The following is a 72,089-nucleotide window of genomic DNA, read 5'->3' on the forward strand; positions in this document are numbered from 1 at the left end:
CACGCTGGCATATACCTATATCATAAGGAGCAATAGAATCCCACTTATTTTCTTTTGGAAAATAAGGAAATACTAATTTACTGACACAAAAAGTGAGATAGAAGTGAAAATAATTTAAAATCTCATTTCAAGATGACAAACTGCAAAGTATTCAAAGCTAAGATTATTTTTAAAATGAGGAAACAGTATTACATGGTATGTATCCAGGACTGTATATAAAATTAACTGCATGTTTATAACATTAATTTTCCCCGATTTAAACATTATCTTTCTAGTATATCTAGATATGACTATATCTCAATTGGGAAACTGAGTATTCATTCCAATCATATCCCAATTACACATTTAAGATAAGTGGAGTGGAATACAAATAATTCAGCCGTTGCTGAACTTCATTGACCAGCTTAGTAAGCGAAGCTGATCCCAGAATGGACTGGATATTAATGTGCAATCCAAAATAACCAGTTTGCAGACTTAATTGCTGTAAATACTGCTACATAGGCTTCAAATGAACTTGCATTCAGAAAGCAATTTTAAAGGCAAGAGTGAAGGAAATCAATTAAAAACGATAATGTGATGTTCACATAGACATCTTGAATACTTCGTAAGTGATACCAAGCCCACTATAATGAAATACAGCTATAATATTACAGTGGTTGGGGTTATTTTTATTTTTTATTTTCTCTTTCTGGCATTGCTGCTTAATACGTTACTACTTGATTTATCTATTTCTTTAATATTCTAATAAAGCAGATACTCTAAGAAATACCTGGAAAAAAAAAAAAAAGAGTGAAAAAAATTCAGTGAGCACTAATATTATTTAGTATCAGGATTATTTTTTTTCCTACAGAGTGAAATAGATTCCATATGATTGTTTTATAGTCTCTGTGTGGCTCAGCTATGGGGTTCCATAAAAGCTTCCCGTAGCAGAACTTCTTAAAAAATATAGTAATGTGCTATAGATGACTCCTGGAATTTACATATTCAGATTTTCTCTCTGGAAGGAGTGGCATTACGTCTGCAGTGTAGCTTTTTTATTACTAAATATGCTACTGTTTGGCTGGAGAATTGTCTTTCTATATGCATTTTCTAGTCTTATTAAAAATAAACTTTAAAAAAGAAGCTATTAATACTATTGGAATCATCAGTAGGACATGAAAGCAATAGATACTACAGGTACTGAAGGTATTTGTCTCTAATACAGTCTTCCATAAAATGGATATACATTTTGCATTTGCCTCTCTACCGAGGGCATAAAAACTCCTTCAACAAGAGGCAAAAAGGTAACACGATTGAACAACTGGTCAACTCAATGCATTTCTTCCTCATTTTGTGCTGTTTTCACAGAAGAAATGAGAATGGGATTTTCTACCGCTTATAACTAGGCTAAAAATTAATGCATTTTCATGAGAAAAGCTGTGTCTCCTGAACTTGATAAGATTCTGTATTAAACATCAAATTCTGCTTCACAATCAGGCATGTAAAATCTAGCGCTGAACACTCACTGATGAGCACTGCGTAGCCTGACCTCTCGTGTCATCTAGTGCCACAATCAGCTGGTGCTAAAGTCGTAGTGGTGCGTTTCCCCACTCACCAGATTAAAAAAAAAAAAAAAAAAAGAACTTAATAAACAAACAATAAGCTTTTATGTCTTTCTGAAATTCAGTATTTACGAGGAGTTTGAAAAAGCATTACAATGGGATTTGTCAGGACTTCGCCATGCAGCCAACAGTGATAAGAAGAAGAAAATCATACACAAGATTGCAAGGACATTCACTAAGGATGATATAAGTAAATGCTCGTTGGGTTAAAAGTCTGTATCTGAAGATTTTATTTGCTAAACACAGCGTTCTTTGCAGCTACCAAGCATTTTAAAACAACTGAGGAAGAAAATTAGGATAGAACTATTTTGCCACAAATCTATAAGCAACAAATACCAAAAAGAAGCAGGAACCTGAGGCCAAAAAATGGATCAAAAAACGCTATCAAGGTTTTACGCACTGTGTAGGGCGTTATAAGATGCACCATTAAAGCAAACTTTGAAAATGCCGACATGAATATACTCAACAAAAGCAATGAGAACACTAATACCAAGCAAAGTAGGTGAAACGTCAGTCATAGTCAAATGACACAATTCTTCTGACTGAGAGCCAGATGAGTTTTGTGTCTGCAACACAAACAAGAACAAATGTAATACCACCACAAAATAATAAGCCGTTATTATAACAGTAGGACCGTAATGCCTACCCAGATACCTCCTCCGTATTCACAAAGGACTCCAGAAATCATGCCCTTTCTTCTGGAGCCTATTCTGTTGTATGTGAAACTTCATTCTAAAAATATATATACTGTCAAGAAATTTAGTCCCAGGTTTATCATAAATATAATTAAATTTTGTTTCAATCTGAAAGAAAAATATACATCAATTTTGTTGCTAAACACGTGGAAATAATTATGAGTTCTGGATATACTTCTCTGTTCTGCAGCCTTCATGAGCGAGTAGGAGGAATATGAAGATAGGTATAGGACAGAATTAATATTCAGGGGGAATTTCTTACTTCTTATAAGACAATTTTATTGTATGATAAAGAATTTTTTAGAAGAGCACAGTTATTTACAAGCACCAGAAATTCTTACACTCTTTCTGTCCTCTAAACAAGCTGCTCAACTCTTCTTTCCATAACCTCTTAAATCTCGACTCTGCCATATTAGACCTGCCAACAGTCCCTTTTCATCCAGTCTTCTCAGAAAACTTATACCCACCACAGCAGCAGTGAACTCGATTACTGGGCATTCTTGAACGACTGGGAAAAAAGGTCGGATTCAAAAATGTAAAAGAAAGTTCAGAGTTGGCAGAAGCCACCAAAGAATTTTCAGAGGGGTGGCTGACACACCAGAAGGCTGTGCCGCCATTCAGCGAGACCTGGACAGGCTGGAGAGTTGGGTAGTGAGGAACCTGATGAAGTTCAAGGAGGGCAAGTGTAGGGTCCTGCACCTGGGGAGGAATAACCCCACACCAGGACAGGCTGGGGGCTGACCTGCTGCAAAGCAGCTCTGCAGAGAGAGACCTGGGGGTCCTGGTGGACAACAAGTTGCCCAGGAGCCAGAAATGTGCCCTTGTGGCCAAGAAGGCCAAGGGTCTCCTGAGGTGCACTAAAAAAAGCGTGGCCAGCAGGTTGACGGAGGTGATTCTCCCCTTCTGCTGTGCCCTGGTGAGGCCACAACTGGAGCACTGAGTCCAGTACCAGGCCCCTCAGTTCAAGAAAGACAAGGAACTACTGGAGAGAGTCCAGCAGAAACTACAAAGATGATCAAGGGACTGGAGCACCTCTCTGATGAGAAAAGGCTGAGAGACGTGGGGCTGTTCAGCCTGGAGAAGAGAAGACTGAGAGGGCATTTCATCAATGCTCATCAATATCTAAAGGGCAGGTGGCAAGAGGATGAGGCCAAACTCTTCATTTTGGCAGGCGGGTTGGACTAGATGATCTCCAGAGTTCCCTTCCAACCCCTGCCATTCTGGGATTGTGTGATTAACAGATACACCTTCTTACAAACCTCAAAAATAGCTCTGAAACATCATGGTATGCACAAATTCAGGTGCACTAATGACAATGTTGCACTTCTGTGACTGCAGGAACATGGTACAATCTCAGAACTGTGATATTTGTCCATGTCTTTAGTAGAGAAAACGGAAAAGCTGTTTGGGGAGAAGTCAGAACTCCCGCTCAGGCTGGCCGAAGCATGCACTGCGTTAAGGAAGCTCGAGAAAGCAGAACTGCAAACGTGTGCTTCAGAAAATAGCTGCAGGTGAAATCATTACATGATTTATCATGTTGAATTTACGTTTGTGCTATTGGCATATACTGTCCAGAAATTAACAAAACCGCCTTCCCATTTCTATCAGAAACTTTTATTGATGCACTTTTTGAAGACGTTCTTTAACTTTTACTTAAAATTATTTCCACAGTTGTAATGTGGAAGTAATGTGTTTAACTGTTAAGTGTTCCACAGTAAAAGAACTTCGATGTCTGCTCCTCAAAACTGACATATTTTGTCAGTCCAATTCTGCTTAAAATAGGTATCTATTCAACAGAGGATATTTAAATCTTACGGCAACAATCGTCTTCTGTGAGAACTGCTCAGCCACAGAAATAATTTTCAGAAGTTCAAGAGATCACACATATAGAGAGGAAAGTATTCTTAATGCTTCTTTTTCATTTAACATAGCTGCTGCTTGTCTAACATCTATGCCAGAAAAGAGAAAAAAATAAAGGTATTCTTATTACCAAAATCAGTTTATTCTGGTATCAAATGGGGTTTACGGCAGTAAGACTGAAGCAATTCAGAAGTGGTTGAGGACACCTAACAGAAATTACTGTCTCCTGGTTTATAAAGGACAGATGTCATGTTTCTGATACTGCCCACAGAACAAAATATATTCACATTCTCTACGGATGAAATGAAAAAAAATATTATTTTGTTTGGCAAAATTATGATTCATGGTCATAATAATATAAAAACAGAAACAGATAGAAAGATTGTTATTCTCAAAAGACCTTAAACTGTCCAAAATGTGTTCTTTTGTAGCACTGTGTAGTTTTTTTCTCTTTTCTTAAGGTACTATAAAGTTACCATAAATTCAGCGACAAAGAAATAGCTTTTCATATATCTTCTCACCAAAAACACAGCAGACACCTTTAGGGATATGAAATTGGTACATTGTAATGACGCCAGAAAATATGTCACAATATTACTCTTACTGTCTAACATGAAAAAAAAGGAGTCAGCAATTTAGTATCATTGGAGGGACAGGAAATTCTACTGAGAGAAGTCAAAATATCACAGGATCTGTACATCTGATGAGCAATCAAGAAGGATATTTCATTTGCCTTTTTACATACCTCCAAGTCTAATCTATGGCAACAATTAAATTTTACAAAGGTAAGCAAGTTGAAAGTAATTTTGGTACAGCTTTAAAGGTTAAATATGGTGATGATCCTTATGTATAATTAGAATAAAAATGATCAGATTTGCTCTTTTAGGACTTGTTCTTTTTGAGGCAGTTTCATATCTGGTCGTGTTAGTAACAACATAGACCCAGAATTCCCAGAATTACCCCTCACCTGACAGATAAAGCTAAGAGCGTAAGTCAGCTATAATTTAAGGCTGTAACCCCTCATTTATGGCTTTCTCTCATCTCTCTCTGTTCAGCTTTATAACCTCAAACTTTTCCTTTAAAGTTTACTAGAACCAATGTATTTGTAGTTCACGCCAGTGTAATATTTGTAATGGACTGGTGTTAATCTCGCAGAACTAGGGCTTCCTTGTGACAGACCATCTAAACCGCATTGTTCAGGACTACAGTGTATGGGTATAAATGCTATTATCAGGGCATCTTGGCAAGAAAATATGTTAAAGACGAAAAGAGAAAGACAGTGACACTCCTATTTTGTAAAAGTTAAAAATGAAAAATAAAAGATTTATCAAAATATGTGAGGAGAGAACTGAGACAGGACAGAAAAACGGGAAGTCCTCCAGTCTGATCTCATGACCTGCTGTAAAAATCCTAGATCAAATATACAGTACCAGAACAACAGAATTAAGAAAAAGTATACAGATACTGTACTTAAAATACTTGTCTAATATTGTCTATCATCCACGTTAGGAAGTCTCTGGATCTTACTATCTAAAAACAAAAAAAAAAAAAAAAGTCTATGCCTACTCCAGTATCACAGTCTTAAAAAAAGAAAAAGGAACACAGAGAAATCAATGTAAGTACATTAATTTTAATTCCAGTCTCCTGATGAGGGTAGCTCTCAAATACATCTCAACACAGATGGAGAGATAGAATGCTGATGAATAATACATATATTTTCCAGCTTCAAGTAAATCATTTATCCCTGCAATTACAAGTCAGAGAAGCTATTGAATGATTTTTTAACATGTAATTCTTGAAATGTTTTCTTTCAGGATTAAAAGAAGCACATTGACCTTATTCTGCATTAAACAATCGCTAATGAGATCAGTTTATTTTGCAATTTAGCTAATACTGAAATAAATAATAATTGGACATTCTGTAATGTATAATTGTTGTCATTCACTCATTTTTACAGAGTTTATTTAAATAAAATTTTAATTTATTTTAAATTAAATTGCAGTGATGTGCTGGAATAAAAATATGAACAAAAAGTTAAATGATAACATTCAGAATAATTTTTTTTCCTGTGACTGGATGTGCAGAAAACAATCTTCCTTTCTGCATCACAGGAAAAAACAACCCAGCTGGCTTTCATTAAGGGGTAGGAAAGAAATAAAAACTTTGGTAAGATTTAAAATATATCCCCTTTGAGAAAATAGAAGATACTTGTCCTCAGCATCACTCTTATAGAAAATGGCTTTATTCTATGCATCCGCACTACGTACCCCACGGCATAGCTGATAACCAGATGGCTGTACATGCTGCACGGTGACACATGCGATTGCTGGGTAGTAAATATTGAGTCATTATTTCAATCTATATTACATATTTAAAACCTCATTTTTATGACAACTCACAGCCTCCTAGACAAAAAAAAAAAAACCCAACCAAAAACAAAAACAAAAACAAACCCCCACAATCTTAGTTTGGCTCAGCAAGCCAAACTTCCATATCAGCACAGGAACAGTAAAATAAACTAAAAAAATGCTAAATCTTAATATTGCTATGTCATATGAAATATAGATTCTTATGCACAATTGCATATTTGCAATAATGACCTTGATTCATACCTATGACTTCTTGGGAAAACGTGATCCTTTAACACAGAGTAGGATTTTTAAAACCCATTTTTTACTGAATCTCTTTTTTGGGTGGAAAAGAAGTCTGAAGGAGGTTTTTTTGAAGTTATCTTCATCTCAGGAATGTAATATATGACATCCCAAAACCATGGATAAAGCAGCTGTCCTGAAATAGATACAGCCATTTTCACCCTTGAAAGCATCCCTTGTCTTTGCTAAACACTAACACTAAATTTTCTTTATCAACTCCAAAAGATTTTAGATATCTTAAATTTAAGAGTACAAACCAGCATTTTTTTTTTCTGTCTGCATTTACTTTGCATTTCACTTTATACTGAAGAGTAATGATGAATGACTGAAACCAATTCACCTTCTGTCCTAAATTGTTGTCTCATACTTTTAAGCAACTTCAAGTTACATGCAGGATGTTTTGTACTTTTTCAATGCTACCTATTAAAACAGATCCCTTATACCGTCATATGAGCACAGTAGGATACTGTCATTTCTTATAAAGTAACTAATTAATTAGCTATGTACATAAGATTTGATTATGCAGGAGTGTTATCAATTAGAAATTTTAGAATAGGATTTTTTTACCTTATAATATATATTTTCAAAAAGTGAAATTGTTCATCTCCACAACAGAAAGTTGCTCGTTAAATTGAAACCCTGGTTCTATATTTACTTATCAAGAAAATACACAACCATACTAAATTTAGCAAAAGAGTTTCAAGCAGTGAATAGCCATTATCAGTGCAGAAGATACTGGGTTTCTGATCGTGTTCCACTGTTGTGCCACACAGGATTCCAGCTAATACTACAGGGCAGTGAGACATGCAGATATGCACAATGGATATTAACTGCAATTATTTTGGAGTAGGTTTTCTAAATTATCCAATTAAAAAAAAAATCAAAGTTAATACATGTCTAAAAAATACCTGTTCCACAGATCTGAATACTCTAAGTAGTTAATATCAAACTATGTAGGACAGCATAGACTTGCTAAAACCACTGCGTAACAACAATTACAGGATCCTGATTTCCAGAATATTAGGATGTAAAAACGTTATTTTCCTCTATAGATGAATACACACAGGATAGGAGCAGAAATGCAATAATAGCATCAAAGTAATCACTGAAACAAAGCCTGTACATAAAGCTAAGAATAATAACACAACTATTTATTTATGGCCTGCATTTAAAACAAAATTAGATAAATATACCTGCTGTAGAGAAACAACACACTAACCATAGACTAAACTACAGGAAAGCATTATGCATTAACTTGAAACATGAGATTCCCAGATTTTATTCTGTTCCAAATTACATCAGTAAAGCTGTTTTTAAGTGGGCCTAAACTACGCCAATGTTCTTTGCTCAGTGACTAGTGACTATCTGCTATCAGAAATATCTTATTCAAATTAAATCAGCATCGGTCAAATCTATTTTGTATATAAAAGCTAAGAAAATACAGAAAATCTATTGGTAAAATAAAAATCATGAAATTCAGCCTGTGGAAAAGCTTTTCTAAGACAAATGTGCTGAAGGGGAAATTCTGCCCTGAAGCAGAAAGACTTGTGTTGCCAAAAAAAAAAAAAAACCCAAACCAAAAACAAAACCAAAAATTCATTGATAATTAAAAAAAAATTATGAAAACTCCAGATTCAAAGTAGTCTTCTCTCTGTATAAATAACTGTTCTGCCCGTCCAGACCAGTAACTTATCATGGAAATCAATAAGAATCACTCACATATATCTAGCAAGGTAATTTTGCCTATAAATTTAATCTGTCTCTATTGACTACATCATAGATGAAGCACATAGATGAAGACTCCCTTACAAAATCCCATACACCTAGGGAATAAAATATTCTTTCACCCTTGCCCATATGCAACTGGCAAATAATTTAAGGGTATCTCCTGATAGTCCAAATGAATGGTAAGTGTAGACGGGAGTAGAACTGTAATAGAGAGAACTCTGGATGTACAGCAACTAGCAACTTGTGCCTATTAAAGCTACGTGAAACATTTTCCCTTGGTTGAACAAATACACAATAATTTTCATCTGTAGGTAAAATTATAGACAGGAAAAGGACATCGTGCACATACAATATGTCTCCAAGTCCTCACCCTGACAGAGCAATTAAAAAAAAAAAAATCAAAGTAACACTCTGATTTCAATATAGTTCTTATAAAACATGAATTAAATTAAAATTTTACATAATAATACTCCGATTTCAGTTTGAGAAACATTACACTGTGAATCTGCAAAGACTTTGATGAATACCCTATTAAGATAACAGCCCAGTCAGCTGCAGTATTGTTTATAATCTTAATGGTTTTTAGACAGCAATGAAGGAGCAATAATTTTGTTCCATTTCAAACAATGTAGCATTGAAATCACTGAAGGGCATTCAAGGAAACTACAGTTCTATTATGCTTTTTTGCATCTCTGGAAGCACAATGATTACATTACAGTTGTTTGTTTCATAAAATAATGTTAAAAACACACTTTTCTAGTGATGTTTACTTACCCACAATACAGTTTCTCCATTACTTGAGAGCTTCAGTTTACATCTACGTGGAATAAGCAAATTACATTTACTAGGTAGTATTTTGAGAATTACTCAACTTTTACCAAGGCTTTGTTTCCGTTGACATAATGCAATCAGGAAATCTAAGTGTTTCTTTCACTAAGAAACTGAATCAACTACAAATAAGTTGTAAGAACCACAGGATTTTGGACATACTCTCCCCATGGAAAAAGTTCAGCTGGTTGTCTATGCAACCTTCTGTTGGGGGGACTTGTCCTTGGTGAAATACCACTATTGAGACTACTCATAAAAATAAAATTTTGCAGAATTTGGCTCCACATAGTCTAAAGGACTGAGAATTCACAGTTGATGTTATTTCTACATGAGGGAATTTTTCAAAGGTGTTAAGCCTTTAAATGTCGTGTTGATGGCAGCTTACATATCCGTACAACGGAATAACTCTGAAATAGCACATACAATTAACCTGTTAGGTCAGAAGACATTCTTTTCTGCAGTTTCTCTTTGTGCTCTGAAATATTTGCTTTATTGATGTCAACAAGACCTATGCTGTTGATGTAAATACATGATGTAAATACCTGTCTATGAAGACAGGCTGAGAGAGTTGGAGGGGTTCAGCCTGGAGAAGAGAAGGCTCCGGGGAGACCTTAAAGCCCCTTCCAGTCCCTAAAGGGGCTCCAGGAGAGATGGGGAGGGACTCGTGATCAGGGAGGGAAGCCATAGGATGACGGGTAATGGTTTTAAACAGAAAGAGATGAGATTTAGATGAGTTTTGAAAAGGAAACTCTTTGCTGTGAGGGTGGTTAGGCACTGGAACAGGTTGCCCAGAGAAGCTGTGGCTGCCCCATCCCTGGAGGGGTTCAAGGCCAGGCTGGATGGGGCTTTGAGCAACCTGGTCTGGTGGGAGGTGTCCCTGCCCAGGGCAGAGGGGTTGGAACTGGATGATCTTTAAGGTCCCTTCCAACCCAAACCGTTCTGTGATTCTAACGTCATTTTTATCCTAACTTTAACATAATAAGCAACACTCCTAACCGTGAACGCACAGGCTACATCTGTAAATTTTCCTAGGCACTGGAATTCTGAACCAACCAGACCCGCTGTCCCAGGAATTCCTGGGAACTGTCAGGGTACCATGGGTTCGAAAGCACTCCCAACAGACAGTCTGCATGCACCTGCCTTCTAATATTATTATTTGAATTGATTTTCCCCACTGCCCTCATTGCCAAAGCAGTCTTTAAACTTTACATGTTGAAAACAGCATTACAGTGTTGTCCAGTAAAAAGTACTGCACTAGATGTAGAAAATGATGCAATGTAACATATAATTAATTATTTCTAAACGGCACTTTCATTTAGAGCACAGTTTCATTAGAAGAAAAGTAAATACAATGAAAGGGAGTTGGCTGGTTAGCAGATCACCAGTCCCGCTGAAGTCTGATTTAAACATTTAACTAATACTGGATTGAGTTCTCCTCTAGAAACGTGGAGGGATGAGGAAGTCACACACTATCCCCTGACACACGATAAAGGAGCCATTCAAATATCTAGCAACTGTGGGAAATCTCCTTTCAGGTCTTTCATTTGCTTGATGGAGCTTGGTTCTTGTCACCTCTAAGAGCACCCTGACTACTGGTCTAGTGATATCGTGGAATATCACTAGATATAACATATAATCCATTTTTCCTGGGGAACTGGAGTCTGTGGTGGGCTCAGGTCAGACTTCATGTCACTGACACTATTTGTAAGGCAGGAGCATCCTCTATGGCCATCAGAGAGGAGAAGAACCCAGGCTTTCAAAGTGATTTTTTTTTTAAGTGTTGGGGTTTTTTTAACTCAATGAAAGTACTGACACTACTAGATGCTTTGGAGAGTCCAATACTAGCATTAGATAAACATTTATTTTTTTCTGAACTGATTGGGGATAAGTAAGGCTTTTGTTTAAAATTGCTTTCTTTTTTTATTTTAAGTGCATTATTAATCTATGATTTGGGGAGTCACTGAGTTCTTATTCAAAATATTTTAGAATATATTTTGACAGCAGCTTAATTGTGTGGGGGTTTTGTTTCATCATTTTTTTTAAAAAAGCCATGATTTTAGTACACCTAGGTTCTGAATTAATGTCTTCTCAGCAAAAAAGTCACACCCCGACCATTTGCTTTGTATATTTATAAAGACGTTTAAATGGGGATAAATAAAAATAACATTCTGTGCTCCAAATTTCCCTCTACCTTGGTGTTTTCTCTCCTTCTTTCTTAGAAAGTTCTCTTATTACCATTTGATGTATGAGCTTGGTCATATTTTCTGCCCTTTCACACTGAAGCAGAATGCCAAGTAAATAATATTACTTACTGCCAAAGGTTTTCACAGAGTGTAATTAAAAGTTTGTCTCCTTGTTTTTATTTAGCTTTTCCTGGCATTTGACTAATTTGGCAGCATATGGTAGGTTTGTTTATTAACTTGTGCATAGTAATTAAAGCAGTGCTTTAACAGAGACACACAAGAAATTTGTTCTATTTATATTTGAGGGGAAGACATTTTTTTTTAAATCTACACACAATGAAAAGCATTTTTGAATTTAATTCTGAAATCTGGAGGTATCTGGATGGATTTATGTAACTGACTTTATAATAATTTGTCCTTTATATAGAAAGGTATTAACAGGTATTTTAATTAGTGTGCCAGAAATGTGACCTACAGCAATAATTCATAAATGCAATATGTTATTCTACTCTATGTATTTCGGAGAGTGACAAAATGTCCTTTGGCACAAAGAATTCCATGTTTTCCACAGCCCATGTTGAAGGTTTAGTCATTCAGAGGCCTCAACATCTGCCTCAGAAAACAGATTTATGTCCATGATGGGTAACCAAAAGTTTCACATTCATAGTATGCTCATTGGTAACGTGCTGATGCTTCACAGCCATTTCTTCTGGAAAATTGAATCTATTTTTTTGTGAATAATAAAATAAATTCTCTCAGTTGGTAATTCTGTAAGAATTAATGTATACCATTACACACAGCAATATAATTAACAGTCCAGCTTCAATCTCTATTCTATTAATACAACACTAGCTCCTTACCAGGGAATTTGACCATTAAGGTATTTATTAAAAAATAATGTTAGTTATTTTCTTTTTAATTTTCAATATTTGCTGCCTATTTAATTGCCTGCCCTAAAGGAAAGATAGATTTCTATGCCATAAAGTTATACATAATTTACATCGTCAATAAAAATGTACTTTTCTGCTATTGTTACTCCTTCTCTTCTCTATGACTTAGCATACAGTGAAAAGCTGGTAAATTTTATCCAGTAACTTGAGGAGAGGAGGAAGATGTTTAGGATCTGATGCACATTCTGACCTTCACCTGGCAAACAATCTCAGGAATTAATAACGAAACCAAAAAATAAACTGCAAATATGTAAAGTATTTACGATGAGACACAATGCCAGTGAGACTGGAATCTTGAGCAAAGTAGCCTGATATGAGAAAAATGAATTATACTGTGATGTGCAAAAGATAAATTACTTTCAACAGAGGAAGAATGGATTTCTTCATTAACTGTACCAGCAAGAGGAGAAAATGATATAGTACCTTGCAAGATAGAACAGACGGATTTGATAGTATCTGAAACCCCTTCATGGATTATACACAAAAACACTAATGACACTCTCAATGTCCTGAAATAACAGGTTACACATAGGGAGGGCTCAATCAGGGTTTTATTGTTGTCACTCTTCTTGACAGCCCAACAACTTGTTGGGATAACAAATGCAACCCGATAAAATTATATTTGCTTGCTCAGATTCCTAAAACAAATATGTTAGTCACCTTTTAGACTTCTACTACCTGGTAAGGACAATTCTTGTATTGCAGTAATGAACGATAGGCAAAATGACTTAATGGGAAACTAAATTACATCATATGAAAGTTACATGAAAGCAGAACAGAACATACAAACTTTGTGCTTTGTAAGCATCCGTTCTAGAACGGGATGCAGTCTCCAGTACGAGCCTCACAACCGGCTCGAGGTCTGTGGGGAAATTGCAGGCCATTCATATGAACTTAAAATATTGATTATATTTGGCTGCTGATTCTGTTTGTTTTCCCAGGGGCTACCAGAGTCTCCAGCTGCACTGGGGTCAATCCCTTGATCCCTTAGATTTCATTTAACAATGAAAATAAGAACATGTGTAGGTCCTCACACTACCAGAGGACCTACAGAAGACTGGGAGTGGAGATCCACTGAGTTCCAAAAGTATTTATTTATTTTAAACTGCTGCAGTAGAACCTCAAATTGCAAATATTCTTTATGCTTATACACTGCTTAAGGTGTCTCTAAATATTCCCACTACAGGCATTAAACAATAATAGCTAGAATAAAAATCGACTCGTTGTTTAGGAATAACTATACTCTTTTTGTAGCTGTGTCCCAGCCATGAAGTGATTCCAAGTAGCCAACCCACGTTCTTGACTGAAGAGGTCTGTCAGCTCTTCTTGTTTTTAAATATTGGCTTGTATGTGCAAAACCAGACTTGTACAAAAAGTTTCAAATGTAGGGGAGAAACTGAGATCTGTTGTTTAAAAAATCATCAAGTCTGCTTGTTACAAACATGTTCAAACATTGAGGAGCTGATGCAGAGGACTTGCTGTGTAAACAGATAAATAGTTCAGGGCCCAGATTTAGATGACATATTTGGCACAAAGGTTTTCTAATACTACGTTCAAAAAAGTGTTTCTACATAATTTTATTTTACCCCGTTCCCATGATTAGTCCTGGGAACTTTCAACTCATTTGGGATATGGAATTTATGTGTTTTTCTGGTAATAACATCACTGTGCAAACTTCTTGATTAGGTTGCAGCCTGACAGCTGAGGCTCGGTACTTACAGCAGCCAAGTAGCGGAGCAGCAAGGCAACGCTCACAAATTCCTCCAGTGACAGAAATAACCAGCTTTTTCCTAAAAAAAAATTTCCTTCATACCATATGGAAAGCTCAATGACCTGGAGAAGGGGCAGTGAAAGAAGGCACAGGAGATGGAGTGCTAAATATTGAAGGGACTCAAAGAAGGATCCAGGATTCTCAAATCAAATGGTAACGTACTAGAGGTTTAAGTTCACCCTCACTACGAGGGAGGGAGGGAGGCAGGAAGGAAGGAAGGAAAGAAGGAAGGAAGGAAAAGACTAATCATCACTAAATTAGGCAGTTTGCATATTTAATTACGCAGTTTAAGTTATAAACGTTCAGCACTTCTGACTCTAGGATTTTGGACTTCTAGTCAAAATGACATGAAACTACTGACATTTTTCATATTTAAGAGCCATTCATTTCAGCCATGGAACAAACTACAACTTCTCTCTACTGCCTTGGTCCACTGATTTTGCTCTTTGGTTTTGACAAGTTACTTCTCGGGCCCTTGAAGAACTATAACTTTCAGTCATTCTGTCCACATGGACCAAAAAAACATTGTTAAGGCAAAAGTATATTTTTACAATGAGAAATAGTAGGATGAAATTAGCAGCACGAAAGGTGTAAAATTGGAACTTACACTGTAGTTTGTAGACTTAAGACACGGAAAACCTATGCTTTAAATTAATAAAATTTGTTATATTCCTTTTATGGAAAACAGCCATAAGCGTATCTTTGTTATGACAATCTATAATACTTATATTTTCACGTGTTTGATGTCTTCCCCATTTTTTACACTATCAGAAAGAATCACTGTTTACTGATTAGCACATGTTTCAAAGCAATTATTTTCATTTGGCATCCCTGGCATCACAAATTATATATATTATTCCTACTTATCATTATACAGCTAAAACCAGAAATGGACGGCCCATTTAGAGTCCAAATGTTTTCACTTCCCAAAAAGCTCTCTTTTCTTATTAAAACATGAACTTCCATAGTTCTTTAGATTTTACTTGGAGAAAGGCTGAGAAAAAAGTAGTAAAAAATTCATTACACATAATATGAGACATGAGACATGACGTTCCTTCAGTAGACGAAAATTTTCTTTTAAATCAAAAGGCACAGGAGTAGACATTACCTGAAAAATTCATTTAAGTCAGTCACAATCTCAGTGGTGTGAGGTGTGCACATAGAAAGAACCAACAGACTAAACCTTTCCTCCCTCGGTCATTAATCATTTCCTTGCAGGATATGCATTTTTCCTTTTGCTCATAAGCATGGCGTGAACGTGCGATGAAGGCTGAGACTCTAATGTAAACAGAAATATTAAAAACTCATCAAATTGAAGCTATATTTACTACTCTTATCACCAGAAGGTAACGGCCTGTGTGTTGCAGTGACAGCTCTCAGGTAAGGGTATGGAATGTAATGGCTAAAATTTTACGTATCACCCTGCGTTCCTAGAGGCAGGGATATTAGTCAAACTCACTAAAGTTTAACAAAAATCAGTTAAAGTATCTGGCAACGTCTAAACAAATATAAAGCAAATTTTAAATACAGTTTGTGGGTTACTAAAGAGGAAAGTGTTCACATGAAAAATCAGAAAACACAATTGTGTCCTCACTGGATTGCTTTAGGGATTTCTAAGCTGGCACCGGAGCATGTTTAAATGGCACAGACGATACTACTGATAAATATATAAATAAATACTAGGAGCAAAACAAGCCCATGGAGGTATAAAAGAGAAGTAGAAGGTTCAAAGTGCCTTTCTCTGACATTTGCCAAGAAGTCAACTGAAAAATAAAGTAGAAGAGAAGGTTTTACCCAAAGCTATTAAGGAAGCTGCATTTCTGAATACCTTTGCACCCTCTTTCAGTCCAACCAGCTTCAAGACACCAGAACTCACCTCATCTGCCAATTCAGAGGTTTATTTTACAAACCTTTCATGACATTTTTGGCAAGTAATATCATAGCTACCTAAATGAAAATGTAGGGCTCACCATTTCCCTTGTCAGATGGCTCCCTGGGTGGCTGAGGACCAGGGGATTTCCTCCTTGCAGACTCTTTCCTACAGTTGAAATGCATCCAAAAATCTGAGCTTCTGCTTCCTTATTTACGTTTCTTATTTGACATAATTAGGAAGATGTATCCACACATAGGGGTCTGAACGAATGCCCTGTAGCTAGCTAAGTGTTGGCCATTTACTGTTTTTGCTAAATATATGATTAGACACAAACTATAGCGATCTAATCACTAAAGTAATAAAACACACTAATAAAAACAACCTTTCAATCTTTCCTCATTTTACATCTATGCAATTGTTCCAAACGTTTTCGATATCATTAGACACTTGATGGCTAAAAGACAGAAAGTTGTATCAGCAAGATAAATATTGGAGCCTTTGCCTTCAAAAAGGCAATTTTTTTAACTTATGCTATTAGACACATTAACATTATACTGTGAAATTTATATAGAAAGTAAGCATCACACTTTCAACTGCAAAATTGAGACAAAGATACCTAGAAGTAAAACTATTCCAATAGTTTTATTGGGCAGCTGTTGGGGATATCATCAGGCCAATCTCTGGGCTCTCTCAATCGTGTGCACAGGAAGTTATTGCAATAGTATACAACAAGGTAACAGCCCAAAGAGCAAAAATAATTGTCATTGTTTCTATACGGTTTCACTTTAAGAATGTGTTTATTCACCCACATGTGCTTGTTATGTTCATCTACAGTCTGCACCACTGCATGAAAAGAATTTTGAAGGAAGTGAACTGAAAACCAATATACCAAGGAGGGGAGTGACTTTTATCAAAGCTCAAACTCTGCAGCCGTTGCCTTGTTTTCCTCACCACAGACCACAGAGAACAATTCAGAAGTGTACGTGTGAAAGTCCCTCTTGAAATAACAACTAGGGAAAACATGAAAAAACCTGCATAGGAAAGAGTCTTCTCAGAGTATTTATGACCGAATAGATGTCACTTGTCCAACCAATAAGCTGAAAAGCCTACTGATGAATTAAGCAACGTGTTTTGCCAAGGTACTTATCCTTGACATACACCATATTATCCAGCAAGATAAAGTAAGCTTTACCTGTCTCTGTCTTATGACTCGTACCTGTTTAGCATCCTCACAAAAATAATTTGTTAGTGAAAATGTCGGATGAGCATGTGTTACAGAATACACACCTGACCCTAAAAGGATATGGGTTTTTTGCACCCTCAAATGTAGAATTTTACTCACATAATCGCGCTTTCAACTCTACAGACCTCAGCTCTTTCCCTCCGCTTTAATCAAGAAAAAGCCATCGGGTAAGGAGATCGTTAGCTGGATTACTTTGCGAGTTTTAGAATAATTTTCCATTTGGCCCAGAAATAGACCCCAAGGACTATGCACTGCATATGCTCTCCTCTGCCAAGCCCACAGGATGAGTAGGAGTATTTCATCCCTTCATTCTGGAGCTTTGGGACTTGCTTCCTAGTCTGACGGCTAAAAAGTGGTTGTCAAACTATTTCTTTCATGGCAGATACTAAGTCTTTCTTCTCCCCTGCTTTTTCATAGCATTGCAACTGGCTTCTTTAGTCTTTGTTCTTCCTGAAGTAGAAGTTCTTGTGCAGTTTCCACCCGGTTTCAACACAAGCGTCAACTACATTTGTCAGTGTAGCGGTTGTACCCATGTACTCACACCAACAACAGCGTGGTTTTCCATTGTTCAGGTGGTGAAAAATTCTGTGAAAACCAAACTGACACAAAGGTATATATAGGCATGATTTTATCTTTTTAAAATTATTTATTCCAGTGCCCAGAACACTGAAATTTTATGTGGTTTTGAAATTATACACCTAGCAGTCAAATATTGTACTAATAAGCGTTATTATAGGAATCATTTTGTAAAAACTAAGTATATTCCTAACTTCTATTTTACTTTATGCTCAAAAAAACCCATTAATTTTCTTGGAAAATAGACTATTCATTAAGCTTTTAATATTCTTATTTTCTGTACTTGACAAATTAATTTTACTAGTAACTTGTAAAATTGACATGAAGTTTAGGTTCCAAAAAAGGAATATAGTAAGGATTTAATCCCTTATTGGTTACAGCATTCATTAATCAGTGGTAATTTACATTAATATAAATACATTGATCCTTCTCTGAGGGCCCTCTCTTGTGAGTAATTTCATCCTCCAGCAGATATCATGAGACACATTAAGAACTGGCATTTCAACAAATGAGAATGGCTTGACTGGAAGAGAAATACCCAATTAATAACCAAATAGAAAATGATTTGTTTAATTTTTATATTGTAATACCTAATCCTATTGCAATATTCAAGGAAAATGCACGTGGATTCCCTCATAAATTTCACTGAAGATAACGTAGTAATATTTATTGGTAATTATAGAGGTTGGATTTCTCGTATGATATTTTTTATATGTGTCATTTTAGAAAAATCTTTCTCCTACTGCCATGTGACACGAGGAATTCCTGCTAAGATTTACTTTTAAAGAGATTATATGGAAAGAATGTAATACTAATTTTTTCATTGCGTTAAAGTAAGTTTTTGGGCTCAGATCTCAACTTAAGAGTGAAAAATGACTATTTCTCCAAAAGAATAGCCACAGGGAAGATCTACATCCACATTTACATTGAGCTGTCCTTGAAATGCTGGAATAAGCCATTTTTATACTAACAGACAATTGGGCAGGATTATCTCAATGTTCTTCCCACTTTCATATAATTCTTATCTTCTAAAAATTATCTGTTTAAGAGAAGCTGACAAAAACTAGCTGTAACCCTTCCTGATCGACTGGGAATAGTATCGCCCAAAGTGCTGTCTATAAATTGAAGTTTTCACCTACGGAAAGAAAAAAAGATCAAGATCCTGAAGGAACAAGATCTAAAAGAAGAAATAAAATCTCTGACTAATGAAGGAAAGTCAGGACACCTTAAAAATACTGTATTTTAATGCATACAGACATAGTAACAAGCTAACATAGAAATTATGAGTCGTTAAATCAAGACAATATATTTCAAAACGGCTTGGTCTATTTACTTGTCTGTCGTACAGCCAGTCCAATTCTCTACAGTGCCGTGGAAATACTTGTCCTTTATGTGTCTCAGTTCTCATTTCTAGAGAATATGTTGCCTGTTACAACATGGGTGTGATATTCTACAAGTGAGAAATGGCAAGAAAGAAAAATCTCTGATGAAAAATTCTCTACAAGTAAATCAAGTGGACTTGTGTCAAAAGAAGGAGGAAAAAAATACTTGTGTTTCGTGTATGTTTTCCAGACTTAAGAGTTTCCTTAGAGTTAGAAAATCCTCAGTTCCAATATCTGGAAGATCTTCCAGAGTTCTGTTTTTCTGTACATTCCATACTGTCAGTCTTCATTTAAAAGTACAATCAGCATCTTAGAAAACATTAAAATAGTAATGCAAATCCCTAACTAGAATAACATTATGTTGTAGGTGCCGATTCCTTAACGATTTTTGCAGCACATCATAAATTACAAATGCATTTTGCATAGTCAATGGGAGACACTGCTACTCACGAAATGTTATAATCCCTAACTGTCATTTGACCAAATAAATTGGAAAACAAGAAAGTGAAAAAAGTTTTCACTGCAACAAAAAATAGGTTACTGGCATTAAGCATCCTCAGTAGGAAAGAAAACTAGATTGTGGCAGTTGGAAGACTACAACAAGGAAGGTGAAATGAGGGTCTGTCTGTGCCAGATGTCACAAAGACACAGATTACAGAGAAGGAATTATTTCTGCAGTACACATAAGATTTTAAGAGTCACTGAAAGAATAAGAAAGTAGAGAGAAGAAAAAACACCAAAAAGAATCTCCTGACCTAACATCATCAGGGAACAGCATAAAATCACAGAATATAAGGACCGTCACAAGAAAAATATAAGGAGGACTCTCCCATGGATAAATAAAGCAAGTGAGGACCAACTCAGCGGTGAGCGATGGTTGTCCTCGCTTGGTGAGTCACTTGGCACTTCCCTTGGCAAAGAAACAGAGTGGAATCTGTCATAACGCATAGAAAACCTACCGCCAACTGGAATAACTCCACACGCTCACAGAAGGCTGCCAGTGTAAACTCCGAACCGACTGAGGACTAGGAATGTGCCTCGTGAAAATAAATGGCAGAAACATAAAGCTTTAAGACATTTTCAACAGCGAAAGAGCACACTGCAAACTGGAAGAGCAAGAGGAACGGCAGTCTACTCAACCGGTATTTTGAATAAACTTCTGAAACTTAAAGACTGAAAGCTGTAAGAGGTTGTATCTCTTTGTTGCTTGGTTTGTGATCTCTAAAGGAATACCTTCTGACACACTTGCACAAGAAAGCTTAATTAATTCAGGCCTTTTTTTAAGCCAGCAATAACAATTTTCTACATATCTTTACTTATTTGATTTGACTGTCATTTTACCATTATTATTGCTACTATTTCAAGTGATGGAAGAAAAAAAGAAATTACTGTGACTGCTTGGAAAAAAGTTGAGAAAGTAAACAGTCCTTCCTTCTCCTCCTCCAAAAAGGAAAAAAAAAAATAGATTTCTTCTTGAGAAAATGTACTCTAAGTACTAATGGAAATACTATTGCAAATCAGGCTAACGGAAAACTAAGAAGGATCACATTGAAAGATTTTAAGCAGAATTCAGTAAAAGACTTTCACACACATGCACATGGTCAGCATACACCAGAAAAGCACTGTTAAGGAAGCATCCAAAAGCAAAGGAGACAGACGTAATTCTTGTCTGAATGGGAGGGTGTCACACAAGTAGAGGGAGAATAAGCGGAACTCCCTGACCTCCCATCAGTAAATTCATCCCTGAATAAACAAAAAAGGAAAGTGACTAAATAAGGGTGATTATAAAACACAGCACCTCTGCTTACAGAATTTATGATAAAATAGGAAATACTGACTGTATTGTCAGTAGATCTGTAGAGAAAGAATGGACAAAGGAAGGTTTCTAATAATTGAATGTTTCTAGACAGAATAATGCAAAGTCTCAAAGGAACTAGGCACCTTACTAGCAGTAATTAGTTCGAAAGAATAAGGGACCAACGATTTGTTAGATATAATTCCTCAGAAGAAGTATCATCCATATCTCTGCTTCTGTTGGATTCTTACACGCATTAGATCTACCTCCACCTATTTCTATAAGAGTATGACAGAATATATTCTGATCATTCTTTGTACTGGCCTCCTGAATTGCTCTGTTTCACTGTGTTTTCAGGGTCTACTGTATTCTTGGGTTCTACATCACCTTTATAAACTGCGGAACTGCCGTGGCTTCCTTATAGCAGGCACCTGACTGTCTCACGTGAGGCTGTTAATTGCAGGCTTCTCTGTTGCACCTCAACTTCATAGCACGTTTTTTCAACCTTCGTTTGTTTTAGAAATTCTAAGCAGTTTTTTTTTTCTCTATTGTTATATTTTCTAAGGTATTTCTATGCATTTCTGTAAGCTGTACAGTTGCATATCATTCCTTTGTTTTTCTCCATTGACTGCAATCATGTCTTTATATTCTTTATATTCCTTTATTTACTTTCAATGATGTGTGCCTTAATAAGAAATACACCTTCCAATGCAAGGAAGTTGCAGTTGCTTCTGGTCCTGTCACTGAGCACCAACGAAAAGAGCCTGACTCCATCTCATTTGCACCCTCCCTTCAGGTATTTATATACATGAATGAGACCCCCCCCCGAGCCTTCTCTTCTCTAGACTAAATCCTCCCAGCAGAAGAAACGTAAGAGAGAAATAACTCGTATGGGCAGAAAGAGGCATATGAAATTATCATCAGGCAATAATACAATAGCACAGCATGAAATTAAGAAATGTTAAAAGCAAGCAGTGATTTACAGACTCACGCAGAACTGCCACAGTGTGTTACGGATGTGAGAAATATAAAGAGCTTTAGAAGCCTGGACAGTAGAGAAGGCCATGGCTTTGAGGTCTAAACCTTACCTTGCAGAGTACCTGCCTAAGATTACACAGGGGTTTAAAATATATATGGAAAAAAAATATTATCTGGATGTAAATAAGGGAAATTTGATGTTGCTCTTGAGCAATAGACTGTAAAAAGTCTTAATCTTTGTTTGGCTCATGATTAGATTGATGCAGCTCTGCATACATTTAGCAGAACATCATAAGTAAAGTCAAGGTAGCAAGTGGAAAACTAATGAGAAGAAAGCTGGATATTGAATTAATGGGTAGTGCATGTACTGAACATAAGTGCTACAAATCAAATGTAGGATGAGGCTTTAGATTCACTGCAAGAAGTGAACTGTACAAGGAGAACATGATGATTCTAATCACCTGAGGGGTGGATGAACCATCAAACACAAGATAATATTGTTTCTTTCGAGCAATTGTTCACACGACCGCGATCCTGGCTGTCTTGGTCCTGGAAATGTGCTTTTCAGTTACATCAGCCCTTTTCCTGGACAATCTCTCAAAACTAAAAAACGTAACATCCCAGTTGGAAGTTACAAACTACTATGTATGGTGCAGCTGGAAGTTCCAGCTCTGGAAATCTCTCACTGCTGTTGGCTGGAAGCAGAAGCAGACACCACAAAGAAAATAATCCCAGTCTTAATAAAGTATTCATTAAGTGGATGCATTAGAACAAACATGAGCTTACATTCATTAGATCGTTCTTTTATTATTGCACTATTTTCTCTTGTCTATTACACACTTTAAATCCTTTTACAATTCTTTTAATTCTTGCACAAATGCTCAACTTTTTTCCTGATATTTGTCATAAAAGTAAATAAATACTTGCATACACAGAAACCAATTTTACAGAGCAGCCACGTAACAGTGGTTTTTAAGACTTTGCCTAGAATACTCTGTTCACGGCTGATCTTGTATGGAAAGGCTAAATAGTTTGATCAATAAGTAGAAAGAGCAGAGTATGCAGATTTTCTAAAAGGCATCAAATGGTTGCAACAGTCTCCAAAGGTGTGAATGAGAGGAACCTCCTGAACAGGATCAGATGCAGATATTCCCACCACAGAAATTGGGCTCAGCATTAAGAAATCCTGCCTGACGATCAACTGAACAATTCAAGGAATTAACTCATACCACAGGTATGAAGGTAACGTTTTGTTTTGCCACATTCTAAGATCCACTTGGGTCGATGTGACCAGTTTGGCTTTTAACACCAAAACCCCAGAATATGAGAGATTTTTGTGGTCTTTGATGTACAAAAGCGTCCAGGAAGCTTTCAGTACATCAAAATTTCCACACCTCAATCCAAAAGTAAACTTGAAATCACCAATTATCAATTGAAATGCAGGACCTATCTAATATTGGAATGGAAGGAGCACAGAAAAAGACTATATTTTTCAGAAACTCAAACAGAAATATGATACAAATTTCTAAAAAGATATTCTAGGACATCAATAAAGTTCTATCAAAACCAAGTCCTGCTGTTCTACCCACTTATGCTGGGACTGAAATTGGTCCATAGTGATTAATTGGAAGTAAGTGGAGTATGTACGGTCTCTGGTTCAGTTATTGACCCGTAGCACTCTCGGGTCCCTCTGAGAACGCAATGTCTAGTGGTTCCAGTGCTGATGCGTGAAATGTTCTAACAAACCAGAAATCAATGCCGAGTGCACAGTAAACAGACACAGTCAATGAGCTATTCATTACCTTTTGTAAACCTTCAGCATAATTGGCGTGCGGTCAATTTATAAACTGTAATCAACTGTGGCTTTCTTTAATCCCTTATATAAAACAAGACCAAAAAGCTTCATGTTTTATGTAGTCATAAGAAGAAGAAGCTGGATAGGTAAGTAATTAGATACCTGAATGCTCCCTCCACCAAATCAAATACCACATTTGTCTGACCTCTAACAGAAGCTGTTTAGTAAACACCTCAGTACTATAACCAGCAAAGATATTTTTTTTTGTCTGAGATATTTTTATTAGGTATTTTTTCTGAGCAGTAATTAAAACCTAAATCCCAGATGCTTTTTTAAATAAATTGTTGCCTTCAGGTTAGCAATTTCTGCTACCAAAAGAGGGCACAGAGGAGGTATGTATTTCATAATGAATGTTTATTCTTTCTTACTTACTGATAGAAACCTTTTTTATCATAAAACTAATTAAAGTTGGTAAAGGACAAAGTTAGTCTTTTCATTTTAAATTGAAAGCAAAAAACAAACCCCATAATCACATAAATGTCAAACAAAATGTTTGGATAGCTTCTAAAAAGAATCCATCTCTAAAAGATGACTGCTTTCAATAGAAAACAGCAATGTAGGATTTATTTCAAAACCCTGAATATAAAGAACAAGGAGCAAAGTAAGGAGCATGACACTGGAAAGTCTAAAGGAAATTGCTTTACCATTCACCTGTACTTCTTCCCTATAAATAGATGGATTATGGGCATCTAGACAATATGTCCCTCCTTTTTGTTCAGTTTGGTTCAGTTCAATGCACTGGGCTTCCAGAATATCCAGGTAAATTTTCAATTATGGGATCCTGTACCGACTTCTTTTTCTTTTTTCCCTTCAGTGAATATTTTGAATTATCATAGAATCATAGAATGGTTTGGGTTGGAAGGGACCTTAAAGATCACCCAGTTCCAACCCCCCTGCCCTGGGCAGGGACACCTCCCACCAGACCAGGTTGCTCAAAGCCCCATCCAGCCTGGCCTTGAACCCCTCCAGGGATGGGGCAGCCACAGCTTCTCTGGGCAACCTGGGCCAGGGTCTCACCACCTTCACAGCAAAGAATTTCTTCCTGAGATCTCATCTCAGTCTCCCCTCTTCCTGTTTAAAACTGTTACCCCTTGTCCTATGGCTCCACGCCCTGACAAACAGTCCCTCCCCATCTCTCCTATAGGCCCCCTTTAGGGACTGGAAGGGGCAATAAGGTCTCCCTGAAGCCTTTTCTGCTCCAGGCTGAACAACCCCAGCTCTCTCAGCCTGTCAATCGAATTCTGCATGGTCAGCAGATATGCAGGATTTAGGTACCTTACACCACATAGTTCATCTTACGGAATATTTACACAGTTTTTGTAGAATATTCTGACCATACTCTGAGCCAAAAGAAACCATGCGGTGTTATCACATTGCAAAGCCTGAAATACCATACTTCGTTTCATTGCTGGGTTAATTGCAGCCACATGCTTTCATGCCTCGGCGCACAATCTGATGAACCTCTCTCAGCCCAAAGCATCAGAGAAGTGAATTTGATAATGTCTACATGGGCATATCCTGGAGAGCGGCAGCTTCTCTCAGTGTAAGCTCAAGGGAAAGAGTGAAAAAGAGAAAACTAAATATTGTGAAAGGTTAGACAGAGAAGGCTGAGCAACTTACACACACCCAAACCCATTAAGAACAGATCTGCAATAAAGAAAAATAAATAAATAAATAAATATACCTGATGCCTGTCTATCTCTGCCCAGGTTAAGTAGCTGAGTATTTCTGTTGCTGTCAATCTCTCTCCAAAAAAAAAGATGTTCTTAAATCTGTGTGATGTCAGAATCTGAGAGGATGAGCTGAATGCGTGTCAGACTTTGTTCTGACACTGTAGTGAGGACAAATTATAGCCTAAACAAGGGTAAACGAATCAGAAAAGAAACTTATGGTGTGAGACGAGAGTTATCTGAGCCATAAGATATTGACAACTCTATAATGAAGTTCAGAAACCCCAACTGCCTAAGCAGTTCTTCTTAAACTTTTTGAATCATTTGACTTGTATATGTACAGGGAATGAATAAACAACACTTTATTTCTTAAAAAAATTATTTTAATTACTTCAGCCAGCTACTGCTCACATCACCTCAGATTAAAGGCATGATATGTCAATACCTCATTGATGAAGATTGTCAACTATTTTACAAAGCCAAAGATCTAATTTAATTATTGACTGTTAGGTTTGGAAAATTGTTACTTCCATTGTTATGTTTAATTAATAATGTTAATAATTTTAATGTTTATTTAATAAAAGAAGTAATCTGCCTCTTACATTCATCCTATCTATGACAGCTTATTTGCCTATCAGTCCTGGTAATTGTTACGAACTTCCTAATTTTTCTAGAAATAAAGGAATCGGCTCCACTTCCAGGTTATATAGACTTCAAATTACCATGTTTCTCATAAATAAATACATAACACATTGTATATTACAGCTTTATTAGTGCTTGGAGCAATTTTTAGTTTAGCAGCTCTTAAGTAGGAAATTAAAAGGGCACTAAATGGTGGAATATCTTCTCTCAAAAAGATTTAGGATTCAACCATAACATGAGTCTTGCTGAATGAATTGAGGAAATTCTATTTAATTCTTTTCCCTTGTGAATCTACTCATTGAACTGCTATTTTCTTGAAAGAAACTGGAAGGCCTGAAATATAATTTCATTCTTTGCCAGTGTCATCAGCAAAAATCAAAAAAGGCACATACTTTTATAGATTATTTTTTTTTTTAGTGAATCAGGGAAAAAAAATAGAAAACCCCATAGTAAATTTCCCTTTCAAGGAATATAAAATGAAGTGAATAGAAGATGAGCCTAACAAAATATCACTATATTTTTCTGTTCAATATTTTGGTTTCGTATGTGCTATATATGTAACATTATCACTGATATATTTTAATGTTAGACACAATTCTAAAAAATGTGAAGCAAGAAAACCTCTGTACCAGACCAGCAGATTGGGAAAATGCCAAGAAAATACATATTTATTAAAAAATTTTCCAAATTGTCTATGACAATGGGTTTCTGGGAGAACGGATTCTCACATTCTGTGAGAATGTGATTTTTCAGTAGTTTATTGCGGTGGCTTAAATTCCAGGTTAGTTTTGTAAATTATCCGTACTTGGGTGCTGCTCAGCAGGAAGGTAATAACCTCAAAAACTTTCTGGTTAAATGACTCTTCTATTGTGACACTAAATTGCTATTAAAAGCTCACAGTCATCTGTACTCCTTTCTCTCTTTTATAAATTCTGCTTTTCTTTCCTAACCACCTGTGGTTGATGTAAAAATTCAACCTTGATGTACCTTTCACCCTAGATTTATCATTAAATATCACCCCAAATATTCCTCAATACCAGCTGTTGAAGGAAAACCTGGAGCGTGCCCAACAGAGGAGCACAGGAACAGGGTGTGAGGTGGAGAACATGACAGTTGCTGACGACTTTGACACTGCCTAAACTCTCTGAAACTCTTAATACCTATTTAAAAATGCTCAAAGATTTTTATTTTTTGATGAAGGCAAGCACACCCGCTGGAAAAAGAATTTTAAAAAATATAGCTATATTTTACTTAATATTGCTGGGTCATGGATAATAAAGTAGTTTGATCATCTACAAGTAAGTGAAGGAAAGCAGACAAGACAAAATACAATGAAAACAAATCCTATGAAAAACATAAATCTTGAAAGGTGCCATGGTACCACACATGAATAAAAAAAGCTAGAAAAAAGACTGCTCTAATGTAGCACACGTATGGTCAAGGGACAGTTGCACACACGCATTGCTATTGCCAGAGTTCTACTTGTATTGATTATTATTCTGACTATCCAGACACAGCATTTTTAGAGAATACTGTGTAGCTGCTGTATAAACATCTGTCTTGCATTGAATATGTTAATGATACGACTACACCACAACTTTATTTTTATGAATTTTCTTTTTTTTTCCAAGAAAGTATAATTTTATTCTACGTTTCAATCTAAAAGTTTTGTGGAAATGGTATCACAATTATTTAATCAATGCTGAAAAATACGAATGATCAAATTTAGATTCCTATTTGACAGTATCGACTTAACAGGACATGACATTTAAAAAGAGAAGTAATATTTGTTGATGTAGAATGTTTAGAATAAGTTTGTCTGACTATGCCTCCATTAATGCTAATCCTAGCACTATCAGAAACCTCTAAGACACCATCAAGAAAGAAAAAGAACAGAAATGTTAACTAAAGAAATGCTACATGAATAAACCTTCTGCCAGAGACAGAAATAGTGTACATACACAGTTGAAAAGTTGGGACATAAAAGATAACTACTTTGTGAAGTTCCACCTCACTCTTACGAACTGATTGCAAAATGAAGAGAATCATACAAGAAAATACAGGATCTCTGTTGTTTCTCCCCAGTATGTAGCCCTGTAACCCAGGAAATAACGGTGTTGCCATCACTTGTAACAGTTCACAGGCTTTGAATTAAGAGAACAACTGACGCTTCAAGAATTTTAGACTTGTCTTTGCCCGCCTAGAGACTTGTTTTAGCTTGCTTACCTGTAACAACAATTATCTACGACCAAGTACAACTGCATTGTGATGCCCATTCTAACATAGCTGTGTTCCAACAACGAGAGAGTAAGAAGAAGTAATTCTGTATTGAATGAATAATCTACGATGCTAGGAAAAAAGATGTAGAATAGAGTCATGGAATGGTCAGAGTTGGAAGGGACCTAAAGATCACCTAGTTCCAACCCCCCATAGACTCTGGATTATAACCTGGAAGAACAATCCAATGAAGAAAGAACAAATAAGTAGATTATGTATCAAACATATTAAAATTGCCCCAAAAGTACCCAAGAATGAAGAGGAAGAAAACACAAACTTTAACAGAAACAATCACAATTAAACTTATAGGATGCTAATGCCTCTCTATAATTGACTCTCTTCCCTCTCCCCACCTCCCCAAGCCCCCAACCTCAAGATCTAGAAGAGCAGTGGGAGGCTGAGCACAGCACAGAAGAAGGGGCTGACACTGGAAAACTGTTACTTTTAATTGGCATTATCAGGAATAAGCTGTAAAAACCAAGTAATTTGTACTGTAAGTGCCAGCATCATTGTAACTGGACTAATAATTCTCTGATTAGACTGCTAGGACTGTAATTACACTGAAATCTCTTGATTTCACATGTTAGGTTCACTTCTTTGACCCATGTAAACTGTGCAAATTGTATTGCAACTACTGCTAGGATGTAATTGGGATGAAAAAAATTGTTAACTTTTGCAGGGAAAAACTGTTCCATTTATATAGCTCAAATGAGGATCAAAGCAGCTTTCTGATTTATTTATGAGAAATAATGAACTAGCAATCAGTGAATTTTATATTCATGATTATACAACAGATAAACTACAATACTAGAGACTTACAAAAATGTTGATAAACACATGTTAATTTCTAAACACCCCTCTCTAACCAACCCCATGGATTTTGAAGAGAAGCCATGGAGCTCTGGGAAGGCAGAGACGGGCTGGGTTACGAGCACAACCCTCTCCCCTGGGAGAATCCCTCACACCGTGCGTGAAGCTGTACCTCTCTCTCCAGGTTGCTAGTGTACACACCGGTGTGAAAGCCCACCACGGAGGTCACATACCCGCACCCCAGCTGTGAGTCCCTACCTCTTGCATCCCGTACTGGTGTGATGGGAGACTTCCAGCAGCGTCAAAAGAGCTTCAACTGCCAATGTCTCCACTGCAAGGTGCCTTCCCAGAGACCTTCTCGCCCTCCACAACTCCCTGAAAAGAGGGTGTAGCGAGGGGGGGGCGGGGGTTGGCCTCTTCTCCCAAGTAACAAGCGATGGGACAAGAGGAAACAGCCTCAATTTGCACCCGGGGAGGTTTAGGATGCATATTAGGAAAAATTTCTTCACCAAAAGGGTTGTGTGACTGGCCAGTATTACAACAGCCACAGAAAAGACTCAGTTACAGGAGTGTACTAAATGAAGAAAACTGAATCATAAACTGACGCTAAAGTATTCAGATCATACAGCACATTCTGTTCATAGCCTTGTTAATGAAGAAGGCCATCATCAGCCAACTTCACAGAGCTAAAGATATTAAGAGATTTGACTTACTCAGTGCTACTAGTCTGGAACCACAGAATCTCCACTACTGCTGGATAAGTAACTAATTCATTCCCTAAATGTTCCTATTTGGCTTTGTGATATATATTCCATACCAAAAGTTGTTTTGAACTCCCACAGAATTTATTCAAGAATCTCTATGTGGATATAAAACGGTTTTCTGAAGTACAAAAGATAAATATACGATGGTCCTAATTTTAGTTAGAAATTTTAGTACACATACAGTGTATTACTTTCACATACAAATACTTGCTGACAAATGTCTATATCAAAGTTCTGCAAAAAGTTCCAGAAAAGGGAAATAACACAAGCTGTAACTTTACGACGAAGACATGTCAACAGACTTTCAAAGGCAAATCAGCGTTACAAAATTATGCCCTTTGATGGCAAAATGCAACTTCTGTGAACACAAGATCGTAACTTCTATTGTGGGATCACCATCTATCCATAAGCATGAGCTTCTCTCTTGAAGACCTGAATTCATACCAGACAGAAGAAATAATTACATACATCATTCAAGACCAAAGCTGTGGTTTGACAGAATTCATCGCTCCCAGCCAGGGTAGCGCTACATTCGCCCACCACACACAGCACGTAAACAGTGCCTGTAGCTGGGCTTGGGATCTGGAATTAGAGACAGAAAGTGGATAAATCAGGAGTTTGAACAGAGAACTACATAATTGAGACAACGTTCCTTCAGAAATTCTGTCTGTTCTGACTGCAGTTTCACGACTTAAGTGAATCAGTAGCTTTCTTTTATAATAAATTAATTATGTGTTTATTTTCTTTACATATTATATCAAACAGCTTAATTAAGGTAGTGTATCATCTTAACTGACTCCATAAATAATTAAAGCAGTCTTAAAGGGCAGTTGTTGCCTTTGTTGTTACCTTTCTGTGTCACATCCACACACAAACTCCCAACCCCTTTGTATTAGCACAAGCTTATCAAAATGAGCTGGCCGCAGGAATATACATGCACATACATTCAAGGCAGTTATGCTCATCCTTCAGAAATGGATTAATGTCTACAATTATTTTAAGTTAAAGAAGCTGTACGTAGTCCACATTAACTTCTCCATTGCATAACATTAAAAATAGCGATATTTTCATAGCATTGATTTTCAGTTGCAAATATACATCCACTAATTCTTAACTGAAAACTTGTTCTATACCACAACACTGTAGAACTTTAGAGTTCATTTTATTGGCTGTCCAGTTTAATTGCATCCACTTTTCATTTTCACATATATATATACCTACGCATGTGTGTACGGAGGGATGGATGTGTACATCAAGGATTCAACATTCACAGAATTGCTTTTACGGAATTACTCAAGACAAGAGAAAGAAACCAAGAATTCTACATAAATAAAGGATAAATTTATTCAAAACAGCCAGAAGCAGTTTGACAGACTAGATAATCTGTAACTATATTATTTTCATAGCAAATGCCAAACAGACATCTGGATACAAGATGTTCTCGAAAGCGTTCATTTCTGAATAAATAGATGACAATTTCAAGTAGACAGAGCAGAATATTTTCCAAAGCACCTGAGTGGCTTGAAAATCCCTGGCCGTAGATTGAGATGTACTGGAACATGGAGCTGACTATTCCTGCCTGTCTGCATCTACAGCAGAAACGGCGGCCGCTTATGTACTACCTTGAAAAGTTATCTATATGCAACTTTTTGCCTTCAGTGAGGTGTCAAACTGCTCCGAGTTTCTGCCTGATGTTGATGCTGCTCAGTGTTGCTAAAGGTATGGCAGTTTTTGAGAAAAACAGACACATAGAACGGTTTGGGTTGGAAGGGACCTTAGAGATCATCTAATTCCAAACCCCTGCCCTGGGCAGGGACACCTCCCACCAGACCAGGTTGCTCAAAGCCCCATCCAGCCTGGCCTTGAACCCCTCCAGGGATGGGGCAGCCACAGCTTCTCTGGGCAACCTGGGCCAGGGTCTCACCACCCTCACAGCAAAGAATTTCTTCCTGAGATCTAACCTAAATCTCCCCTCTTTTAATTTAAAACCATTCCCCCTTGGTCCTATCGCTCCACTGGGGGGGTGTGACCGACGTACACCCTTTGAGTACCCACTAGGTGCACACATACTTTGGCAATAAATATGTTCCAATCACAGCATGAAGAAGAAAAACAGAGAGTAAGTTTTGCTCAGACACTTTAGACGTTACCCAGAAAAAAATGTTATGCAGAAATTACAGAAGTTATAGAAGTTTCAACCAAAGCTGAGTCCAGGTGTCTGAGACACAGCCAGCTCCTCCAGGACAGGAGAAAGCTTAAATCTCTGCACTAATGATAAAGGGATGTTTTTAAACTCCTAGAAGCCTAAACTGAAGCCATGAAATGGAACTCTTTTTTTTATAACGTAACTCATCATCCTATATCTTATCTTTTCCCCTATTCTTAATCATATCACGCTACTGTTTGTAGCCACTGTTGATGCGATATCAGAAAAAGCAGTAACGCAGCATAGTTTAGATTCTGCTGTGCAAATGTAATTTAGCAGCTAGACAATGAGAGAAAGGGATCAGAAGGATTTTGTCAGAATGTGGCAATAAATACTGGCTTAGGATACACGAAAACACTTGGTCAGATTTTGGAGCACTCGGTAGTAATAGTTGATTCTGAATACGGAAAATAGTGATTTAGTGCTAAATTCCTAAAAGGGTTATCAATGACTGCAGAGTTCCTCTCTGGTTCCAAATCTTTGGGTACTTGTATGCAATACCCTAATTTGTACACTCCACCCACGGATGGAACTCAGCTTTAATCAATGAGTTACACAAGTATGAAATCTGAAAAAAATGTTGGGTAAATGATGTCATGGTGGCAAAGCTCTAAGTCTATTTAACTTCATCTCTGCCTGTGATCACACAATCCACATGTACCAGAAACTCGCTTTTACATTTATCATGACATATAGATTCCTGTGAATAAATTTATTTTTGAAATGTAAATAGATGAGCAAAAAGCTGCCCTGACAGTGACTTCGATAATAACAGCATCCATACTGAGGCAAGACTCTCTGAAATTAAAATCTCAGTGAAGGAAAAACTCTTAGAAGTAAAGCAAAACTAAAACTACAATTCTTTTCCCATTCTTAATTTAGAACAAACACTATGTTCTTAATCTAGAGGTGAGCCAGAGTGCATAATTATCATATGGTTCGTTGAGATTAAAAAAATCACTGCTATATTCAAACTTTTTAAGAAAACAAAATGAGCAGAATGATGAATGATATTTTGATTACAGAGATAAATACGCTGAGAAACTGGTCTTATGCATATTAAATATTGTATTGGAATGGTTTCATTTGTAGTAATTAAATTCTTTATAGGAACTAGCCTAACTTCTGGGAAAATTACTTCTAAAGTAAAGAAGGTGATGCAGTTTGAATAGGTAAGTAGTATTTCATAATTAGGCAATCAGCAGATTAGATCTTCAAGGTCTGGCTTGCCAGAGTAGGGTGCTCTGTCCACCTCGAGCCTTGTTTATTGCCGTACCCATTCCCGAAAATTGATGAACTGGTTTTGTGGGTGAGAAAGTTGTGCCAGAAGCACAGGAAAGAATAGATGCTTCCGCAGAGAAGCACAGAAAGAAGCTGAGCTGCAGTTGCTAAAACAGATCCAGTTTTAGCATCTTTTTAAATGTACTAACTTATTTATGCCACAAAGACCAAAACATTATCTATAAATTATCCATCAGAGTTTTGTAATGGTTTGCATTATGTTACACAGGAAATGATAAATATGGCACTATAAATTCCTTACATGATTAATGCACAATATGTCTTGATACTGGAGCTTTTCAAGAAACTATTAATACAAAATTGAACCTAAATGTAAAGTTGGCACATTTGGCTAAGTAAACTATTAAAAAATATAGTTGTGACACACAAATGAGAACATTCGTAATAGTTTTGGACACATTACAATCATCAATAATATTTTTTTTTACTAAAATAACAAATTTATTCACCATAAATTATATGCTTATCACAAATATCTGCAATAATCCCCCCTCTTTGGAAGTGTGAAATTAATTCAGTTATAAAGATTTCTCGATTTCTGTAGAAATGGGCTTTATGTTTCAAAATCTTAGATTTCAAACCCATACACGCATTTTTGCTGTGTTTGCCTAATGCAGTAGTGTGAAAATTTGTTCCTTTTAACTGTAATGTAAAATATTCCACTTTGATTTCTCCCATGTAAATTCTGGCAGGCACCGGACTGAAGCTGAGTTACACACAATGTCATAGCCATGCAGCAGGAATACGATTCTTTTCATAGTAACTTCTATACTTTATAAACACTAGCATTAATATACACTTTCAGAGTGAAGCAGCTCCTAAGGAATTTGTACAACGCCAGAAGCATTATAAAAATTAAGCAGCATTTAGCAGTTTTCTGATCTTTTAGTTCTCGCCTGACTTTTCTCCATAGGGCTACAAATATTAAGAGTAGAAGAGAACAGAGCCGGAATAACTACTCTGTGTGAGCCAGACAAAAAGATAGCTTGAGCCGGAATAAAGAGCACAATAAAAATAAAAAGATTGGAGATCCTGTGATATTTCATAACAAGATTTAAAATTTGTATCAAAAGTTGTGTCAATGAAGGAAAGAAAATTAAGTTTCAATGTCCAGTGGTTCTCTAACGACTAAAAAATACATAATATCCTTACTAAAGTATGTACAGCACAATATTATTTTATTTTTATTTTTGAATTTCAGGATAGATAAATATTATACTTTGTCTGCCTGTGGCACATCATTATGGATCATACCATTCTACTGGCATTTTATAGCCAGTATTTTCTAAAAGTCTCTTAAAAAATAAACAAGGATAAGAAAATTCATTAGTGCGCTGTGTTCTGATTAAAGCGATTAAAGGGATACAGTGATGAAGTCACCTACATGGCAATGCAAAACCCAGCAATCATCGTATTTTTTATGCAATCTCCCATTGATACTTAAAACTGAATGTTTCATTTCTAAGCAAAGAAGGAAAATATAGTTTCATAGTTTTAATTCAACCCACATTCTTAGTTCAAAATTTAATCTACAGATAAGTTTTACACTTAATAAAAGCTGAAGTCTTGTGATCCCTTTCCAGAAGATACAATGCAATAGGGTACAGGAAGAAATAGTTTTTAATGCCCTGCTTAAAGTGAGAATTCTAAGATAGTTTCCAAGACAGTTTATGACAGTTTCAAAAGACCAGCAAGATTAAAGCTGAGCTGCTCAGATTATCCCAAGGCTCTTGAGCAAATTTCTGTGTTTTCCAGGAGAATACAGAAACTCCACTGCACACAGTCCCAGCTGTGAACTGTATTGGATTTTGAGAGGGTTCTCAAGTGTTAGCATTGAACTACTGACTTCTGAGAGCTGGATTATCAGCCTGTGACACCAGAGCAATTAATGGGAGCCCAAATCATGTGCCAGACACAAAAAATATAGAGGAAAAGAAGTCATATATAATAAAAACCCGGTCCCTCCACGCTCCTGAGCATTTCCAGTTCTTCTAGAAAAACATGTCAAGTCTTTCCCAGCATTAGGTGCCTGAATAAATGCATGACTGGTGAGATGCCATGAGTTTTCTCAATGGCTGCCCAGGACTGGAAGAATGATTATCAGTGAGCTCTACAGTCGTCTCATCATTGGCAGAGTCTGTACCACTGAAGATTTAATATATACTGTTATTTCTTTTATTACTTCCTGTCTTCAGGGCACACACAGTGCACTTGATACTTGGGGTTCTGATTTTTGAGAAACTGCAATGCAACGGGAGAGCAAGTAGAATCAATGGAAGCTACAAACAAATAAAACCATATATAAAATTAAGTAATGTACAAATGCAAATTCTGTACAGTTCAAATTCATTAACTAAATTTGGACGATGGTTTTGCATTTAATTTCCCTGTTTCCCTGTTCTTTATTTGTGAAATAGACTATCCCTTAGCCTCTTAAGTAACATGTTTATTAATGTTTATGTTTATTACAGAGTTATTAATGTTCACGAAGTCCTCCAGCACTTGCATGACAACTGCCACGCTCGTCCTATTAAGGAATTAACCATTTTGTATTCAGAGCAGTCTTTACATAATGTGCAATAAATATGACATGGTGACACACAGTAAGCAATGAAGGAAAGCAAAAACTGAATAATGAATACTTTTTCCTGAAGTAAACATTGTAATTTAATACATGAATGAAGTTGTGTGCCTGTTTAAAAAAAAAAATTGCATTTAAAACCTGTCCTAATGTACATGTACAGGGCAGCTGAAATAACTGTATTCATCAGTTTAATTCTAGCAATTTGCCAGCCTAGATAAATTTACTTTAATAAAACTATTTATACAGAGGAGAGTAATGCTTCTGAAGGGATCTTTGATAAAAGGGCAACACATTGTAACTGTCAGAATAAGCATTAGTAAACCTTGGCAAAAACCGTTTCAAATTATGTTAACATTAACAAAGCTTTATGTCATGTTACCCACTGTACAATGTCGCCCGCGTAAGGAATGAACGCCTTTAGAAATCTTTGTGTGAATCGTATAATCACGGCTGTCATTTAATAACTCCACTAACTTCTTACAATATTTAAAGAGTAGAAACTATCTAACATATCAAGTAATTGCAAGGATTAATAAATACTGATTTTCCTTCACAATGATCGTTAAAAGGAGCAGTATTACTTTTACTAAAAATGTCAACATTAATCAAACAAAATGAATTTTCAAAAACTTGTAGGGGGAGTGTGTTTCCAAAGCCTAAAGGAAAAGCTTTTCTAACTTTTGGAATGGAGACAGTGCTCTCGCTTGCATAGCTCTTGTATTTTCCAGAGATAAATGGCCTAGAAACATGGAATTCTTCAGGGGAAAGAGCAGAAAAACAAATTTTGTCTCAGCTCCTGAATTACAATGTTGCCCCTTCATTGCTTCTCATGCTGTATTTTGTTCCTATCAATGGTCTTTCTACATTCTGGTTTTATAAATCTCAGCATTATTGTCAGAACTGTATTTGTGGAAGAAAGTAAGAACGGAGCAAAACCTGGCCTTGAGTGGGAAGAGCATTTTGATTTTTCAGATCGGTAACTAGTCAAGGGCATTGATCCACTCAGGTTCTAAAATGAGGATGAAACACTGAGTATTCTATTCTGTCCTGTCCTAAAGTCCATCTATTGGATGTATCTCAGAGTCCCATTTCCTGAGACCCTTCATCCTGTGTGGGTTGATCCCGTGGGACTGAACTACACAGGCCACAAGAGGGTGAAAAAAAATAACATGTAATTGAAAAAAACAGATCCTTACTCAAAGGCAACACATATATTATCTATTCCTGAAAAAGGTATAAAATATCCCTACCTATCTATATTTCCTTGTCTGACTTTGCAATTTTCCCACAAATAAAAAATATTTGGCATTTTTTCTTTGAAGGATTTACAACACTTACGACTTGGAACAGACTACCTGCATGTTTCACAATGAAAATTAGGGCAGGATTTTATGCCAAAATATTACTGAATGAGGACTCCATGCAAATTAAATACATCCTTATTACCACCACTAACAAAGAACAAGAGGGTTAATTACATATGAGCTTACAGAGCAAAATCAAGCTTGCATTTAACTATGTTTCAGTGACTAAGTAATAGAAAATAAAAATCTGCCTTTTAATTATTGTTAAAACACACTTTTTCTTGCTCTTCTCTTAGGCATGATCACACTAAGATCTTACACAGTAGTAGTTACCCACTGGTAGCTTTATTTCAAACAAGCGCTACGAGTCACTCACGATTTGTTTAGCAAAGCTCTCCAAACCCACTCTAAGAAAACAGCACTGAAGCCCCAATTCTGTAACAAATCGGTCAGTGAACTCAGAATAAACTTCCTTAGATCATCATCCTCCAAGCACCGCACAAGAACATTATCTGAGAACAGATAATAAATGCTGAGAACAAAGAATGTTGAAAAAGATACAGAATAATATAGATTGAATAACTGTAAAATAAAAAGACCTTAATCAATTAAACACGAAGATAATTTGATTTTTATCATACTATTGTCATCCACAGTTCTTTACACTTTAACAGATATAGAGTTTAAAAATTCAAACATTTTATTCACTATTTCACTTAATCACACTGATTCTATCAATTTTTTTCTATAAACATACATATATAAACTTTTTGCTTTTACATTAATCTATATTCTTTCAGTAGCTCTAATGTTTATTAAACTTTTCAGAGATTATGAGAACCATGACTGTGCTTTTATGCCATCACTTCAACTGTGCTGGGGATCATAAAGAGCTTTTTATTTAAGTCTTCATTCTTTATTTTGTTCCAAGTGTGAGCTATTTTGACTTAACTAATGCAATCTTATGAGATTAAAAAAGAAATCAAGTTCCATTTCAGTAGAAAAAAATACTTTATACTTCTTAACAGTCTAACTAACTGAAAAAAAGCACAGTACACTAACATTTTGACAAAATAGTTATACTTCCAAGGAAATAGAACCATCAAATAAGAAAAACAGACTTATTGTTTCAAAGAAAGACTTAAATTTTGGTTAATACAACAGCTATTTCTCTTGTTTTTATGATATGTCATACGTGTAAACTTTACAGCGATGTGCCTAAATACAGGGCACATTATTTAAGAGAGAGGAGTTATGTTCAGGCACTCAAGAACAGCTGAAGGGATCCTGGGGGGGGGTGTCACTGAGTCATAACAAATTCACATCCGGAATTCTCAATTTAGTGGGTTTTTTGATTCTTATTGTTAACACCAAAATCCAGAAGTGTTTCTGTAACATCCATTAATTTCCTGCAGTAATTAGCCACATGCTTAAAGGTGGGCTCTTATTTAAGTGTTTTAGTCAGTGAAATAGAAGGTAAAGGAAAATTAAAGGCACTTTTTCAGAAGGAATTAAAACTGAAAACTAACTAAAACTCTACTGTAAGACCATTTTATGATGGCGATCACAGAAATGTGAGGAATCACAGAAAAGGAGGAAGGATGAGCACTCTGTTGGCTGGGTAACTCATTTTGCTCATGGGTGCATGAATTCAGAGTTACGGGTTGTAAGTTATGAAACCTTATGAACTGGGTGGTGAGGAAGTGAATTCACGTGAGGGACTAGTCTGGGCAAAGGGAATTGAGTACAACTTACTGCAAGGGTGCAATTAGGGAACGAAGCTTCTATACCCAGGGCCAGGTTCAACAAAGGTATGAATTAAGGGCAAGTGGGGACACACAACCAGCTCATCTACCTCCTTTGCTCGCGGTGAGTTGATGTCTGTCTATACCCACACAGTACAGCTTCCCAGCAGCAGGACGGCACGTGAAAGCCATGGCAACGGAAAGATGCTACAAATATTCCATATATAGCCCACGGGGGCTTATCCACTGCAGAAAACAACACACTAGCTGGGAGGAGAACATGACAAGATGGCTAAAAAATTATGTCAACAACTACATACCCACTATGCACACTCTACAGCCAGGAGAACCTACTGAGCCTCTGGCTGAAATGAATTCTAGTCTTTCTCCAACTCCAAAAGCCACCTTTCCCTGAACAGGAATTTCCCCAAGATGTTTCCTTCCTGTTGCAGTATTTCAGTATAGCACCCCACTGGTGCACAGCTACACAAATCCAACTCACAAAAACAAGTTTATAAGTTGGCAAGCTGTTTCTCTCACCCAGCAAAATTTATAATAACGACACACAGTACCAATTTTGCTAGAGAACATTCAAGTAAACTCTCATCTTCACAGAGCTGAGAAAACAACCTCTCGTTCATGTAACAGTGATAGCAGTATTGCTAAACATAACAATATTTGTGCTAAGACTAGGACCTTAGAGCCATAATGATATAAAAATTAGCTTTTCTTTAAAAATAATTGCTAGCATGGTTCAAGTGTACCTCTTTCTCTCGATTGCAGAAGGCAAATTAAAATTTACATAAACTAAAGACACTCCGTCTCTCACACACAGACACACACAAATACATATATATACACACAGTATACATTTATATGTTACACTAAAATTCAAGATTAAAATAAATTTAGGGTGGGCTCATGATTTCTAAAAGTGTCACACTGGAAATGCTGTATTTTTCTTAGTGTCATTTACAGAAACTAGGGAAGATAAGCCTTGGTGTAGGAAATCTGCCTAAAACATGCTGGCCACAGAGACATCTTTAGAGGCACAGTGACAACTGATGTAAGGTCTGTCTTTGAGCACAGAAGAGCAGAGCTACAATAATCCTTGAAGAAAGAGATAAATTCAAATCAAAACAACATCAGAAAAAAACAAAATTGAGGGGGTAGGGAAAAGATGAGACTGCAAAATAATAATAATGCCATCAGATACAAGCTTTAGACCTTTATTATAAATATGATCATTAGAGACTAGGAAAAAAAAAAAAACAACTAATTTTTTTGAATGAACCCTAAACTGACAACTTGTTTTAGATAACTCAGGGAAAGAAAATTTCTTGACAGCTGTTTAGACAATTATGGTAAAAGAGTTTGCGACATTTGGAGACGTATACTGACTGTACTGGGAGCCTGAGATTGGTATATATCGCTTTGCTTTTGACAAGTGTGTTATCTTGACAACTCAAGTCTTGTGAGGAAAAATCCTGCCCTGGTAAATTCCTTCACTCTATTCTAATAAAATATTTTCTGTAATCAATCAGAGGTTACGCTATGGGATCAGTGTCGGTTAGTGAATCTTCCGTCACGGTTATTATCTGCTTTTCTTCCTTCGAGGCGAAGAGACAACTTTTGAGTTGGTGGGATAAACGAAACAGCTTAAAACTGAGTAAAACTCCCAGATTCCATGAGACTGATGTAAATAGTGAACACAGCAAGGGGAAAGAACTGCAAAAGCTCTTCAAATTGGCACATATATAATTCAAAAGGCAGCTTGCTTGCAAAACATCATCAAAATTAGTTCATCCTGGCTATTTCTATGCCCCTGTGCAATGTTCAGTGAGGATATGAATGCAAAGTAAGGCCACAGCGCTTTTGTTTCTATATGTTGTTTCCTCACCAATAGTTCCGGCCAGAGAAAGCCTTTAATCTATAATCCTCTCACATGCGGCAAATTATGATGCATCAAAACAAAGCAATTCTGGATGTAGTTCATCCCTGTTTCTGGACTTTCCCACAGAACAGATTTTTCAATGGTTTTGCTCAGATAAAACAGAAAATCCTACATCTGCCAAAGCTTTTCAACCTTAGAATGTGATCAGAACCAACACAGCTTTAACACAAAAATTCTGAGGTTTGCATAAAAATCCGAGTGCATTTGAAGGAAGGGAAGTTTTAAGGAGGCGCAGTAATTTATCTTTGGAATAAACCAAAAAGCAGAAGGGATGCAATGTCATGTTTTCATTTACTTAGGAGAAGTTACTGCTATAAATGAAGCTACCTTAGTGGAAGGAGAATACAATGAAGCTCGTTGCAAAGGCTCAAGTGGAAAGGAATACGGTGCTTCTGAACAGTCAAAGTGATAATACAAGGAAAACAGGAGTGAATTTTTGGACTAAGAATCAAACTATGTATCTCAAAAAAAAAAGTCCTTAAAGTTGTGTGAACATCAATCCGTGAAGTTAAAAGCTTCATAATATCTTCCATTTAATTAAACAGTAAAACCCTTTAACATTTATCTTAATTATAACTTTACAGCTATCTAGTTCTGATGTTTTAAGGCTTTTCTAAACCAGCATAGTATTAGTTTGTGTCATCATGATCTTGTTTTGGGCACATGCTCCATGGTCTAGGATAACATTAATTGCCATAGGTGCCTGATTTACATTCACCTAATCAGATATTAATTATGGTGGCACTTTAATTTGTAATACCAAATCTCTAAATCTGTAAAGAACAAACAAAAATCAGATGAATCAAGAATATAAATGAGAACTGTTGGCACAATAATCCAGGCAGGCAAACATTGACTACGTTCACACTGAATTTGTTAATGAATATCAGTTTAGCGCCCTGGCGCTCCGATTTCCTAAATGTTAAGCAAATAGCACAGTAACACATTTGAAACTCTTGCTCCATTTCCCATATAACTTGACAAGACATCTTTGGTCAAGTAAGGTTGTCTAATTCTGGAACTAAACCTAGAGTTTTTTATATTTTTAAGTGTCCATTCTGGTTGATTTTTCTTTGTTATCATCATTGTGACACCAGAGTTAAACCATGTGGGTTAACATTCTTGTTTTCAAATAAGGAACAACCGTCAACTTCTGCAATGCAAAACAAACTGCACAAAGCTCAGTTATTCCTGTAAGGGGTAAGCTATTCCACCCCTTTCACACTACAGAAACTCAATAATACCGCTGGTCAAATCTATTCTACTCAACAGTTTTGAGTGATAACCGAAAAAAGTGAACGACGCAAGACTAACATCCTTTATGACAAATTTAAAACTTTGACAAACAAGTAAAACCAAAACTATCATTAGGAAATGCATTTATTTATTAATATATTTGTAAATGAGCAGTGAATTCTTACTATGACAAGGTTTTGCCTCCCTTTGCAAAAGCATCAGGGCAAAACTAGTTATTCACCAAGATTCTAATTTCAAAAGAATACTGTGGTTTTTTTCCCCTACCAAATCCAGCAAAAGTAAGTTTATATCTTCACTTGACAAGTAGAAAACAGGGAAAGGGGAGAGATAAATTTCCATATTAATGTTACAGATTCCAGAATTCTACATGCATCATTTCAAAGTTAGAAAGGGAATGCAAAAACTAAAAAAAAAAAAAAAAAAAAAAAAAGGGAGAGTCCAAAACAGGGTAATGTGAAAGAAAGAAAAAGTCATTTGGAAAGTAGTAAGGTCAGTTTTCAAGAGAAAGTGTAGCCTCAATAATAAGGTAAAATTTAAAATTCTGCTAAGTAACGTCTACATTTGTTCATAGTAGCTTCAGATAAATACAGCGATAGCAATTTTTAATAAGCTTGTAATAATGAAAATGTGTGTGTGAATTTTTTATATTAAAATTATTTTCCTGCCTCCAAACTTTTTTTTTTTTTAAATCTCCAATATGCTATGATTTTTTTTTAATTTTTTTTTTCTAAGCAATGCCAAATTTGCCTTAGATATATTCTGGTTTCTCCAGAATGGGAAAATGTTTGATCTCTAAGTCAAAGAACATAGAATTTTATAGCTTTATAATGAAAATGAACAGAATTGCTCACGTTTTCCAGGAAACTTGGAGAGACAACAGTCATAGACTCAGAATCATAGAATGGTTTGGGTTGGAAGGGACCTTAAAGATCATCTAATCCACATTGCTCAAATCCCCGTCCAGCCTGGCCTTGAACACCTCCAGGGATGGGGCAGCCACAGCTTCTCTGGGCAACCTGAGAAATTGTGGATCAAGATAGACAACAAAATTCCCTTGAAATTACAGAAGTAACTCATCTGCCTCCAGCAGATGACATTCTCTCCAAAAAACGGTGAAAATCGACTCTAAGCACGTTACTTTGACCTTAGCCTCACTTTTAAGATGCAACAGAGTACAAAAAACACATAGGAAATAATGTTTTTCTACAGAGGAGAAGATAGATACCTAGAGTAACACGGTATCAAAAGTTTAGGTACCTTAAATTATAAAACAAGTGGAATTTTGAGGACAAGTCTAATTCAAGAAAGCCCAGAAGCTCTTACAAAAATTGCTGAGGTGTCTGTTAAATATGTAACAACTTTAACTGAACCTTGAAAAAGCTTCTCATAAAATTGATGCTAACTGACACATCAAGGATGTTTTCCTGCTTCTGCTTTGATAAATAAGATTGCAGAAAACCATCAGAAAATAGCTTGAAGCTGGTAGCTGATAACTGGACAGGACTGTGTAACGGGTGAAAACAAAAATTTTATATACAGACTTTAAGACTTCCATTTGAAGCTAAAAAGTAAAAAATTGAATTACTGAATATTGTGTTGATCTAATTTAAGTCATTAAGGAGCCAGAGAAAATAACCCAGAATGAGAAAAAAAAATAGTTTTCAGGCAGAACAATAAAAGATCAAATGTGATATTCAGGAGGACATACTACAAGGCTTCAGAGATAAAGGAAGAAAAGGCAGGAAACATCAACAGCTTTTTTCGGATTTTATAATTTGGTGATTCTTGGAGACTATAGTGGTGGAAGAACAAAAGACAATTGTTTTGAAAATACATGTTCTAATAATAGATTTTCTCTAATTAATTAACTGAATTCTATTATACTTCCATAAATTTGAATATTCTTTTTGGATTATGTCGTATACTCAGCAGTTCCATAAAATGAGTGTGTACCTGTCCGCACAGTTTTCTCATCTGATACTGCTATATAGTAGATTGGAAGCACTGTGGGTTTTTTTCCTGTAGTTCTCTGAAGAAAGACTTTATGTTTTTACAACTATTATTAATGTTTCAATAACAGTCAGGATTCCCTACATGTCCAGTTAGGTTAAATTATGGAGGATTAGTGTTAATTCTTGTACCCAAGTCACAGCAGTAACGTCTGGATGGGTGGACAACCAGGTGGTTACAACACTGGTTGGATGATCAGGCTCAAAGGGTGCTTCATGAGTCACACTCTGCTGGGAGGCCAGTAACAAGTGGCAAATTGAGGGTGTTACTGTAGGACCTGCTCTGCTGAACATCTTTATTGGTGGAGAAAGCAACGGAGTGCCAGCTCACAAAGCCTGCAGATAACACCAAACTGGGAGAGCAACCAATTACGCTGGAGGGCAAGGCTACCATCCAGAGGGTTCTAACCAGGCTAGAGAGAAGGGCCAACTATAACATTTGAAATATGTCAAGGACAGAAATCTCCTGAATTCTCCTGAATATTTCTGAGCAATTTTCCATATGGAAAATCAACTCTATCGTTTAATTTCCCTGAAGGCAACAATTCCTATTCCTCCCTCTTGCTCTTGCTTTCAACACTTTGCAATGAAGAGTCCAAGAGCGGGTAGTTTTCTGTATTATATGAGTGAAATCTCTCGAAATGTATCAATATGTTGGAGCGATTTAAAACAAGCTACAAATAGGAACAATATAGAACTTGTTATTTTTCAAAAAATTTTTCTTTGCTAGATGCATTACAGGAGGAATATATTGTATCCAAATACATTATATTACAGGAGTAATATAATGTATCCAAAGAATGAGGAAATACAGGTAAATACTGTAAAAAATCATATATAAAGGAGAAGAGGTAAATATGTAGTGGTAAAAGGTACTTGAGGAGAACAATGCCTTATATCTATTTTGCACATCAGATCAATCTTTTTCCTCCTAGCACATTCTGTACCTTTGATCGTTCCCAATGACCTTTGCCAGTTTGGAATGGCTCAGGTTGCGAACATACTGAAACAAATCTGTCTTCCTTGTGTTTGTAAAACTACTATGTTTATATGCTAATCACAAATAAAATGCTTGACCCATAAAGGAATCGGCAGGAAACCTGAAATGAAGGCATTATCCAACATTTCATGCTCCTTAGTGATGCCATTTTAAATATTTTAGACAGCCTATAAATAATTAAAACCTCACCACAGCAAATTATGTCCTATTATGCAAATAAATAGCCTCCTCCCTGGTTTCATTAAAGATTCTAAATGACAAGCTGAGCAGTTTAAACATGGCAAGGTACTGCAGTGAGGCGAGAAATCTTCCAATATTTTTTTTTAATTGTTAGTGCCAAGTTTCATGTGGATTTTTACTCTAACACTTCAATTTGCATGAACAAATAAACCTTTAATAAACCTTTTGTAACTGGTGAAAATGCATCATTTAATTAAATTTGATTTGTTGTGAAACTATTGTGCCTCATGAATATTTAAGATATGCAAACTCTGGCAGAAAAAATGCAAGTCTCTTTTTTCACAGAAACCTGTATTTAGGTACTGTCATTTCTGTAAAAGGTTTATTTGTTCACATACACTATATATATTAACATTATGCCAAGGTTTTACATTAAAAATTATTAAACATCTGATCTAGGTTTCAGAGTAAAATTCAGATTTTATTTCAACAGAAACAGAATTGAGCTGCATTCCTACATGCCTACACCAAGCAGATTTACATCATATAAAATACTTTTATCTGGGATTGCATTTTTGAAGCAAAATTTTTCCAGAAGACTTGATTTTTCAAATCTACAAAGTTATCAAGAGCCTTGAAATGATAAATTTTTGTATAAAGAAATCACGTGTATTGACCAAACTACAAAATTATTTTCTTAAGTAAATTGAAAACATTAAAATAAATTAATCAGAAATCGAGGATCAGAAAGGAATGGAAGATCATTCCTTTGTATGCTTTTCCACCAATTTTGAAATTCTAATCTTCTTATCTACATAAGGTGTTGTAGGAAAGATAAACTGCAAACATACTAATATACACTGTATCTCAAAATGAAAACGAAAAACCTTGCAGCTTTAATCAACTCAAAACCCTTTAAAAATCTTCTTTATCAATCTATTAATTAATTATGTATCACCAGAAAACTGAAAAATGAATGTGTGCATGTTTTTTAAACTTTAAGGTCGACTAACTACTATTTACTTGCCAGTCAGTAGAACTTTGAATGCAAATAAAATGAGAATTTCAGAATCATTTTTCAGCATAAATCAAAAATTCATTTAATTCAACTTTTTTATAAGTAAAGACCACAAATTTGTACCTCCAGTTTTTCTAATAAGGTTAAAAATATGCATCAGTATATATTTTCCCTTCATGAAATAAACCTATGTTAAAATATTTCTGTAGTAGTTCTTATTCGTCTGTTCAATAATAAACCATTCTAAAGGTTCTCAAAACAGCAGGGTTTGGATAACACCAAAATGAACGCAAATCAAGAAAACTGTGTTTAGAAAATACTCACTGCATTCACAGATTATTTACAGAATATAAATATGTTGGTTTATTTACTTCTGTCCATATTTCTATCCAGTCTCTTTGACACATGCCAACTTTGGCGAGACACTCCCCCCCCTTACTAATACATTTGCAATATAAAACTGGTTTTTATTGTTGTTCACTGACTTCCAGATACTCTCACTCTGTCTTACACATCACCTGCAACCTTGAATGCTGTTTTTTTTTACCTCTAAGAACATGAGTTGCTTAAGGGAAAAAACCTTCCCTCCATCCTCTTCTAAAAAGACATTCTTCACACTCACAGTCATTGTGTTACTGGAGTTCATGTCAGGATTTCATTACACCAAATGAGGCAACCAGATAATTTGTTTTCTGTTTTCCTAATACAGACACCAGGAGTAATTCAAGAACATAAATTTCTTTGTTGCTTTCAATGGGTATATTCAGGTAGGTGTATCGAGCCAAATTATGGAGAAACAAGTGTATTTTAGAAGTCTGGATACGTAAACCTGTTTAACCTACTGTGTTTTACGTGGATCCCTGTTCCCATAAACAACTGAAATCAACCCTAAAGTAGGACTACAAAGATGATGAGGGGCCTGGAGCATCTCTCTTATTAGGAAAGGCTGAGGGACTTGGGTCTTTTTAGTCTGGAGAAGAGAAGCCTGAGGGGGGATCTGATCAATGCCTATAAATACTTAAAGGGTGCGTGTCAGGAGGATGGGGCCAGGCTTTTTTCAGTGGTGCCCAGGGACAGGACAAGAGGAAGTGGGCACAAACTTGTACATAAGAAGTTACATCTAAACATGAGGAGGAACTTCTTTCCTTTGAGGGTGGCAGAGCCCTGGAACAGGCTGCCCAGAGAGGTGATGGAGTCTCCATCTTATTTATTTTCACTTTGCATTCCAGCCTATGCCACAGATTCTATGCAGGTCAGATGTTTCAGACATGCACACAAGCAACATCAATGGTCTACGTGTGTGCTGCAATTCAGGTACGCCTGGGACACTTAACTTTCTGTTTAAAAGTTTAAAGACTAAGCTATAAAGCTTTGTTTTTTAAACAAAAAGCTTCCCCTTCAGCAGTGATAAATTGGTTTTAGAAGAGCATAGCAAACATGGTAATCTATAGAAAATCTCCCTCCATTTACTGTGATTCAAAATCTCATGGTCAAAAAAAAGGCATGAATTCATAGTAACATTAATGTCATGATGAAGTAACAGGTATATAGATACAGTAAAAATTGGAAAGGTGGAAAGATGTCTTTCTCCATAGAAGCAGCATAAACATTTAATTTTTAAAGTTTCACCTACCTTGTAGGCAAAAGAATTTCAAGCTCAACTTCAAAATGCAAATGGATTTGAATTTTTTGCACAGAAACTATCACTTATAGTACAGTACTTGTTGCTTTTAGTTATTCCATTTACCCATCATTCACTCTCTAATCTCCTTTAAGCCCATGTTTCTCCATTGCATACACAATAAAAGGATTACGCACATCATACCTCTTAACTTTCTCTGGAGGCTAAGACATTTAATTACTGTTCTTCCTTCCATGCAGGCTTTCAAGTCAGCAAATTTTGTGTAGCTCTGTAGCATAATTTCTAATACAGAAGTCTCATGTATCTGCATTCAGGTGACACAAGCAAAGCGCATGTTCTGCAATGCTGAATATAAAGCTATTTGCTATTTATATTTCTCATAAATTAAATTTTAAAAATGCATCGCATCTAATAGCTCTAAAAGTCTTTTCCATACACATTTTGGCTTGCTTTCAAAATAAAAGAAAATTTAATGAAAACCTGATTTTAAATCAGTGTTACATACTATTAATAAGAAGAACAAAAGCATAACATAGTGCATATACTGAGCAGTTGTCCTGAAAGCAGAGTTTCTCTGTTTGTGTCCTGTTCTGTCTGGCATTAAAATTCTCTGTACTTTGAGACTTACTCCACAAATAGGTTTTGCACAAAATAAATTCATTTCTTCAACAGAAAAATTGCACTAATTTTGCTGTTTGTGACAAGCTTCCTAGCCACAAAGGTAAAGGAGGATTTTCCTTTTAGTACAACTTCCCTTAACCTATTGAGAGATACCAACAGCTTTAACTGCACCTTAGTAAAAACTTTTCAGTTACTTTACTTTTCTTTTGCCTGAAATTCTTTTAGTATAGGAAAATAGTTTGATACTACAGAATGGATATCAAGAGATAAAAGGTTAATATAATTCCAGCTTTCCCACAAATGTTTGAAAGCCAAAGACCAAGCTAACACACAACTGGCAAAAAAGCGGATGAATTGCAAAGGAAACCGTAAATTTCAAATTCCTTTTAATCCTGGGATTTTGTGTCAAAAAGTACTGTGATCCAAGTAGAGAAATCCAAAACTATTTTCATTCATCTCTTGGGAACTGAAAGGTACATCCACGGAATCAGATGCACTGCAGTACTTAAAAGAGAAGATGTACTTCAGTGTTGATTACACGATATTCTACATTTTTATTCTGCAAGTTGAAATTAGGAATTACCGGTAATAATGACGAAAACCCACAGTATTCTTCAGGTAGTATTAGTTTTCTCCCTACAATTTAGGAGCAGACAATACATGGGGTAAAAGAAAACAGAAACCAAACAAAATAAAAAAGAACCAATGGGAAACAGGTAAACAAAGAGTAAGTAAGATAGCAGATTTTTGGCTTCCTAAAATTTAAACACTGTCAGAGGGAGGGAATTTAATTTTCAAGGTTGTAAAATCATATATCCATGTTCCAACAGTCATACTAGATTTTACACATCCTCTGCATTTACATATGGTGAATTATTCTATTCCATTTTGTGTCCTTGGAATGCAAGATAAAGCAATATCACATCCTGTAACCACTCAGAATCATCATGCTGCAATGGTCAACTTCTAGATAAAAAGAGATCACTGTACAAGGCTGAATTGCTTATCTAATTTTTTTTTCACCCATAGGAGGAATAAAAATAAGATTTTGTAGAACAGATTTGTAGTTAAATCACCAGATATGCTTAGCAGCCTAAAAAAATAATACAGCTATAATTTCGAGCAGTGCTTTAATGCAGTATAATAGTAAAAGTTACTTTATCAAGAAGAAATAGCTATTTTTATTATATATTCAACTGTGCCCATGAGAATAGTAGTTCTAGAGCTAATTGAATACAAGCTTTCAGCCACAAGAGGTGTTTCTATGAAAATTACAAAAGGAAACCATTGAATTAGCAACTGGAATGAAAATTAAATGCACAAATTAGAGGGAGACCCCTGAAGATCCCCAGCTGGAAAGGTCAGCCTGCAGCTTTCCCCTTTGTTGATACAAAGAATGCAAAAAACCAAATATATATATGATAAAAAGAGCTGCATGAAGTCTTCTGTACCTTAAGTAACTAACCAAAAGATATGGGTGCATTCTTCATTGAAGTACGTTGAAGGATGTTAAATTGCCTGTGCTTTTAAAAGGTTGTTTGTTCAACAGCACAGAGTGCACGAACCAAATACAAACCCGTGGCCAAAGACTTTCTCTAAAAAACTTAAAAAAGAAAGCAAAGTTTACATGCAATTTTATTATATATCTTGAACTTATTGCCTATTTTGTATATGCAGCTAACGCAGATTTTATTTTCATTATTACTACAGAGAAATACACAGTAAGAAACACCACCATAAATATCTGATTTTCATAATATATCATAGCATATCTATCAAATCTTCGTATTTCAATGTGAAATTTTGTCCTCTGCTGAGCAACTTAATTGCTCATTAGTAGATAACTTCATTTGTTAAACAATTACATTGTACTCCAAAACTTGAAAATGTGAAAAATCAATCACTTCAGCTTCCCCAGGTACCTAAAGCCTATGTATAAAGATTTAAGTCACAGTGACATATGTGTAAAATTAATATAGCCTGGGGTCTGGGTTGGGTTTTTGTTTGTTTGTTTGTTTTCATTTGGCCACCTAAATACACATATTCCACTTCTCTTGAAAAGCTGGACGTGAGCCAGCAACGTGCGCTCACAGCCCAGAAAGCCCTGTGCATCCCCAGCAGCGTGGCCAGCAGGGCGAGGGGGGGGATTCTGCCCCTCTGCTCCGCTCTGGGGGGAACCCCCTGCAGTGCTGCCTCCAGCTCTGGGGCCACCAACATCAGAAGGTCATGGACCTGTTGGAGCGGGTTCAGAGGAGGCCATGGGGGGACAGGCTGAGAGAATTAGGGGGGTTCAGCCTGGAGAAGAGAAGGCTCCAGGGAGACCTTAGAGCCCCTTCCAGACCCTTAACGGGCTCCAGGAAAGATGGGGAGGGACTCTTGATCAGGGAGGAGAGCCATAGGACGAGGGGGAAGGGTTTGACACTGGAAGAGGGGAGATTGAGATGAGATCTCAGGAAGAAATTCTTTGCTGTGAAGTTGGTGAGATCCTGGCCCAGGTTGCCCAGAGAAGCTGTGGCTGCCCCATCCCTGGAGGGGTTCAAGGCCAAATTGGACAGGACTTTGAGCAACCTGATCTGGTGGGAGGTGTTTTAGAGGTTTTTAGAGGTCCCTTCCAACCCAGACTATTCTCTGATCTATGATTCTACAATATTTGATCTCATTGGCTAAGGATGATGAACTGGTTTAAACTGCAAATATTTCTAAAATTTTAAAGTTATCAGGCGATAAATGTATTTACATTTTTCTATTCTGAAAATACACTTTTAAAGTGTAAAAAGATTCAAAGGCATTATTTGTCTAATTTATTTACAAATTCCTCAACCAACTCTGCTATCAACAAACTGTGTTACCACAATGCATTTTGGATTAAGTCCTAAACAATCAGTTCTTCACAGACTTTGGGTATGTAAGAACTTGAGTGTGAAATGCTGCTGATATTTAAGAAAAAAATAATAAATTGATGTTGTGTCTATGATGGAAAACCTCACAAGATGTTGAGACTAAAATAATTTTTGAGAATTTAATATACTACATATAATCATATTTGTTATATATTTGAATAATAATTGGTTTATTTGCAATTAATATTGATTTTACCTTGATAATATGCAGTAAATGGAGGAAAATGAGTATGTAAGATCATAGATGACCTCAATTGAATTAAGGTCTGTACTTCAGTCAAAGGATTCTGCTGACGCTACGATATGAACCGTGCAAGTGCAGTACAAGCAGTTAGTGAAGGTCAACTCAACTGGGAGCATGAAAGGCAAACTTTGCATTGAATTCTTGTCTCTGAGATGCAACGTCTATGATGAACTCAGGCACTAACACAGAAAAGCTAAAGGGGAATAGCACCAGAAGTCTATCAAAATCTCAACTGAGTTTTCTTCTTTTCCCACTTTAAAAACTCTTCTGTATTACAAGATGATCGTCCATTGCACACTAAGAAATTTTAGCCTTACTTTCCTTTATCAAACTTCTTAGTATAATTACCAGCATATACCGCTACAATTCTATTTAAATTATGAAAGTAAATTATGAACTTAGATAACAGTGGAATTTTCAGTTTCAGTACACTTTTTTCTTATCCAATGTCAGTATCAAATAAATATATAATTTATAATGTTGCTTACATTCAAAACGTAAGTCCAGTCCTGAAGTGTTACAGGATTAATTAAAAAAAAAATCCCCATAATTAGTACCTACACAGATTCTCAAAATCTAACTTCAGATTTGCACCAATGTATGAAGTACACATGTGCATAAAACAACATATACAGACCAGTACCAATGGTGGCTACATGAAATCCTCTACTCCAGATGCAGCCAGACACCACCCAGGGCTATGACATGGTTTGTGGAGGTATTTCAAAGATGGGAAGACACAGTAATTAGCGATATGGTTTAGCAATGGTTTTTGTCAGTGTTAGGTTGATGGTTGGACTAGATAATCTGAAAGGTACCTTCCAACCTAGACAATTCTATGATCCTATGATTCTAATCTTTTTTGCTGTGCAAAAGACTTTATTTTCCTCAATTCTTTATTTTGTTTGCCAATTCTGATATTCCTATTAAGCTGATAATTACTTTAAGTAACAATGTAAAGCAGCAAAAACGTTTCAAGTTTCTCTCAGAACTTTTTCCTAAGGGGTTGCTATGGCAGGGAAGAAAAATCCTGGCATGCCCAATCCCAAAGGACCACAAAGACTTTCAGCTTCCTAGAGCACCAAGCTGTAATCCTTTGTGTACATGAACTGGTAAGAATTATTACTGGCGTAATTTCAAAAGCACATGATCCTCTCTCTATATATAAATATGGTACACCTAAGTACTTCACCAAGTACAAAATATCCGCTTCTGCGTAACGTCTTCAAAATTTTCAGGCTGTACTTATGAACCTTGTCTTCTCAGTACATTAGGATTTTTCCTATAATAAATGTATTTAATATTTTGTGAATGAAGACAGTTTAGACCACGCTGGATTGAAATGTGGCATGATTGTAAAGATAATCCAGGAAACGTTAATATAACATTACACAATCAGAAGTTCAGATGTTTGTGTTCTTTTTCAATGTGATCCTTCCACTGTATTTCAATTTATTTTAAAACAACAGAATCTCACTGAGATAATTTGGGGATCATGGAGCAAAACCGTAAATTCAATAATTGTTCCATTAAATAATTCTGACTTTTAAGCAAAAAATTTAAAAAGAAACTTTTTACAGAAAAAGACTTCTGCATCAGCTTTTCTCTTAGATATTAGATAACTTAATGACACTTGAGTGACTAATGCCTTATTCAAGGCCCAAAGCAAATAGAATCTCATAACACGCTGAAAAACTTTATAGCACTTGTTATGTTTTACACTTGCTACAGTTAATGCTCTTGGAAATAAATTGGCTCCCAGGTTGATGTAAGTGACAGACTTTAGCACGCCACTGTTTGCACCCAGCTGAGGCCATTATCATTCATTACAGGGTGTGGTGTTTTTTTTTTCTTTTCTTACTAAAGTAGCAATAATTTTCGCTAAACAATTAAGCCTTCTGTGTATTTCTTCACTCTTTCAATTACTTTCAGCATTAAAGGTGTCACAGGATCATTTATTCTCTCTTGAGCAGTACTTACTTCAGTGACAGTTACTGCAGAAGTCACAAGGATGTCTCTTCCTGATCCCCTCCAATCTGAAACTTCCTAGAAGGGAGTGAATAACTATTACACTGCCTTTATATGCAGTGCAGCATTAGGCACTGATGCTCAAAAGTCCTCTGAACTACTTAGTCTAGGAAAAGCTCTAACAGCCCAAGCAAAGTACTTGCAGCCTAGTAAATCTGGGGTTGCCGTTGTTTGTCACAGACTTCTGGTTTATCCTCTTTTCCCTTCCTCGGTAATTTCTAACGTTTATTTTGCTTTAGGAAGTCAGAAGTTAAACAGGAACAAATCCCCAAAAAATTCTAAATGAGAAACAATTTCTAAAACTTTCATGTTACAGAAAAACTAGCCCAGGTATTTTTCTTTTCAAGGGAAACGGGACATAAAATTTGAACAATCACCCTACAAACTCAAAATTACTAACAAAAATCTAACGTAGTCATTGGAATAAAATTAGTCACTGCAATATAATAGGTTTATAGAACAAAACTGTTACGTATGCGCTTATCTATGGCAGTGAAGCTGCAGATTTCAACTGGGTAAAATTTTAGAAAGATTACTTCCCTAGGTAATCAGAGTACCATTCTCTCTTCTTCCACTGCAGTTTCAGAATAGACTAGACTAGACGAGAACAGAGCAGAACTAATTAAATCCTGCCTCCAGATCGTTGATAAATATATTGAACAGATCTGGCCTTAGAACCGAGCCCTGAGGAACACGGCTGGTGACCGGTCGCCAGCCGGATGTAGCCCCATTCACTACAGCAGCCCTTTGAGCTCTGCTCTTCAGCCGGTTCTTCACCCAACACACAGTAAACCCGCTCATCCCACAGTTGGAAAACTTGTCCAGAAGGATGCTGGGAGGGACAATATCAAAAGCCATCCTAAAATCTAGAAAGCCTTCCATTCAGCCACGAGGCGGGTGACCTTATCATAGAAGGAGATCAAATTAGTCAGGCAGGTCTTTCCCTTTGTGAACTCCCATTGACTGTGCTGGATGATTGCACTGTCCTTTCAGTGCCTTTCAATAATACCCAGTACTATCTTCTCCATAATTTACCCAGGATCTGAGGTTAGACTCACAGGGCTGTGGTTCCCTGGGTCTTTCCCAATGCCCTTTTTGTGGACTGGAACAACATTGGCTGCTTCCAGCCAGCAGGGACCTCCCCAGACTCCCAAGACCATTGGTAGATGACTTTACGCTTTGCCTAAGAATAACTTTTGTATAACGCCTTCCATACAGGGAAGTAAATACATCTGAATGTACAAGGCATAAAACTGACTACAAGATTTTCATATAAAATGTCGTTTTATAAATATAAATATTAATATGCATGGATAAAAATGTTCGTGTTCTTTCTGGATGCTAATACAAAATTGTAAAAGTATTTGTGGTATATTATGTTATCACAGAAGAGTCAACGCTTAAAATTATATATTGTGCACTTGAAATTACTTGTACCTCATTTGTAAAAATCTTTGCTTCTTGAATTTATTGGTAACTGCATTCAAGGGAGCAAGCCAAAGAAAGCATAATAAAGACTCTAGATTTAAGGAATGATATAATATTATTTCCTATTTTTTTACTGTTTATCTTTGCAGTTCACATTATTTTAGCCAGCTGAGCTGCAAACCCTTTATCCAAAGGTCGTACATAGGATGTGCTGAGGCTGCATAAGGAAAGAGGCCAACTCTCAGTGACCAAAAGCAGGGATAAGATGAAATGATAACAAAGTGGCAACATCACACCAAAGCTCACTAATAATAGTGGAGAAAGACAATATCCCTGGATCAAATATCCCAGTCAGCATGAATAAGCATTTAATGTGCCTGTGACATATCCTACTGCATGTATATATATATATATATATGTATTAAAAATGCCGCTTCATCATCAAATTATTCCAAAGAAGGTCATCATTATCACATCCTGGATTGAAATAGCATTCTTAAAATTATAACTAATATGATAATTATTACACTGACGAGTAATATTTTGCGTGACTAGTTATTCTATTTGCTATATTTTCAACATTTTTTCTAATACATATTCAAAGTGAACTGTCTAAAGTGCATTCTTCCAGTTCTGGACTGTTTCCCACAATGCTTTTTTCATAATAAATAGTTCAGTCCCTTGCTCCTTAAAAGACAAAAACTATATGTGTATTTTTGGAATCTTTTCTAAGAAAGTACCCTAAGCAGAGGTATCTTTGAGGAGAGAATACAGATTACCAGCCGCCCAGCAAAATTGTAGTGTCTATCCTCACACACAGACTCACATAAAAGATGGATACACATAAAACCAATTTTACAAACACAGCTCCTTGAAAAATTATGAAAAACAGCCAGTGAAATTTGTGTTCTTAACTGTGGTTGTAGTATACAGAGATTGTATATTATCTGGAAGTAGATATTTAATTAAAAAGCAACATATTCTTCTTTTCTTTAAAGGCTACTCTTCCTATCCATTCCATGTATTTTTACGCAACATATTTCCCCTTCCTTCTGTACCTCAAAAGCTGCATCCATAATGATGATTTTTAAAAACTGTACTCAAGACATGAGAAGAAAGCTACTTAAAAATTGCTTTTTAAAAGAGTTGCTTTCTTCTTTATACTATATTAAAGCTGAATTTATATTACCTAGTTGAGTTCATAGCAGGTAACCTTCTTTTCATTATTATTTTATTGCTAGATTAAGAAAACTGTGGTTTAGACTGGGATTCGATCATCTTCTCTCAGAACATCCACAAGAAAGAAAACTCCTTCAAACCTTTAATCACAGAAGTGGCAGGAAAACGGCGTCTGAATTTGTGGTCTTACCGAGAAGTATTGATCAAAGGAATACTGATAAACATGGCATTGGCCAAAAGGATCTGAGTAGGGAATTACAATCTGATTAAGAAATAGAAGAACTATGATGACAGAGAAGTATGTCTAAAGTAAAAACGTTTAAGAATTTTAATCAGTAGATTCGGAACTTCCTAATTCAGGTAGTAAAACATCCACCTTCTCCACACGCCCAGTACTCAACTTATACCTTCTTACTCATTTAGCTCACTTCTACGCTTATCTCCATGTTGCTTGTTTCAGGAGATCTCTTGAAGTAAAAAAAATTAAAAAATAAAAGTATTTCTACTTACATAGTTAGATTAATCAGCATGTTACTCTGTATTGCCTGGAAGTGTGTGTTCAGTAGTTGGATAATTTGTCTTCCCTTTCACAATTAAAGTGAATAGAATTAGTACCTTTTCCACGGAGACATTTTCTGGCACGGACAGGAGAAGGCTTGGTTCAGACTATGAGAGCAACCACCCGTTTTGAGAAAGCAGAAATGGGATTTGAACCCTTTGCTGGGTCAATCCGTCGATCCCGTTTAATACACTCACGTCAGTAACACACGCAGGGCCATCACTAACATCGTAGCACCAGCAGTTTGTTACTTAGACATGCACATAACAAAATGGAAAGTGCAATTAAACTTGTGTTTCAAACCATTCTGCCTTTGCAAGGCAGTTCTGAGGCTGATTTGGCTTCCCACTCAGGGATTCTCCTTCTGAAGGGAATGCCCCATGGAATCCAGTGCAGAACAGTGATTGCTGTTCCATACTGTTGGCCAATAACATCAGTGATGGAGACCCCACTTTTCTGTTATTGTCAAAGCCCTGGCTATTCCCAGGTGAGCAGCAGCCCTACAGACTCATGAGAGCCAGATAAGCAGATAACAGAGCTCTCTGCAATTACGTCACTCAGTTCATAATAATTAACCATCTCTGTTAGAAAAATGAACAGTTTGACCCCAACCTTAAAATAATACCTTACCCTACCTCCCCCAAAAACCTGCATTAACAATTTTTCAAAAAAAGTCACCAAACCTCAACCATTTTTCCTGTTTTAACCTTTCGATACAATGTGTACCTATATGAGCCATAAGCATTTCCAAAATTCACAGAGCAATTGGGAGTCAGTAAATGACTTCCAATGAGATTCAGTAACTTTTTTTTTCAATGACATGTCAGGTTATAATATTCACTTTGTTGCCACAGGTGCAACATCTACTCTGACACCCCAACAGCTTGGATACAGAAAAGCTTTACCACTGATTTTTCACTCTCTTCTCCCTCACCGGTCTCTAGCTTCCACCTCTTTGACACCCGCAAAAAATTCCAATATGAACTATCGCTACGCATTACCTGTGTACTTTGTGTTTGCTTTTGTGATGAAAACATGACATACTTCCAGCAAACAAATTTGGAAATCTGTCTCACTTGGTCCAGTAGCAACAGCGCATCCATGAAATCTCCCTGCAGGGAATTTTTTAAAAAACTTCCACATCCACTCATTAAAAGTGACCAGACAAATGAGACATCTGTTTAAGAATTGTAATGAGACACTTTGAGATACATTTGATCTCCTACTCCATGTTCAATATTCTCGAAGAAATGTCGTGAATGTGTAAAAGGAGTTCAATCTGTCCCAGCCTTGCAGTACGTTGGGTAAACTGTAGTATCTGAAAACTGCATTCCAGAATTCGTGATAGTACTATGCCTATGTCTTCACTGTTAAGTGGGTTTTTACCCCATAAGCACTTAATTAGGAAAAAAAAAAAAATATTATTTCATTCTTTGTTTTATTCTTCCCAATAGGAAAAAAATACAAAAGTGGAGCTGTCTGTAATAAATGGCAAAACTAGTGCAGAAATTTTGCTAAGAGTTACAGTTAGGCAAGAATCACCTTTATGAATAGCTCAGGACTGTCCCATGTACTTTTTAAAGTAATTCTAGTCATAAAACGCAAAACTCAAATGCATTAATGAATAAAAGGGTTTGTTCCTCTAATTTTGTACCAAAATATATTTTATGTTGCATTTTAACAAGTGCAAAGATCATTGTGAGTCTAGAAAGAATTAAGAAGAAAGTGAAAAATTGTAACCATCAAGCATGGAATTTAATAATAACACTTTAAGAGAAACAGCAAATATCTCAAACTGGATGAAAATACTTTGTATTCTATACCGAATATTCATTTAAGCCTTACAAAATAAGCAACACAAATATCTCTACTTTCTTCAAAACAATTTCCCAAAGACTATAAGGAGAATGTGATATGTATTATGATGACATATGGTCGATTTTACACAAGTAAGACAGGTTATGCTTTACATCAGTGCCTCAAGGAACGCAGACTACTAATACTGCTATTACCAAGCAATTTAAATCATAGTATAATTATACAGACAGATGGATTGCAAAACCCTTCTAGTTTCTTTTCAGCAGTTAAATTGGAGAGAAAGATAACCCAAGACGTTTTAGTTATACACCGCCTAAAAACTAATAGATGAAGCTGACATCATCTGCAAAGTAACCCTACCGGAGACAGCTTAAGAAAATCAAAATACGGTATCTTATTCATGGTACAAGGTAGCATTAGCATAACTTTCACAAAGTAATTAACACATTCAGAAAATCAGGAAAATAAAATGTAATCATAAAGACATAGCTTCAGCTTTGCAGCTTCTTATTTATTGCTCCACACGGGCAAATTTCATTTTCAAACAGTGCAAGCTAATAAAACTATTTTTCCTAGAACTTTATGGTTACTTTCTATGATGTATAACACACTCCTCCAGAGTGCTTGGAGATTAAATTCTTGAAAATAATCACAGAGCAGCGGGTTAGAGAACCCACAAGTGAAAAAAACCCAACCCTTTAATTGTTCCTGAGTAGTGCACAAGAATTTCATGAAAATCTAGAACCCCAACTAGAATATACTTCGATTCAGTAACACTGGTAAGAAACAATCACATAACCAGCATTCACCTTACTAATTCTTTCTTTTTTGTTTTGTGATGTTTCACTTACTATCTGGGCTTTTATTATGCTTGTTTTGGTAAATAACTTGATTTTGCAAAATATTTGTTAATAAGTAACAAAAACGTTTTGTCTTTTTTTTTACTTGATGTTTCTTAGGGAAGTTTGAGCGTGTGATTACTCCGAGTATCTCCGTGGCTGTTGCTAGAGTTCACCTTTTAATCTCTGCTGGTTTTGACTAATTTGAAAGTAAGAAATTGCAAACAGATAAGTTCCTCAAGCTTCTCCAGTTCTGTGTTTGGTCTTTTTGTGTTTACTTTTATTGAAATATACATTTTTTTTCTAGTTCAATCAAAACCACAGCTACAGTTCCATTAATTTAAGTATACATAATCGTGAATAGTCAATAACTATAAAAAAATTAGTCAAAACCTTGTAACTATATTCAAATATACTGACAAAACGGGAAAATAAATCCCTTCGTAGAGTTTACAGGACTATACTGAACAAACAAGAGTCTTATCTCTGCCAACATGGGATCAGCATTACGCGCCAGAAGTACTCCAGCATTTCTTAATATTGATATATCTGTCACTGCACCCAAATCCGATGTCTAAATCCATAAGAAGTGGTTTTGTGCTGTTCTTCAAGGAGCAGCATACACACAGCCTGCGTGTGTAAATGCAGACATGGAAACAAAGTTTAGATATAGCCTGTGAACCAATTGCCTCAGGACTGCCACAACATACAGAAAAGTTGATTTGTGTCGTTAATCTACAGATAAATGGCTGTCTACAACTGCAGCGGAAATGAACTCCAGCATTGTCTCCATGGAAACATACTCGCATGAATAAACTAAACAGGAAAATCTGTGTTGAATGCGTTTCAAAAACTACTCACAACCCTTACGGGAAAGAAAAGAGAATCACATCAGTTTAGAAAAAAATCTTGTGATGAGATGTGATATGATACAGTAAGAGATACAAGTCACCATGCCTGCAAAAGAACATGGCTGTAGTATTGCATCTTGACAATAATTCAATATTGGGAAAAAATGAAGCATTCACCTAGTATTCACGTACCCTAAAACATGTTCTTTAACTCAGTGGGAATATTCACTGATCCAATAAATCAACAAAGTTAAGCCTCCACTTTGCAATCAGTAAACCTACAATGACAGGAAAGTTATAGGTTCAGAAAGTCACAGGCTTTATCGGAAGAACTTAAAAGGTGTATTAGAAATTCTTTCTTACACAAAACCTGACAGTTAATGTGCTCATTTCTAAATAAACATAGGTAGGAATCTAGATAAATAGGTGATAAAGTTCTTAAGCCACATCACTTTTTCCTTATTTAGAGTCAACAAAAGCACGACAGACAAGTCAAATGGATCAGAAATCACTGAATCGCAGTAATACTATTTTCAGACTTAAAGGAAAATATAATGAATTTGCTACTTTACTAATGCTAGTTTGACGTTGCCTTGGAATGCCTGACAACTGAAACAATACACAAAAAATATAAATATGAGTAGAATTTGAACATACACAAGAAATATATGCCTATAAGTATCTCAAGGGTGGGTTGAAGGAGGAGGGAGCCAGACTCTTTTCAGTGGTTCCCAGTGACAGGACAAGGGGCAACGGGCACAAGTTGGAACATAGAAGGTTCCACTCGAATATGAGAAAGAATTTCTTCACGGTGAGGGTGCCAGAGCCCTGGAACAGGCTGCCCAGGGAGGGTGTGGAGTCCCCTTCTTTGGAGATTTTCAAGACCCGCCTGGATGCAGTCCTGGGTAGCATTCTCTAAGCAATCCTGCTTCAGCAGGGGAGTTAGACTAGATGATCTATATGGTCCCTTCCAACTCTAAAAAAATTCAGTGAAATTCAGTGAAATCCAGTGAAATTAACATCAGGAAACATCTATTTATTTTTAAAAAGAGGATTCTCTTCCTTTCTTTCTTATGCGGTCTTAACTAAGACAACTTGGTTTTATCATACGTTCCAGACAGAATTAATAACAATACCTACAGTTCAGTTGCATCAGTATTTTCCAAAATAAAATGTGGAAGTTTTTCAACACTGTTTATAACTAAAAACAGTAAAGAACTTTCGCAGCTTCTTCTGTACTGTGCGGTTGTCACAGTGTTCACTCTGACTAGAAAGAAAGGCCATATCCAAGTTTTATCTTCTTCATAATAGTAAGGAGATTGAGGAATCCGTCTGGTAACAGACAAAACACTGACAGAATAACTATGTATAAAGAATAAAACCAGGGACATTCAGGATAGCAGGGAAGGAGCACGGCTGAAACTGGGCAAAGACCAGAGTGGAAAACCTAAGTGGAAACAGGTAAATTAAGGAAAATTGTCTGAAACTGGAAAAGTATAAAGGAAAAAAACCTTTCTATGCAGACATTAGCTTTGTGAAACCTAAAGGAACATAACAACTTTAAGACTTCTGTCTCACTGCGACGTGGTTGGATAGGTTCAAAAATTACTAGACAGAAAAAGAAAAGTGTTCGTTAAACCGTACTATCTTAAAAGCTGGCTAAAAATTCTAGTGTTACATATTTTTGAAGGGCTATAACACATAAGTTCGTCCTCTTTGATATAACTCAAAGCTCAGGAGCTCAGGCTACACCTTTCCCTCTGACTGCTGTTCCACTCAGCTGTAACTTGAGGACGGTCATCAAGACCAGGTAATCAAGGGCAACTGGTGATGATGCCAGTTACTTCATTGTCATATGGCATCTATTCAGCCTGATCAAGCACCTTGGCTTGGATGGAATTTTGACCTTGACTTATGTCTGAAAGGATCGCAGCAAGATTGGAATTTTAAGTAGTCTCTGAAGCATCTAAATACTTGAGCCACCCGTGAGAAAGAGATAATGAAAAACCTGAATAATAGAACCATAAACATTACCTCATTCACGGACTAAATTTAAACAAATTGTTATGAGAAAATTAAGTTGCCTTGATAGCTTTAAAATACATTTGGAAATTAATTATTAGCCAAACTTCTTTTAAATTCAAATGTATTTCCTATATACTTCAGCAAGTATGTAAAACCAAGAAAAACTTAGTCTTTCAATAGTATGTGAGTGATTTAGAAGCCTGATATGACTAATTATACTTAGAGAATTAATACTTGTCTTCAATTATTTGAGCATAAACTCCACCATTTTAGTATCACAAGCAAAAACATCTGAAACACGTAAAAAAGGCAAGAAAGCGTTTATAACAAAATTGAGAACGATTCAATGTTAAACTCAGATACAGCTTTCCCTTGTTCTTTTTAACCAGAATATTATGAAATCTGGCAGTATATTCTAGAATACAGAGCACTGTGTCAATGCAAAGGAAAGATCAGAAGACTCAATGTATGAAGGGAGGGTGCAAGGGAACGGATCCAGGCCCTTTTCAGTGGTGCCTACTGAGAGGATCAGAGGCAACGGACACACACTGAAACGCAGGAGGTTCCCACTGAACATAAAGAAACCCTTCTACACTCTGAGGGTGATGGAGCACTGGCATGGGCTGCCCAGAGAGGTTGTGGAGTCTCCATCCTTGGAGATATTCAAAAGCCTTCGGGACACTGGCTCTAGGGGGCCCTGCCAAGCAGGTGGTTGGACCAGAAGACCTCCAGAGGTCACTGCCAACCTCAACCATCCTGTGATTGCGTGACTCAGCAAGTGAAGTTGGAGGTTGGATTAGATGACCTTTTAATGGCCCCTCCCAACCCAACCCAAACTATTCTATGCTTCCATGATTCTATAAATATTTCTAATTGAAAATCACGATACCTAAAGATATCACACTTCCATGGGATTAAAACAAATATTTGGCTACAACTTGGTGTTTAGAAAAAAAAAAAACCAACATAGAATGACATAAGGAGATATGTTGGTTTAATTACTTTACTCAGCCCAACTAAAAATACCCCAGAATACTACTAAAATATTGTGAGATATAGCAAACTCCAGAAAATTAAGATCAAATATAAATATACACTGATATTTCAAATACATTCATTCACATTAATACTTGAGGATGATGGATACATATCTTTCTGGCAACAGGTTATTATCCGGCTAGGCTTTGAATTGCCTCATTATTATTATTATTATTTTTTATTTTTTTTTTCCATTTATCCTTGGAGCTAGAGGTTTTGTCTATTCTTTAAAATTACTTCTAAATCAGAACCTCATTAATCATCACAAAATACAGTGTAGTTCTGGTTAAAAAAAATAAAGGCAAAGGGAACTCTTGACTGAATTGGAATAAGTACAGGCAAAAATCTGAACAATTAAGCAAATTACAGGTCTTGATGTCAATTGATACCAATTTTTTTAAAATATAATCTGTATTTGTACAGGATTATAAAGCTGTACGAGTACATAATTTCTATATGCTATAATCTATGAACTGTTTCAGGACCTTTCTATCTCCTTTTGTGTTTTGTACTTTTTTCTGGCATTTATGATTGTCTCCTGGATGTTTCTGGATTACTAGTAGGACATTTGAATGTACTAGAAAACTATTCTTTTTGTGGAACTGATAAATATACAATGATAATAGTAACCCAATTTGTATGTCTATATTGTCTAAGTAACAGCTGGTTTAACATCCTGCAATGTTCACTATGCAGCATTGTTATCCTCCCAAAGCACAGAATAACACATTTAGTGCATCTCTAACACTTTCTGCTCCAAACTGCAGTTTATTAAAATTTTGCACAGTATTATCGCTGAACAACTTCCATGGCACTACAGTAAAGGTGTATTGTGAACTCTTCTATTTTATAATTATTTCAGGTAACTAAATAGTATGTGTACATACGTACTCCATACGTAGTACGGAGACATCTCAGCTACCTTTAAACTTGAATACAGCGAGCAGTATAGTTTGTGGCACAAAGGAAAAAAATGAGGGTAATTTACCCTCCTGACATTACAATTCACGTCCAAGTAAACAAACTCTCTTAAAATAGCACTGCAGTGGTGGGTATTTTTGCTGGCCTCTCTGTATTTCTTGAATTTCATCCAGCTGTCTCCTGGATGTAGCTCACTGGGCTAACTAAGGGGGCATTAGCAACACATTCTCGGACTGACAAAGTCGAGATTGAATTGCAGTCTGAATCCCAGGAGGGGTGGTGTTGCCGAAACAGTCAAAGAGTAACTGCTACGTGCTGAACCATGAAATACAAAATGCTACCCTGCCTCTAAGCATCAGGGGGAGCATACGTTCTTCCCGAGAAGGAGCAGGAAAGCTCTACAGCTACACAGTCAGTGGGGGCAGTTGCTACTGAGACCTCGGAACTCTTGGTCATACTGTAACCAACGTCGCAGACTGCCACGTTCAGAGGTAAATACTGCCGGCAGCAGGTATATAGAAAGAACCTGAACACCCTCAGCAAACTCCTCTCTGCCGACAGAAGATGCACTGAAATTTTCATGCCATATGGGCCCAAGAGTATGACTCTGAGTATAGACACGAGAACATGTGAAGGAACTCATTAGCAAAAAAAAAAAAAAAAGAAAAAAAAGAGCTAAGCATTAATTTACAAAACACACTAATTCTCCTCCTCTCTTTCTTTTTTAAATGGGAAATGCATCAGTATTATTAAAGAACTTTAAGTATAAAAGGAAAGTATTACCTACAATACCTGTAAGTCATAGAGACACATGTAAGGTTTTTTGGAATACTAATGAAAGAAAATGTTGGAAAGCTTACATAATTGGAAATACAAATCAAAAATGTAATATATCTAACTGTATTAGAATACTTAGATCTATGTTTCTATATATTGGTATATAAGGTGTAGTATAGATGACACTATGAGGAAAACAACTCGCAATTTTCACCTGCTTAAAAATCAAAGGATTCAAATTCTATCCACAGTTCTTTCACTCACTCACAACATAACTGTTCTGTGCAAGGGCCACGTCAAGCATAAGATAATTTTTCAATTACTAAGAAAACTTACCAGGATAAAAGAAACTTATTCTGATAAAGAAAATTATTCTGATACCAGTCTACTATTAAGTTATTGCATTCATTTGTAAGATGGTTCAATTAAAGAAAAAAAATACAGATTTTATTTGATACTCTTTAACTGTTGAGTTGATTCTACAACAGAACTGTTGTTTTCTAGTGACATATTTTCACTGAAAACAAGTCGTGATGAAATATGAAATAATAAAAAAAGAAAAAAATTAATATGACAATGTGCTGAAGTACACCAATTACATCCATGCTAGCTACAGAGCCCAGAACTTATTACAGTTTTGAATTCTCATTTCTCTGTTGGTGTGAACAGAAGGGTGGTTTTTTCACGATACCCATAGGAGTGTTATATCTGTATGGTTTTATTTAATTTTTTTTAAATCCTTCCATACTTGAAGTACTGATAGCTACTGAAAGGAGAAAAATGAAATTTATATTTAACACATGGATGTGGATGATTGCTGTGTGAGCAGGATGCAGAAATAACCCTAGAAGGAAGCACTGAGACGCACCAGAGATTCTCTCTAGTTAACGTGATCCTTGTACCTCTCCTGTAAGGGCTGATAGTCAGCAACAGATATTTTACGTCTCACTCCTTAAGCCTCCACATTACAACAATTATTATTCCAGTTAGATTCCAATTGGAGTAACATCTGGTTCTACCTTAGCCAGATGTGCCACTTATTCAATAGCATAATGATGCAGCATTAGGTTACATTAGCTTATATTTAGTTATACTTTATTTTAAATTACAAAGTCATAGTGGTGGAAGAAACAGAGGTACATTATCCCAGTAAAATACACACAAAAAACCGTATTTCCACTAAAACTTAAAGTTGTAAGAAAAAGAAGAAACATATACACAACTTCTTTAGAGGCAAGATGAGAGTTAGACCCCTCTGACCAAGCAAGAGAGGTAAAGTGAAGATGGATGTAGGCCATCAGCTACCATAACTGAAAGATCTTTCACCAGCTCATCTCCTCATTAGTTACATACAGTCAGGTCAACTCCGGTTCTGCTTTTTAAGGAGCAGCGTCTAGACTTTAAAATTGTAATTATAGTCCTGCCTGTGAAAAACAGGCAAGCACATCCAATTATATAAATTGCAAATCATATGAAATGATAATGTGCTTTCCATGACTAAAATGGCACACACAACACAGTGGGATCACTTTTAAGGTGTTAGATTTCGCTCTTTTGCCTCTCATTTAAATAACCCCAAATAGTATAAGTAAAAGTAGCTATAAACTTCTCACATTTTATTTCTCTTCTCTGAACTATCAGCTCATAAATAAGCATGACCAATGTTTACTTAAGATGTTAGATAAGTACATAATAAGTTCAAAACAAGATTCACTTTTTTTCATCTTAAAGATCAAAAGAATGACGTATTTTGATCTAACATAGTATCGAAGACTGGGTCATCTCACATGAAAATCACACAATCTCTTAGCAAAAAGGTGCTGCAGTGTATTTCTTTGATTATTGCAATATCAAGCATGCTCCCCAAGAAAATCCTTCAAAAACAGAGTAACAGCACTGCACCTAACCTGTCATCATTTAATATGAAAAGACGAGGAAGTGACAGATAATATAGAACAGCCTGAAGTTGCAACTGCTTGTCTTTAAATCTGCGTCTCCTCCTTGGGCAGGCTTTGAGGAGACCACAAGTCTCCATTGTGCCAGAAGAAGTTCCCTAAAGAGTCCATTACCTAATCCTATACCCACCCATGGAGATACTTGATGTGTTTCAGTTAGAAATGGAGCCTGAGCCATCAGGAGCTTCCTTTAGAAGAGGGGCAGGGTTTAAAGAGCCCTATTGAATTTCTAAGGGAGGTTAATGCACTTTATTTTGTTGTCCCTAATTTGCTGTACTGGGAGGCATCATGGAAAGACCCCAGAACTTGACTCATATGTACCATGCCATAAAATAAAGTAACGGTTGCAGAGAAGTCTTTAAATACTAATTAAAATTAAAAATATGTGTATTATTTGTAACGAAATGGCAGTAGCTAAGACTGATTTTAACTACTCGCTCTTCCAACTACTGCCAGTTCTACCAAACTAACTTGCATCATCCCTGCAATGACTAAGATCCTAAACATAAATATTTTAATACATGTTGCTTGCAAAAATATGAAAACTCAAAATTTCAATACAGGTGGCTTGCCAGGGAAGTGCTTGAAAAAGACAAACTTCTTGGTCTATACCAACCATCTAATTTTTTTCCTGCTTAATTATTGAGATAGTTCTAATTCTCTACAAAACGTAGTCTCCATGGTTTAATCCTGACAGGTTAGAAAGCACAACATATTGCAGCCCACTGGGTCATCAAGGTTAGGGTTACAGAAGGATAAAGAAACATTCTATTTTATAAAATTGTGTTAATACTGCTAATCTGATTCATTTAGTCCCTCTCTCCCAAAGTACCTAAAAGCTTATCTCTAGTAATAAAATATTTATTTGCAAAATTTAAATCACAATGTTTCAATTTTTTTTTAATTTAAATTCTTCTTTCAAAGGAAATTCAATTTTAGGAAGAAAATAGAAGATAAATACTTGAAGAGCTCAAAAATGAAAACAAACTTGAACTTTCAGCTCATGAAAAAGTAAGAATATATATGTGGTCAACACAATTTAATATTACTCTTATCATCTGCAAGTAAGCAAAAAACAGTAATAGTAGTTGTTGACCTACTATGGTGTTGGTTTTGAATATTAAAATATCCTGCCTGGTGATTAATTTTTAAAACCTTGATTTCACACACACTGCGGGGTTTGTTTCGGTTTCTTATTCCGATGGATCCGAATCCTCAAGATGTCATGAAAATGAATTATACAATCGTTGCATTATATGAACATATTTGGGAACAGAGTTAATTTATAAATACATCAAAAAGGAATCACTGTAAACCACTGATAACCACCTTTTGCCCTGAAATTTTGTAAGGGTTACAACCATAGAGACTGAATTTTAAGATTTGTTCTGCTAACATTCTGTATAGAGTAGTTCTGAGTGTGGATGAGGTTATTATTTGACTTATTTGCACAAAATACGAGGAAGAAAAAGTGTGAAATCTCTCAAACACCTTAAAAGAGCAGAAATACATTATGCGTAAATTAAAATTGTATACAGCCCTTCCAATTTCTTGCTTTCAAAAGTTGTACCTATATCTTACCGGATTAATAATTAATGCTGACAACTGAATAAATAATAACACTTGTTATTATTAAAAACAGTTAAAGGGAAAGAAACAATTGAAAATTTCAAATTTTTGAGTAAGTGGTGTTTGAAGGCAGTTGATAAACCATCAAAATAATTGCTGCCAGTAGCACTTTACCATGTGCTTATCCCTTATAAACATTCTAATGCCATTACCTTTCGGTTTACTGACATTTCCAAATCATTGATTAGGACAAAAATTCCTATCCTGTTCTGAAGAGGTCTAATAGGACCTAAAATACTTGTTATTTTTGACTCAACTAATATAATTTGTGTAATAATATGTATCATACAAAGTAAATTTCGGTACAGCAGCATTCATTGTCTAATAAAATGCAAATGCTCGATCCATCTATATTAAATTCAACCATTTTGATAGTTAGAAAGTACCACTTAGTTGCAAAAATCTAAAACTTAATGGTTATATTCTTGCCTGAAAAGACCGTGAAAATGAACCGTAGAAAATAGGTCTGGAGGGAATCTTAGTAATTAATCTGGTCCATTCTCCTGCCCAGACAATCATCAGGCAAAAAAAAAAAGCAAAGTACTACATCCCGGTAGGGCAGCACTAGCAGAAGAGTTTTGCAGTGCCAACTGCAGCAAAATTTTTATATTTAAATAAATTTGATAACTCTTCACAGATTCTGCATTTGTTTGGAGTTTTCTGTTACAATTTGAAGTATGTAGAATTTAGAGGCATTTTAATAATTTAATGCTTGAGAAATTTAAATCTTTCAAAACTATTGAAAATATCACAAATTCAAAGTGTCGGAGAAAGACAGGAGAAAAGGAGTAGTTTTGAAGAACTAAGAAAGCACTGTCTATAAATAGTTAATTTGGGCAGGGACTTCACCAAGGCCAGTTTTTCAAGTGTAATGATCAAGGGAAAGCAGGAAGAGTGACACAGACCTGACTCTTAAAACACTCTATTGTAAATTAACAGAATTTATAAAAACTTTACGGGTGCACTAAGGCAAGTGTAGCAGGAAGTTGTAGTAGTATCTCGCATAGTGAGCCAATATGTGATATATGTTGTGTATTTCTAATTTGATTACTGTTCAAGAGAACAGTCCTACTGAATTCTAAGAAACTGTATTATATATATTTTATTATGTAAATAGGTACATATATATTGGTGTGATTTACACTTTTAAGTGAACAGGTCCTAATGAAATCAGAATAAGAATTTAAACAGATGTGATAAAATTGCACTAAAATAGAAACAAAACAAAATGAATGCAAGAAAAAAATCTGATTCCCCCAATTCTGGCATTATTAGCTGGAGATGTAATACTATTTTTGTATTCATGCCCTGTTTACCTTCTGTGCGTGTGTTTATCCTTACTGAGATCACCAGAAAGTAATATGAAAACAATAATTATCCTTCCAGTGAGACATACAGGACTATGCAAAAAAAGTAGTTAGCCTGTGCATGGAGTACCTTAGCATTAACATAAGATGAGAGCTCCTACCTTGCTGCTAACAACTGAGAAAAATTGCTTGAGAATAGGTACAGTGTCAAAGATACCAAAGCAGTTCATACAAAACAGCTGTAATCCGAAAGAGAATCACAAATACTCATAGCTTCCATGTCCCTACACGATTGTGGGACTGAAGCTAAGTCTTTCATGAGGACGACGGGCACACATGGAGAAACAGAGAAACAACCAGGTTTTTTCTGTAATATGTTTCTGAATAATTAACTTCAAGAATTTTGAATTTTGTCTTCAAGAAATCAACGCAAATCCAGAAACTTGTGGGGTTATATTATTCCTGGGTCTGTCTGTTGTGTTAGCAGTAACGTAACTCACTACCTCAATATTTTCTTGCAAGATCGTGTTATTTCTGACTCATAAGTCTCAACATGGAGAATTTAATTTTAAATCTATATGGACACACATACATGCACATATACAGTATGAGATTCATCTTTATATTAGTGTTTAACCTAGAGCATGTTAAAAAACCACAGCCTTCTCAACCTTAACCACCACAACATTCCATTGTTCTAACAGCTTTTGTATGTTTGTTTACTCCATAAACTTCAAGTTATTCCTTATTATGACCTTACCTCTTTTTCACAAAACGTTTCCAACTCAGCTAAAAAATAAGTTCACTCTTAAAATCAGTTACGAAAATGTTAGTCACATTAACTGCCTTTTCCCTCCTCTCTCGCAGATTTTTTAATCGTGTAAAGTCTTTACTGGAACCCAGGCAACAGATATCATTTCAGCTGTCATACACTGTCATTATATTGAATTCATCATTAGAATCTTTATATGGAGGACTGTCAATAGTAGCAATTTCTGACAAATACTTCTACCAGCCATTTAATCCAAGAATTCTTTCGCCATAAGGTAGGAATCTCTATTTTCTACTAGTTTTCCAATAAGCAAATATATTTAGAAGGAAAAGAAAGTTTAAGCAAGCAAGCTCTACGAATGAACTCATGAAACTGAAAAAGTAATAATACTTATAACCTGTCTGTAAGGAAATCAGAGAAGAAACTAAGGAAGCATTGTCATAGCTAGAAATACTCATCTCTGAGTTTCTAGTCAGCAGGTCTGAGCAGCCTGGTCAAATATTTATAAATTATCAGCTCAGCAATAAAATAGGACACAACAGCGATCTGATAAAGGCAGAGAATTGCACTGACAAAGAGAAATTTTATCTAGGATTATTGTCATCCTTGGAAGACCATGACCATGTGGGTAAGATATTTTTCAAGAACTTAAAAGAATAAGGTAGAGTTCAGGAGTACAGTAAAAAAACCACAGGATTTAGGAAAACTTTGACTACTCTCTCCTTTCCAGACAAAAGTACAGCCTCACAGTTACTCTTTACGGAAAATGTTACGGAAAATCTTACAATCAAATCTTCTCAGACATATGAGAGAAGTGGAGCTTGTTTTCTTCAGTCAATTACTATACAAATAAATCTACTGAATT

The sequence above is a fragment of the Numenius arquata genome, chromosome 10 (genome assembly GCF_964106895.1).
Source record: "Numenius arquata chromosome 10, bNumArq3.hap1.1, whole genome shotgun sequence".
Lineage (NCBI taxonomy): Eukaryota > Metazoa > Chordata > Aves > Charadriiformes > Scolopacidae > Numenius > Numenius arquata.